At 36.8% G+C, this 63,863-nt stretch overlaps 2 protein-coding genes and 1 pseudogene across 2 annotated transcripts; all 3 read left to right on the forward strand.

The window, feature by feature from the left end:
* Nucleotides 1-12,729: 12,729 nt before the first annotated feature.
* Nucleotides 12,730-16,149, forward strand: LOC129644857 (olfactory receptor 9K2-like; annotated as a pseudogene).
* An 18,009-nt stretch (nucleotides 16,150-34,158) lies between these two features.
* Nucleotides 34,159-35,157, forward strand: LOC129641507 (olfactory receptor 9K2-like). The gene has a single exon (XM_055566212.1). The coding sequence runs from the start codon at nucleotides 34,216-34,218 to the stop codon at nucleotides 35,155-35,157; it is 942 nt and encodes a 313-aa protein (XP_055422187.1). The 5' UTR covers nucleotides 34,159-34,215.
* A 13,509-nt stretch (nucleotides 35,158-48,666) lies between these two features.
* LOC129641508 (olfactory receptor 12-like) lies at nucleotides 48,667-58,126 on the forward strand (the record flags this gene model as incomplete). Its single annotated transcript, XM_055566213.1, has 2 exons — nucleotides 48,667-49,591; nucleotides 58,116-58,126. Coding segments are annotated over exons 1-2 (936 nt in total), but the record flags the coding sequence as incomplete, so codon positions are not given.
* Nucleotides 58,127-63,863: the final 5,737 nt, after the last annotated feature.

Raw genomic sequence — 63,863 nt, forward strand, 5'->3', positions numbered from 1 at the left:
GATTTTAGAAATAGTTTTTTTTTTCCTTATCAGTGTGGAAACATTTATTCACATTTTTTGGCATTGTGATGACTGGTATTGGGTTTCTCAATTGCATGTCTTATACTTGGGTGTCTTTAGTGGCAACCTACATAAATGAACTTTGGATAATTTAAGCAAAAGATAAATAATTGGACACATACTTTTTTTTTTTTTTTTTTGTTTTGCTCCAGCTGCACATACACAATGAGAGGGCTGGAGAGGGTGAGTCCCTTGGCAGCGTTCTAGGAAGTTAGAATGTGAAAAATAGGCAAGAGTCTTCAAGTAGGATTCAAACTTGTCAAATGTCACACTATTAGAAAGTTTTACTCCAAAAATTTCAAGTTCTTTGTCCCTCTGCTGGATAGTTCTGAGACAGGATCTAATAAATAGCTCTGTTGTTGTTGCTGTTATTGTTGTTTAGTCATTAAGTCATGTTTGACTCTTTCATGGTCCCATGGACTATAGTACTCCTGGCTCCTCTGTCCATGGAATTTTCCAGGCAAGAATAGTAGAGTGGGTTGCCATTTCCTTCTCCAAAAGATCTTCCTGACCCACTGATGGAACCCATGTCTCCTGCATTAACAGGTGGATTCTTTACCACTTAGACACCAGGGAAGCCCAAAAAATAGCTCTATAACTCCACAAAATGTTTGGAGTGTTCTCCAAACATTTTCTTCAGTGTTCAGTCATTTGAAAATTAGTCATCAAAATATTTGGAAGGTTTTGGAAGGATTTCAGTTCACATCTTATTCAAGAGTGAATTCAGTGATTTCAGTTCACATCTTATTCACATCTTCATTCCACTGACTCTCTGTGACTCAACTCAAGTCTAAGAGTTGGGAGATGGGCATTATCTGAATCGTGGTAGCTCAGGTCAACTTTTGATCTTATCCAATGCTTCTCTCCTTTTGTCTCTCTGTCTTTTGCTCTCTCTAAAGAGGGCCCACTTATTTTATTCCTAGATAATTTATGATTAGCTAACCCTAGGTGGAGATTACTATACCACATTAATTTTTGAACTAATAAGTTGCTACTATCATGTTAACCAAATCTTTCTTTGCTCTCTCAGTCTGAAGCCATACTCTGAACACTCTCACTCCTCGCTTCTCACTGATATTAGAAAGGCCACTTTCACCTTAATGTCTGCCACCAACATCATTTCTAGCACTACTGTCTCCTAAAGATATTAAATTTCCTTTTCTATACTTTCCCCAAACTGTTTCTAGTGTCTTAATTTCATTTAATATCTGGTATTAGTTAATAAAGTACACTTGTCATCTCAACCAAACATTAGACTTCAACTTATTTACATTAGCTAGCACACTAATTCTCAAATTTTGGTTGAGTAAGAATTCTGTCAAGTATCTCCCTCCCTCTCATGGTAAAGGAGCCCTAAAATTCATTCACCTCAAAGCACTTTTGCCAATATGTATCTAAAAAAATTTCAAAATTTTAAGCCAGTCTTCTACAAATTCTCTATCTGCCATGGGACAGTATTCATGTTCTTGCACTAATTAGTGAGCTCATAGAATGAAAATGAGGAGTGGAAAGGGGAAATGTAGCTTCTTCCATCAAGGAAACATCTTCAGATAAAGGAGTAGCAGCATCTTAAATTGAGCAGGGAATAACTCTTAGGGAGTAGGTCTGCTTCCTTCTGCAAAGGTGGTTGAGGTAGCTTCCAAAATATCAGAATTTTCAAATGTTTTGAGTAATGTTACAAACCAAGACTCTTGCCTGGAAAATCCCATGGACAGAGGAGTATGTTAGGCTACAGTCCATGGAGTCACAAAGAGCCGGACTCGACTGAGCAACTTCACTTTCACAAACCAGGAATCCTCAGTTAATTGTACTAGAGAAATTGAAGGGATGAATCAACATGTTTTGTGTTCGGCAAGCCAAAAATTCATACTGTGGGTTTAGCTTTCAGCAGTTTCATCTCTGCAGCTGTTAACTATAGGACATTATCTTGTTATGGTGACAAGTACCCTATAGAAACAGAATTTAAAGATCTGAACTCAATTTTTGCTTTAATTTGTCAGGAGTACTAACAGCATGTTGCAGTCTTTGAATTACCCAAGCCATAATTACAATTCAGATGGTGACTCTATTGGTCCATCAGATTCTTGCTTTCAGTGGGTATATGATTCAATTTAAATGTATGGTAGGTCAGTTCAGTTGCTCAGTCGTTACTGATTCTTTGCAACCCCAAGGACTGCAGCATGCCAGGCTTCCCTGTCCATCACCAACTCCTGGAGCTTACTAAAACTCATGTCCATCGAGTCAGTGGTGCCAAGAAACCATCTCACTCTCCGTCGTCCTTCTTCCACCTTCAATCTTTCCCAGCATCAGAGTCTTTTCCAATGAGTCAATTCTTCTCATCAGGTGTCTAAAGTATTGGAGTTTCAGCTTCAGCATCAGTTCTTCCAATGAATATTCAGAACTGATTTCCTTTAGGATTGACTGGTTGGATCTCCTTGCAGTTCAAGGGACTCTCAAGAGTCTTCTCCAACACCACAGTTCAAAGCATCAATTCTTCAGCACTCCACTTTCTTTATAGTCCAACTCTCACATCCATACATGACTACTGGAAAAACCTTAGCTTTGACTAGACAGACCTTTGTTGACAAATAATGTCTATGCTTTTTAATATGCTGTCTAGATTGGTCAGAGCTTTTTTCCAAGGAGCAAGCATCTTTTAATTTCATGGCTGCAGTCACCACCTGCAGTGATCTTGGAGCCCCCCAAATGAAGTCTGCCATTGTTTCCACTGTTTCACCATCTGTTTGCCATGAAGTGATGGGACCGGATGCCATGATCTTCATTTTCTGAATGTTGAGTTTTAAGCCAACTTTTTCACTCTCCTCTTTCACTTTCATCAAGAAGCTCTTTAGTTCTTGTTTGCTTTCTGCCATAAGGGTGGTGTCTTCTGCATATGTGAGGTGATTGATATTTCTCCCAGCAATCGTGATTCAAGCTTATGCTTCATCCAGCCAGGCATTTCACATGATGCACTCTGCATATAAGTTAAATAATCAGGGTGACTATATGCATCCTTGACATACTACTTTCCCGATTTGGAATCAGCCTGCTGTTCCATGTTCTGTTCTAACTGTTGTTTCTTTACCTCCCTACAGATTTTCAGGAGGCAAGTCAGGTAGTCTGGTATTCCCATCTCTTTAAGAATTTTCCAGTTTTTTGTATCCACACATTCAAAGACTTTGGCATAGTCAATAAAGCAGAAATAGATATTTTTCTGGAACTCTCTTGCTTTTTCCATGATCCAGCGGATGTTGGCAATTTGATCTGTGGTTCCTCTGCTTTTTCTAAAACCAGCTTGAACATCTGGAAGTTCACAGTTCATGTATTGTTGAAGCCTGGCTTGGAGAATTTTGAGCATTACTTTGCTAGCATGTGAGATGAATGCAATTGTGTGGTGCTTTGAACATTCTTTGGCATTGTCTTTCTTTGGGATTGGAATGAAAACTGAGCATTTCCAGTCCTGTGGCCACTGTTTGAGTTTTCCAAATTGCTGGCATATTGAGTGAAACACTTTCACAGCATCATCATTTAGGATTTGAAACAGCTCAACTGGAATTCCATCACCTCCAGTAGCTTTGTTCATAGTGATGCTTCCTAATGCCCACTTGACTTTGCATTCCAGGATGTCTGGCTCTAGGTGAGTGATCACATGATCATGATTATCTGGGTCATGAAGTTCTTTTTTGTATAATTCTTTTATGTATTCTTGCTCTCTCTTCTTAATATCACATTAAAACCACATTACAGAAAGTTAATCAGCATGAAAAAGCAGAAAGCCGCCTCCCAGATGAAGGCACAAGATACAACCCCAGAAAAACAACTAAATGAGGTAGAGATAGGCAACCTTCCAGAAAAAGAATTCAGAATAATGCTAGTGAATATGATTCAGATTCTCAGAAAAGGAATGGAGGCAAAGGTTGAGAAGACACAAAAAGTGTTTACTGAAGATCTACAAGAACTAAAGAAGAAGCAAACAGAAATGAATAATGCACTAGAAGGAATCCAGAGCAGAATAACTGAGGTGTAAACAGAGATAAATGACCTGAAGGATAGTTTAGTGGAAATCACTGCCACAGAACAGAATATAGAATAAAGAATGAAAAGATATGAAGATAGCCTAAGAGACCTGGAACAACATTAAAAGCATGAACATTTGCAGTATAGGGGCCCCAGAAGGAGAAGAGAGAGAGAGAGAAAGAGAGAGAGAGAGAGAGAGAGAGAAGACCTAAGAAAATATTTGAAGAGATAATAGCTGAAAACTTTCTAACATGGGAAGGGAAACAATCAAATCTAGGAAGCAGAGAGAATCCCAGGCAGGATAAACCAAAGGAAGAACACACCAGGACACATAGTAATCAAACTCACAAAAAATTAAAGACAAAGATAAAATATTAAAAGCAACAAGGAAAAAATGACAACATACAAGGGAACTCTCATCAGGCTGATTTCTTTCTTTCTTTTTTTCAAAATTTATTTATTTTTATTGAAGGCTAATTACTGTACAATTTTTTTTTCTTTTTCTTTTCTTTTTTAAATTTACAATATTGTATTGGTTTTGCCATATATCAAAATGAATCCACCACAGGTATACATGTGTTCCCCATCCTAAACCCTCCATCCTCCTCCCTCCCCCTACCATCTCTCTGGGTCGTCCCAGTGAACCAGCCCCAAGCATCCAGTATCGTATTGTAGTGGGTTTTGCCATACATTGACATGAATCACAGGCTGATTTCTTACCAGAAACTCTACAAGCCAGATGGGAATGGCATGATGATTTAAAGTGATGAAATGAAAGAAACTTACAGCCAGGAGTACTCTATCCAGCAAGACTCTTCTTCAGATTTGATGGAGAAATCAAAAGCATTCCAGATAAGCAAAAGCTAAAATAATTCAGCACCACCAAATCAGCTTTACAACAAATGCTAAAGGAACTTCTTTAGGCAGAAAACAAGAAAATGGAAAGCCCTATCCACAGAAAATAAACCACAGACAATTAAGAAAGTGATAATAGGTAAATAGGACAATTACATTAAATGTAAATGGATTAAATGCACCTATCAAAAGACACAGACTGGCTGACCAGATGAAACCCTGTGCATGTATCCACTTCTGCTTACCACATCCTTCTGCTTGGCCCACCTAATTGTATGTAATTATTTTATACTGTTGGAGAAGGAAATGGCACCCCACTCCAGTACTCTTGCCTGGAAAATCCCATAGATGGAGGAGCCTGGTAGGCTGCAGTCCATGGGGTCGCTAAGAGTCAGACACGACTGAGTGACTTCACTTTCACTTTTCACTTTCATGCATTGGAGAAGGAAATGGCAACCCACTCCAGTGTTCTTGCCTGGAGAATCCCAGGGACAGGGGAGCCTAGTGGGCTGCTACCTATGGGGTCGTGCAGAGTCGGACACGACTGAAGTGACTTAGCATTAGCATTAACATTTTATACTGTTAGGCTGATTATGTTTCCTTCATGGCTTGCAATTATAATTATCTTTTATTTTTTGTCTGGTTATTGATTGTGAAAACTGATCAACATCTTTTACTATTGTTCCGACCCAGGGATCGAACGCAGGTCTCCCGCATTGTAGACAGATGTTTTACCATCTGAGCCACCAGGGAAGTCGAATTATGTAACTATTACCCACTTAATACCACTGTATCATGAGTGGTCAACAGAAAAATGATAAAATTCTATATCACCAAAACTACCATTGAATAGAAAAATCTGTAATTGCTTTTTAAAATCCAGATGCATATCAGACTTATCTTGGAATTTTTTGGAAAAATACAATTGCCCAGGTATTGCTTATTATTATTATTATTGGCCAGAGCTCCAGATATGTTTCTAATGAGCAACCATGTTAAAAACAACTGGAGTATGTGCGGATCTTTTACTTTTATCTAGCTTGTTTCACTTTTTCTATTTCATATTCAGTGCTCCTATTTCATTTAGGTTATGTTTTCCAATTTCTCCATCTCCTTTTTTATTGATGTTCTTCCTCAAGCCTTTATCAAGTGTAGTAGAAAGGTTTTTGTATACAGATATATAAATAATATGTACAACATATATATTTTAGAAAATGTATGGATTTTTGCCTAACTAAAAATTTATGACATTTTGATTCCATTTGTTTGACTTAGTATAAGTAGAATGCTATATTTCTAATTAAAAAAATAGATATGAAACAAGCAGGAAAGGTTTATTGTATAGCACAGGGAATTATAATCAATATCTTGCAATAACCTATAATGGAGAAAAATATCATCTTTGTTTATGTATAACTGAACCACACATACAAAAAGAATTTTACTTTTTGAAAGGTAGTAATGCTTATCTTTTTGCCAGTTTTTCTAAATGTCCTATGGACTTCTAATAACACATGATAAAAAAATTCTAAATATATTTATATAGGATATGATTTGGAGAAGGCAATGGCAACCCACTCCAGCATTTCTTGCCTGGAAAATCCCATGGACGGAGGAGCCTGGTAGGCTGCAGTCCATGGGGTCGCGGAGCGTCGGACATGACTGAGCGATTTCACTTTCACTTTTCACTTTCATGTATTGGAGAAGAAAATGGCAACCCACTCCGGTGTTCTTGACTGGAGAATCCCAGGGGCGGCGGAGCCTGGTGGGCTGCCGTCTATGGGCTCGCACAGAGTTGGACACGACTGAAGCGACTTAGCAGCAGCAGCAGGATATGATTAATATAAATTAATTCCATAAATATATATTATATTAAATTATTAATGACATCCTTCAGAATGCTCCTATTCTTGTTTTTTTTTCTACAATTGATAAAATATTCTTAGAGAAATGTTAATATGTCTCATTATGATTATATATTTTTGTTCTTTTTTCTTATGTTTCTCCTGTATTTGCTTTATGAATCTTTGTTTTTTGTTGTCAAGGGGTCTAATGGTTTATAATGTCTATCTTCTTTGTGAATTGCACCTTTTATCATTAAAAACATTCATCTTTGTTTCATTTAAAATAAGTAAAATTAATAAAAATTATAAGTAAAATATGCAGAACACAATAACTTATTAGTATGAGACAGATATAGCAAAGAAGGCATGTCTCATCATTTTAAATCTGAATGATATGTATGGTGATGGTACAAACACATAAAATGTAAAGGAGCTCTTAGCAAGCCAGGAATAGAGAATTTCCTTAACTTGAAAAGTAATATCTACCAAAAATCTAGAGCTAAGATCATATTTAAGGTGAGAAGCAGAAGCTTTCCTGATAAAATTAGGAACAAATCTAGAAAGTCCCCACTGCAAAACCTTTTCAACCTTCAACTGTAAGTCTTAGCTAAGGCAATAGACAAGAAAAAAAGTGTTAAGGGCTGATTTCTGTTTTTCAGAATTAATATGTTGAAGACCTAACCCTGGTATTCTAGTGTATGAGTATAGAGTTGACCCTTGAACAACACTAGTTTTAAATGTGCAGATTCACTTGCACACAAATTGGTTTTAATAAATGTATTAGAAGTTGTTCTTGAATATTTGTGACAATTTGAAAAACTTGCAGATGAACTATGTAGCCTAGAAATATTGAAAATAATTAAGAAAAATTAGGTATGTCATGAATGCATAAAATATGTATATATACTACTCTAGACCATACCTGGCACCATTTCCAGCTGAGAGAAATTTTAAAAATGTAACATTGGAGTATTAAATAATAATGACAGGAAATTGATTGTAGTACATATCGTACTACTATAATATATTTGTAGTTACCTCCTGTTGCTATTGTGGTGAGCTCAAGTGATGTGAGCATCCACTGAAAACACTTCAGGACACTAATCATCTCTATGTGAGCCATTAATCTTTCCAGTACACTGGTTACCACAATAAAAAGCAATCTCTCCCAGTTCTTGTAAACTTTTCATTATGTTTAGTGCAATACCTTAGATAACAACATCTCGGGACTCCTATGAAGTGCCACTAATGATGCGGGAAGTGCTCCTAAGAAGCAGAGAATAGTCATGACCTTACAAGAAAAAGTTGCATTGCTAAGTATCTACTGAAGATTGAGGTCTACAGCTATGGTTGCCTTCCATTTTAAGATGAATGAATCCAGTGTAAGGACTCATTATTACTATTTTTTTAAAAGAATTTGTAAAGCTGTAGCTGGCTGTGGCTACAGCAGTAGGTATGAAAATTTTGTACTTTTGTGAATACTTTATCTCATATTAAGAATGCATATTTTACTGGGTGCAGGATTGCCAGGAGAAAGACATATCTATATGTTCTAATATGACATGAGAAAAAGTAAAGTTATATACCAATGTAAAACAAAAGCAAGGTGGAGGACTAAAACTGGAGAATTTGATGAAAGCAAAGGATGGTTTGATAATTTTAGAAAGAGGTTTGGCTTAAGAAGTGTCAAGAAAATTGGGGAAGCAACTTCTGCTGATCAAGAGGCAGCCGATGAGCTCCCAAATGCCAGTAAGGAAATCATTGAGGAGAGCGGATATCTGGCTGAACCAGTTTCCAATGCAGAAGAAAAGTGCCCTGTTCTGTGAAGAAACTGTCACAGAGGATACTTATTAGAAGGGGAAGGAAGTGAGCCCCAGGATTCAAGGCAGGAATGGATAGGCTTACCCTACTGTTTTGTGCAAATGTGTTTAGGTTTATGATCAAGAATGTCCTTATTTATAAAACTACTAATCCCCAAGTTTTAAAGGGAAAAGATAAATTGCAGCTGCCAGTCTCTTTTTGTAAAGCAAAAAAGACTAGACAAGTAACCTCTTTCTCCTGACTTGGTTCCATTGATGCTTTTGGAAGCACCTTGCAGGAGAGGTCTGTCTTAAATTTTTTTTTTTTTTAAATTTTGGATCAGGTCCCTGGCCACCCAGAACCCCGGCCACCCAGAACCCCATGAGTTAAACACCAAAGGTGTCTACTTGTCCCCTGAACACAACATCTCTAATTCAGCCCCTAGATCAGGGGGTGTAAGGATCTTTAAGGCTCATTACACATGATAATTTAGGGAAAGATTGTCAGTGGTATGGAAGAGAAACCTGATAGAGAGATCATGAAAGTCTGAAAGGATTATACCATTGAAGATGCCATCATTGTTATAGAAAATCTGTGAAAGCCATCAATCCTGAAATAGTAAAGTCCTGCTGGAGAACTGGTTCAAGATGCTGTGCATGACTTCACATGATTTACAACAGAGCCAATCAAGTAAATCATGAAGATATTGAAGATATGACAAAAAAAGTTGGTGAAGTGGGTAAAGTGTTTCAAGATATGGATGTTGGAGAAATTCAAGAACTCATAAATACCACAACAAAAGAATTAACAGAAGAGTTGATGGAGATGAGTAGCTCTCAATCAGTGCCAGATGACTAGGAAGAAGATACAGAAGAAGCAGTGCCAGAGAAAGTGACATTAGGCAATTTGGCAGAAGGACTCCAGTTATTAAAGACTGCTTTTGATTTCTTTTATGACATGAACCGTTCTACCTCTGGGTTGACCAAAAAATTCATTTGGGTTTTTCTGTACTCTGTTATGAAAACCTGAATAAACTTTTTGGGGAATGCAATACATTATGAATTACAATATGGTACAGTATTGGTGGGCTTCCCAGGTGTCTCAGTGGTAAAGATCCCTCAGTTTGGAAGATTCCCTATAGTAGGAAATGGCAACACCAGTATTCTTTTCTGGAGAATCCCATGGATGGAGGAGCCTGGTGGGTGACAGTTCAGGGGTTGCAAATAATTGGACATGACTCAGTGAATGAGCATGCATGCATTGTATGTGTATGTCACTCTCCAATAATTAGAGAAACTACATGAGAACATCATAGGTAGGTGGGTTTTTTTTTTTTTTTAAATAACAATGTTTCTAATGCTGTATTGTGGATATGACTATAATACTCTATATAATAAAAGTTTATAATGATTCATTCATTAATTGTGTAGGTTGCACTACCATGAGGCAACTAAATTGAGTACACAGTCTCATAAAGCAATCATATTGTTACTTCTTAATTATCAATACAAAAATCCTTATACTTGTAAATAAATATGAATTTCTTTTTCTCATCATCATTTCACTTTTTATATATTTTTATATTTTCATTTTTGATTTCTAGTATTAGCAATATGTATAATATATACAATATTTTGTATTATGTAAGACGTACTGATGTAGGCACTGACAGATAACTTGGCAGATAGTCTTGCTCCTTGGAAGAAAACCTATGACAAATGTAGAGAGTGTATTAAAAACCAGAGACATCATTTGCTGACAGAAGGCCATATAGTCAAAGCTATGGTTTTTCCAGTAGTCATGTATGGATGTGAGAGTTGGACCATAAAGAAGACTGAGTGCCGAAGAATTGATGCTTTTGAATTGTGGTGTTGGTGAAGACTCTTGAGAGTCCCTTGGACTACAAGGAGATCAAACCAACCAATCCTAAAGGAAATCAACTCTGAATATTCATTAGAAGGACTGATACTGAAGCTGAGGCTCCAATACTTTGGACACCTACTGTGACGAGCTGACTTATGGAAAAAGACCTTGATGCTGGGAAAGATTGAAGACAGGAGGAGAAGCGGGTGACAGAGGATGATATGGTTGGATGACATCATCGACTCAATGGACATGAGTTTAAGCAACCAGGAGATAGTGAATGACAGGGAAACTTGGCGTGCTGCAGTCCATGGGGTCACAAAGAGTTGGATAAGACTGAGTGACTGAACAACAACATTTGTTGATGTAAGATTCACTACTCAGCAACAACAACATTTGTTTACTGTAAGATTCACTACACAGCAAATTGCCTCCAGTAATTCTTGTTGTATCATTTTCTAAAAATTCTGGGACATATATTATTCTACATTCTAATCCAATTAAATTTGTCCTTTTGGTGGGCAATATCCACATATATGAATGATGCATATAACTCAGCAATAAAAAAAACAAAAACAAAAACAAACAACCTGAATAAAAAATGAGCAGAGACACACAGAAGGGCTTGTGGACACAGAGGATGAAGGAAAGGGAGACAAACTGAGAGAGTAGAGTTGACATATATACTCTATCATGTGTAAAATAGCTAGCTAGTAGAAAGTGGCTGTTTAGCACAGGGAACCCAGCTCCATGCTGAGCGGGCTGGGATGGTGGGGGTAGGAGAGAGGTCTTAGAAGGAGGGGATATATGTGTACTTATAGCTGGTTCATGTTGTACAGCAGACACCAAGACAATATTGTAAAGCCACTATTCTCAAATTAAAAATAATTCTTTTAAAAATGTAGGCTCCTTATGGGCTTACTTTTTCTCTGTTTCCATCACTGATTTTTCTTTTACATTTACAACAGTGTGTGTTTCAACAATACGTGAGTGAAATAAAAAAAGTGGTCAAAGGACTTGAATATACATATTTCCAAAGGAGACAGACATATGGCCAACAGGCTCATGAAAGATGTTCAACATCACAAATTAATGCAAATCAAAGTCACAATGAGATACCACCTCCTGCCTGTTAGAATGGCTATTATCAAAAAGGCAAGAAATGAAAAGTATTGGTGAGGATGTGGAGAAAAGGAAACAGAGAGTTTCGGTGAGAATATAAATTGGCTTAGCCACTATAAAAACTTATGGATATTTCTCAAAATACTAAGAACAGAGCCAGCATATGATTCAGTCATTCCACTTCTTGGTATTTACCAAAGAATATGAAAGTACTAAATGAAAAGATATATGCACCCTTATGTTCATCACAGTACTATTTACAATAACCAAGATAGAAAAACAACTTTATATATAGAATAGAATTATATTCAACCATAAAAAAGATGAAACCTTGCCAATTGTGATAACACGGATGGACTTCAAGGATATTATAAGTTAGATAGAGAAAGATAAATACCATATGACTTCACTCATACATGGAATACAAAAAACAAACAAGCAAAAATCAAAATAAGTAAGCAAACCAAACCAATAAAAAATAAACATGTAGATACAGAGAAGAGAAGAGTGATTATCAGAGAGAAAGGTGGGGGAGTGGAGGGTGAAATGGGTTAAGGAGATCAACTATATGTTGATGGAAACTAAATTTTCAGTGGTGAGCACTGTGCAGTGTATATAGAAGTAGAAATATAATATATTCATGAAACTTGCATAATATAAAACAGTGTTACCTCAATAAGCAATAAATTAAAAAATAATATATCTTGAAATGCAACAGATATCAAAAAATTTTTTTTTGGTCTCCTTACAAGCATAGTCTTTAAGGCTAGTTTTTTATGCTTGTTCAAACTCAGAGAAGGCATTTCTTAGCTGTCTCCTTCTCTACTTCTCTCTGGTAAACTTCTAGTTGGTCGACAGCTCTTTGCTCTTATAGAGCCAACCATCTCTACTTAATTGCTTATCACCAAATTATTTTTAAGTTTCAGAATTCACTTATGCTTGAACTTTTCCACACTTTGTTCTAAATACAGTTCACTTGGAGCTCTCTTTATGGTACCTTTTTCACTCTAGGCAAAACCTGTGGTTCAGTTCTCTGAGTGACACCTCTGATTTAGGAACAGGTTTCTGGGTGTGGTCAGCAGCCAATGATATTATCACTCTTGGCATAGAAACCTCATCCTTTGAACTGAGGCTACTTAAAGCAGAGCTCCAGTATTCTTGGTGTAACATGACAGAGATCAAACTTCTACCCTATGAATGGAGGCTGGATAAAGAAAGAGATCTTCAAGATATTTTAGCCACTCTTGCTTTGAATAGACCTTCTGCATTATTTATACCTTGGGGTAAGATATATTTGCTGCCTGATACTCTCAAGGTGATGGGCTTCCCAGGTGGCACTAGTGGTAAAGAACTCATCTGCCAATGCAGGAGACAAAAGAGTGGTTCAATTCCTGGCTTGGGAAGATCCCCTGGAGGAAGGCACAGCAACCCATTCTAGTAGTCTTGCCTGGAGACTCCCATGGACAGGGGAGGTTGGTGGACTACAGTCCATTCGGTTGCAAACAGGTGGACATGAATAAAGCAACTTAACTCTCAGGGTGATATGATAGCCTTTGTCTGGTACCTAGGGGAAGAGAAATCTGTGTATTTTTTCCTGCACTTGCTTGAGTGTAGGAAAGTTATGCTGTGCTGAGAGAGGAGAAGAAGGAAGTGGGTCCTTGATCAAATAAGTGTGTGTGAATATTTATATTGACTTTATTCACAATATCTGAAATCAGAAAACACCTCAATTGCCCAAGATTTAAGAGTAGCAAAATTTGGTACATATGTAAATGGAATACTCATCAATAAAAAGAATGAGTTACTAATAGATATTACAAAATGAATAAATCTCAAAATCATTTTACTCAGTGAAAGAAACCTGAGAGAAAAGGGTGCATACTATATGCAAACATATTTATATGCAAAAAAAATCATATCACAGGTTAGCTGAAAATGGAGTTGGAAGCAGGCACAGTTAAAAAAGGGCATGATGTCTCTTGGAGGTGATGGAAATGCTGTGTCTTGATATGGTGATGGTTTCATTGATGTATAAAACAGGCAAAACTCACAGAAATGTATTACTCAGTGAATACAGTTTATTTCACACTAATTATTTCTCGATAAAGTGTTTGAGAAAAAATAATGAGTCGAGCTGCATTTTTAGATGCAAGGAGTTGTGTTTAGAACTCTGACTCAGATATGTCTTTTTTTGGATTGATGATTTTAAAAAAGATCTTTTTGGTCCTTCCCAAAGGATTCTCACAAGAAAACAGCTCTTGTATGTATGCTGACTCTTATTAGACTCAGGCTGCTTCCACACACTCCCACCCCCAATTTCTTTCTGTTCTTCTTCTCTATTTTAAGTCTGGAGTCCGTATGTTCCTCATGGATCTTGTCTCTGGAGTCTAGACATCTTAATAATAAATTTATACTTCTTTCTTTCCCAGAAGGACTATATCCCAGAAGGTAAAGAAAAGCTCAATGCTGCAATTATAAAAGTTTATACTGTTATGCCAAAGCCATTATGAAAACTGTTGCTTTTATTTGAGCAGATTATCAGAGATTCCAGATGACTCAGGACCTCTACTTGGATGTCTAAGACAATCTATTTTTGCTTCCTAAAAGCATTCAAGCACTAGAGAATGCAGAAGAGGAACTATCCTAATTATTGATTCCTCAGATTCACTTTGCATAAATATAGAATATAATTCCTGGAAGCATATCAGAATTAACCAAGCATCACTGCAAAATACATTTGTTTGTCTTCTACAAAGGACCATGACTTTTTCCAATGTCAACTACTAAAGGAAAATTCAGTAGTTTACATAGAGCAGTAGGAAAAATAAGGCCATTTTCTCTAAGGGAAGAATATGAAACTGGGAAAATGAACATGTATTTGGAAATTTTGAGAGGAAAGGGGTTCATTTTATTTTGACATAATGATTTTTAAAATTATTTTTGTAACATAGTCATTAAATTTGTTTACTCTTTCTAAAATTAAAATGATAACAAGACAAAACATCAGAGTTCTGCTGCTTCTTTTTACAGAACATGACTAATTACCAAACAATATAAGGTAAGAGTAAATTTGAAAGCATGTGAGTTTTTGACAAATAATAAATCACCAACTGACTACTTGTGTATTGAATACTCTGGGAAAAACATTCTCCGTTTTTCAGATATAAGTGTTTTTAGCTGTAAACTTATTAACATTAGAATGAATTTGATAGGAATAAATCTCAAAAATTAATCTGGTCCCTTGGTTCTAGGCAGGATTTTAAAGATATATAAATAAGATACATTAGTTTTCAAAAATATTTTTCAAAAGTATTTTACAACTACTACAGGGTTTCTTTTCACTGTCTAAATAATTTATACTCCTAAGATCCTAGCTGTGATCTTTTTAAAATCTTGCCCCTTTATAATTATCTTCATATTTAATTTTTGATGGATCTGGTGAATAACAAAAATATATCAAGACAACATCATACCATTTTACTGAAAGTCATCTTTTCCTCACCAAAATATTAAACTTCTTTCATATTTCTTTACCAAAGAAAAAGGTGATAGATATCACACAGTGATTAGAACATGCAACCACTCAGAAGTTACTGACTTCATTCTTGTAGGCTTCAGGGTCCGCCCAGAGCTCCACATTCTACTCTTCTTGCTTTTTCTGCTTGTCTATGCCATGATCCTTCTAGGGAATGTTGGCATGATGGTCATTATTATAACTGATCCCAGGCTGAACACACCAATGTATTTCTTCCTAGGCAACCTCTCCTTCATCGATCTCGTCTATTCATCTGTTATTGCACCCAAGGCTATGAGCAACTTCTGGTCTGTGAGCAAGTCCATCTCCTATGCAGGCTGTGTGACCCAGCTCTTTCTCTTCACCCTCTTCATTGTGACCGAGGGGTTTATCCTGGCAATCATGGCTTATGACTGCTTCATTGCCATCTGCAATCCTCTCCTCTACACTGTCCAGATGTCAACACGTCTCTGTGTTCAGTTGGTGGCTGGTTCCTATTTTTTTGGCTGTATCAGCTCACTTCTTCAGACCAGCAAGACATTTGCTTTATCCTTTTGTGCTTCTCGGGACATTGATCATTTTTACTGTGACACCGCCCACTTCAGAGACTATCTTGTTCTGACCTCTTCATCCTGAGAATGTTTTCTTTCACCTTATCTGGCCTCATTATCTTCCCTACCATCATAGTTATTATTGTTTCTTATTTGTACATTGTGTCCACAGTTCTAAAGATACCTTCCACTGAGAGACGTTAGAAAGCCTTCTCCACTTGCAGCTCCCACCTGGGAGTCGTGAGTGTACTGTATGGTGCTGTCTTTTTTATGTATCTCACTCCTGACACATTTCCTGAGCTCAGTAAAGTGGCCTCCTTGTGTTACACTCTACTCACTCCCATGTTGAATCCTTTGATTTACTCTCTGAGAAACAAAGATGTCAAAGAAGCTCTAAACAAACTTTTGGAGAAGAAAAGTAGTATTCTGTGATTATTATTTCTCTTCCACTAATGAGTGGTGTCTGTTTATTTTGTACTCCTCTGGTCATCAATGAAATTATTCTCCTGAGTATCATAGAGATACTAACAAAAGCTTTTTTTAAGGTAATATATTCTTTCCATATAGTACTTTATTTCCATGTGAGTATTGTCAAATGTAAATGTCTTGGATATTGGAGATGCTCTAGAGATGCTCAGAAGCATTGTTCAAGATGAATCTTCACACTGATCTCAAATAACAGTTTATTTCACAAAGTTGATTTCTATTTGTTTTTATGACATTCTGCTGAACACTATTTTTATACATCATTATCATGTTTAAATAATTATTTTGTCCAGTGTTAGCTTTGCTGAATTGCTCAGACTGTAAAGAATTGCCTGCAATGCAAGGGACCCAAGTTTAATCCTTGGGTTGAGAAGATCTCATGAAGAAGTAAATGGCCATCCACTCTAGCCTTCTTTCCTGGAGAATTCCATAGACAGAAGAGCCTGGAGGGCTATAGTCTATAGGCCACAAAGAGTCAAACACGAGTGAGTGAATAACACATTTTACACACAATCATTGGAATGTCCAACTTACTTTTTAAAGTAAATGATTCATGAATTATTACTAATTTCTCTAACATGCTAAAGGGTTTTGACCTGAAACAAACAGACTGCCAGATCTGTTTCTAGCAAATATGGGCTTGTTTAGGATCAGCAGAGAATTACAATTTGTGGTCTGTAATCATGGCGAGCTATATGCATGTTTTTGCATGCCAAGGGAAGGAGAACCATTTTATAGAAGAAAGAGGAAGTTGAGAACTCTGTAGTGAACACAGTCCTTGTTTTTCACTGGCTGAGTCTTTGCCAGGGAAAAAGAGTAATCTTCTTGTAGCCCTTCCAAAGGAATGGATCAAAGCCTGAAAAAGCCACCATTGTTTCAGAGAAAAAAAGCCCTGTTCACATTGATGTATGGCAAAAACCACCACAATACTGTAAAGTAATTAGCCTCCAATTAAAATAAAGAAATTAATTTTAAAAAAGGGGTGAAGGCTAGCCACCTTAGGAGAAGCAACCTCTGTTCTGCAGGGAACAGGCTGGTCAGTTTCCATGGAAGAGTCTGATCTCAAATCACACCAAAGTGCCAAATGACTAATAACCTAAAGAACCACATATTAACCAGAAAGTCAAAACATTTAAATAGATCCCAAATAAAGCCAGAGTGCTTCAAATGCAAAGAGGGTGAAAGCTCAGTTCCAGGATAAAAACACATCTTCACTCTCCAGAGTTGGTAGGTAAAACAGTAATCAACAATGGGCTCAAAAGAGGGTACTTCACCTGTTTGCACACCAGCCCTAGAGCTGTTGGGAATCTTGTCTGGTCCCTGTGGGGGCCACTGCAATGTTGACCTGAAACAAATAGACTGCCAGATATTTCTCCAGTAAACATGCAGGAGAAGCGCAGAGCTGCAATTCAAGGTCTGCCACCATGGCAAGACACATTCAAGTTCCCGAATGACAATGGAAAGAGAAATCTTTTAAAGAAGAAGAAAGGAAGATTGAGCATGTCAACTACAAATTGGCATTTGCCATATACCTGGTGGGCTGCCGTCTATGGGGTGGTAGAGAGTCGGACACGACTGAAGCGACTTAACAGCAGCAGCAGCAGCTATAACGATTAGATCAAGTACTGACACAGCTGCTGATTTTCAACACTCTCTGAATGGAGTTCAGGGTAGAGAACAGAAATGAGGCATTCTGTGCTCTGGGAAAAACTGGGAGAACAGGTCTTTAGATAGTTAGATATTTTCAGGAGCTGATTTTATGAACCCAATTTTTGTGTCTCCTCACATGTAGAAAAACACTGAAATCCATGGTGATAACTGTTCCTTGTAAGCAGCAGAAACATTCAAAAAATGTGTGCTTGATTTTTGAACAAAAAAATATGTGCAAAATATATGTACACGCCTTCAACAAAATCACATATATACTGACCATCTTTGGAGTAGTTTGTCAGAGCTATCTGAGGTGCTGTCTCCCAGACTGTAGACTTCATTTTGCCCCAAATACAATTTGACTCATGACTCTCAGGTGTGTATTTTTGTTTAAGTCAACAGGTGCTGCAGTGAATAAAGAATCCCTGATTTTTCATTGGCTGAGTCTGTCTTTCATAGGAAAGAAGAGGAGTCTTTGTCCTTCTCATTGGGCTCTGCTTTGTTGTAGGTGTGAAAACTCCCAACTTTGATCCTTCAATTCCATTTAATTGAGGTTTCTGTTTACTAATCTTTTATAACCATTGTTGAATTTTCACTTGAATCAACTATTTTATATATGCTGTATCAAAAGGTAACAATAATAAGAAACAAACAATAAATAATCTTCATTTTATACATTGGCTTGGGAAATTGTATATTGAGTGTGTCAGCCATAGGGGAGTGCTCTGAGGACCTGCTTGCTCCTGGGTCCTAATATAAAAAACCAAAGTGGGAGATAAAAATATACAAAATTTTTGAGCAATCATTTCCTTAAATGAACCTTCATATTTTTTCCTATATTAATTATAAAAGGAATGTTTAATAAAAGAATAGAAGCTAGGCAGTTATCAAAATAGAATGTAATTCAAAATTTTCTTACCTGCCTCTGTATCTTCATTTATTCTATTAATTTTATTTAATCTCTAACATCATCTGATCTTGTGGTAGGCTTAGGTATAAATAACCTTATTCTTTAGAGAACTTACAATTTAATGTTGGAATCAAATCATTGGACATGTAATTGAAATCCAGAAATTTTATTTTATTGTTTAATGCACACAAAGAATAAATATGGAGATTGTAAGTTGGGGTGCCTGAGAGTGGGTGTTTGTAATCAAGGAAAGTCTTCTTAGGGCTATATGGAAAATATATTTGAAGGATGTAAGATTGGAGTTAGGGATACTGCTTTATCAGTTTATGTTATTGATGGGGCTTGAAGTAGCCAATGTAATTTTAAAAAGGCTTATTTAAAAATATAAGTATAATACCCAGAACACAGTAACTGATTAGTATGAGAAGGATGCAGCAAAGAAGGTGTGTCTCATCATTTTGAACCTGAATAATACGTGTGGTGATGGTACAAACCATAAAAATAAAGGAGCTCTTAGCAGGCTAGGAACAGAGGAGAATTTCCTTAACTTGAAAAGTAACATCTACCAAAAATCTAGAGCTAAGATCATATTTATGGTGAGAAAGCAAAAACGTTCTTGCTAGAATTAGGAACAACGCTAGGAAGTCCCCACTACAAAACATTTCAACATCCAACAGTAAGTCTTAGCTAATACAATGGATAAGAAAAGAAATGAAAAGTGGTATGGACTGAATTATGTTTTTCAAAACTCAAATGCTTAAGCCATAAATCCAGTACTATAGCATATGACTATAGTGTTGACTTTTGAACAACAATGACCTGCACTGTGCAGGTCCACTTACACATAAACTGCTTTCAATAATGTATTATAATTTTAAAAAATATTTGCAACTATTTGAAAAAAGTTGCAGATGAACTATGTAGCTTCAGTTCAGTTCGGTTCAGTCGCTCAGTCATGTCCGACTCTCTGCGACCCCATGAATTGCGGCACGCCAGGCCTCCCTGTCCATCACCAACTCTCTGAGTTCACCCAAACTCACGTCCATTGAGTCCGTAATGCCATCCAGCCATCTCATCCTCTGTTGTCCCCTTCCACTGTTTCCCCATCTATTTCCCATGAAGTGATGGGACTAGATGCCATGATCTTCGTTTTCTGAATGTTGAGCTTTAAGCCAATATTTTCACTCTCCACTTTCACTTTCATCAAGAGGCTTTTTAGTTCCTCTTCACGTTCTGCCATAAGGGTGGTGTCATCTGCATATCTGAGGTTATTGATATTTCTCCCGGCAATCTTGATTCTAGCTTGTGCTTCTTCCAGTCCAGCATTTCTCATGATGTACTCTGCATAGAAGTTAAATAAACAGGGTGACAATATACAGCCTTGATGTACTCCTTTTCCCATTTGGAACCAGTCTGTTGTTCCATGTCCAGTTCTAACTGTTGCTTCCTGACCTGCATACAGATTTCTCAAGAGGCAGGTCAGATGGTCTGTTATTCCCATCTCTTTCAGAATTTTCCACAGTTTATTGTGATCCACACAGTCAAAGTATTTGGCATAGTCAATAAAGCAGAAATACATGTTTTTCTGGAGCTCTCTTGCTTTTTCTATGATCCAGCAGATGTTGGCAATTTGATCTCTGGTTCCTCTGCCTTTTCTAAAACCAGCTTGAACATCAGGAAGTTCACGGTTCATGTATTGCTGAAGCCTGGCTTGGAGAATTTTGAGTATTACTTTACTAGCATGTGAGATGAGGGCAATTGTGCAGTAGTTTGAGCATTCTTTGACATTGCCTTTCTTTGGGATTGGAAGGAAAACTGACCTTTTCCAGTCCTGTGGCCACTGCTGAATTTTCTAATTTGCTGGCATATTGAGTGCAGCACTTTCACAGCATCATCTTTCAGGATTTGGAATAGCTCAACTGGAATTCTATCACCTCTACTAGCTTTGTTCATAGTGATGCTTTCTAAGGCCCACTTGACTTCATATTCCAGGATATCTGGCTCTAGGTCAGTGATCACAGCATCGTGATTATCTGGGTCATGAAGATCTTTTTTGTATAGTTCTTCTGTGTATTCTTGCCACCTCTTCTTAATATCATCTGCTTCTGTTAGGTCCATACCATTTCTGTCCTTTATCGAGCCCATCCTTGCATGAAATGTTCCCTTGGTATTTCTAATTTTCTTGAAGAGATCTCTAGTCTTTCCCATTCTGTTGTTTTCCTCTATTTTTTTGCATTGATTGCTGAAGAAGGCTTTCTTATCTCTTCTTGCTATTCTTTGGAACTCTGCATTCAGATGCATATGTCTTTCCTTTTCTCCTTTTCTCCTTTGCTTTTTGCTTCTCTTCTTTTCACAGCTATTTGTAAGGCCTCCCCAGACAGCCATTTTGCTTTTCTTCATTTCTTTTCCATGGGGATGGTCTTAATCCCTGACTCCTGTACACTGTCACAAACCTCATTCCATAGTTCATCAAGCACTCTGTCTATCAGATCTAGGCCCTGAAACCTATTTCTCACTTCCACTGTATAATCATAAGGGATTTGATTTAGGTCATACCTGAATGGTCTAGTGGTTTTCCCTACTTTCTTCAATTTAAGTCTGAATTTGGTAATAAGGAGCTCATGATCTGAGCCACAGTCAGCTCCTGGTCTTGTTTTTGTTGGCTGTATAGAGTTTCTCCGTCTTTGGCTGCAAAGAACATAATCAATCAAATGGAAAGTTATTCAGAAAACATCCTGGTCTCGATGAAGATCAAACTGACATAATGTTGAACTGACTCTGCCTGCCTCTGCATCTTTCACTTCTGTAAATGTGCAACTCAGGGTATAAAAGCTCCCTTTGAAAATAAAGCTGCAGACCTGGCTTCATCAGAGCTTGGTCTCTCCGTGTCATTCTCTCTCTCTCTCTTTCTTTTTTCAGGCTGATCCCCTGAAGTGCAGAGGCTCTCTGAGTTCACTTTCCTGCCCAGGCTTCTAAGACCCAATTGAGAAAGCGCTCTGTGTTTTCACTCCATCGAGACGGCGCCTGTGGCCTCCGTGAACAGAGAAAGTCCCATGTCAGGGGTTTTATTGGCTTTCTGTGTAAGCCAAGGAATATCAGCCTCTTTATCTCTCCTTTACTTTCTCTCTTGCCGACGCCGTTCATCCTGAGGGTATCCCTGGATCCTGCTGGGGCTGGACCTAACATTCCAGGTTCCTATGCAATATTGTTCTTTATAGCATCAGACTTTACTTCCATCACCAGTCACAACTGAGCTTGTTTTTGCTTTGGCTCAATCTCTTAATTCTTTCTGTAGTTATTTCTCCACTCTTCTCTAGTAGCATATTGGGCACCTGCCAACCAGAGTTCATTGTTCAGTGTCCTATCTTTTTGCCTTTTCATATTGTTCATGGTGTTCTCAAGGCAAGAATCCCGAAGTGGTTTGTCATTCCCTTCTCCACTAGACCACGTTTTGTCAGTACTCTCCACTATGACCTGCTTGTCTTGGGTGGCCTTACAGGGCATTGGTCATAATTTCATTGAATTAGACAAGGCTGTGGTCCATGTGATCACTTTTATTAGTTTTCTGTGATTGTCGTTTTCATTCTATCTTTCCTCTGATGGATAAGGATAGGAGGCTTATGGAAGCTTCCTGGTGAGAGAGACTGACTGTGGGGGCAACTGGAACTTATTCTGATGGGTGGGGCCATGCTCAATAAATCTTTAATCCAAGTTTCTGTTGATGGGCAGGGCTGTGTTCCTTCCCTGTTTTTTGACCTGTGACCAAACAATGACAGGGGTAATGAAGATAATTGTGACCTCTTTCAAAAGCTCTTTTGCATGCACTGTTGTATTCTGTGCATGCAGAAGGCCACTGTCGAACCACATCTCTGCTGGAGATTCCTGGATATTCACAGACAAGTCTTTATTAACACAAAACAAACACAAAGGTATCACAAGATGTTAAAATTTACCAAAACTAATGAACACAAATCCTTATAACCATACCTGCCTGGTATAATTCCAAGTTGAGAGAAATGTAAAAAACCTAATAATGCAGTATTATATCATAAGTACAGGAAATTGACTGTAGTGCATACTGTACTACTGTCATAATTTTGTGCTACCTCCTGCTGCTGTTGTGGTGAGCTTGAGTGCTGTGAGTATCCACTCAGAACACGACATGATACTAATCATCTCCATGTGAGTTGCTAATCTCTCCAATAAACTGGGTATCACATACAAAGTGATATGTCCCACGTCTTGTATTTTTTTCATCAAATTTAGTGCAATACCTTGAATAGTAACACCATTAGACTCCTATGAAATGCTACTAGTAATGCTGGAAGTGCTCCTAAGAAGCAGAGAATAGTCATGACCTAACAAGAAAAAATTGAATTGCTAGGTACCTACTGAAGACTGAGGTCTGTAGCTATAGTTGCTTGCCATTTTAAGATGAATGAATCCAGTGTAAGGACTATTATTGTTTAAAAAAGAAATTCATGAAGCTGTAGCTTGTAGTTATGCCAGTAGGCACTAAACTTCACATTTTTGTGAAATGCCTTATCTCATATTAAAAATTCACTTTTTTACTGGGTGAAGGATTGCCAGGAGAAAGACATATCTATACATTCTAATACGATGTGAGAAAAAGTGAAGTCATTATATTACAACTTTAAGCAAAAGGAAGGTAAAGGATTGAAAACTGGTGAATTTGATGACAGCAAAGAATGGTTTCATAATTTTAGAAAGAGTTTTGGCTTAAAAAGTGTCAAGATAACAGGAGAAGCAGCTTTTGATGATTAAGAAGCAGCAGAGGAGTTCAAAATGCCAAGAAAATCATTGAAGAGAGAGGACATCTGTCTGAACCAGTTTGTAATGCAGATAAAAGTACCCAATTCTGGGGAAAAAAATCACAAAGGATATTTATTAGTGAGGAATGGAAGTGAGAACCAGAATTTAAGGCAGGAACAGATAGGCTCACCCTACTCTTTTGTGCTAATGTATTCAGATTTATTACTTATAAAACTACTAATCCCCAAGATTTAAAGGAAAAATATAAACTTCAGCTGTAAGCCTTCAGGTTGTATAGCAAGAAGGACTAGACAAGTACCCTTTTCTTTTCTGCATTGGTTCCATGGATGCTTTGGTGCTAAAGTAGGAAGTACCATGCAGGTATGCCCTAGCTTTTTTTTTTTTTTAAACCGGACAGTGTCCCTGGCCGCCCATAACTCCATGAGTTAAATACCAAAAGTGTCTACTTGCGCGCTTAACACAACATCTCTATTTCAGCTCCAAGATCACGAGGCATATTGATCTTTAAGGTTCATTACACATGATATTCTACAGAAAATATTGTCAATGATATGGAAGAGAACTCTGACAGAGACAATATCCTGAAAGTTTGAAAGGATTATATCACTGAAGATGCCATCATTGTTATAGAAAAAGCTGTGAAAGACATCAGGCATGAAATAGTAAATTTCTGCTGGAGAAACTGTGTCCAGATGCTGTACATGACTTCACATGATTTACAGCAGAGCCAATCAAGAAAATCATGAAAGATATTGAGGATAGGGCAAGTGGTGAAGTGGTTATTTTGTTTCAAGATACGGAAGTTGGAAAAATTCAAGAACTGCTAAATACCACAACAAAGGAATTAACAGAAGATTTGATGGAGATGAGTGGTTCTGAATCAGTGCCAGATGACAAGGAAGGGGATGCAGACCTTCAAAGCAGTGCTAGAGACAAGTGACATTAGGCAATTGGGCAAAAGGACTCCAATAATTTAAGACTGCTTTTGACTTCTTTTATGACATGAACCCTTCTATTATTAGGTTAGCTAGAAATTTCATTCCAGTTTTTCTGTACACTGGTATGAAACTAAGCCATGCCCGTGGGACAACCCAAGATGGGCGGGTCATGGTGGAGAGATCTGACAGAATGTGGTCCACTGGAGAAGGGAATGGCAAGCCACTTCAGTATTCTTGCCTTGAGAACCCCATGAACAGTATGAAAAGGCAAAATGATAGGATACTGAAAGAGAAACTCCCCAGGTCAGTAGGTGCCCAATATGCTACTGGAGATCATTGGAGAAATAACTCCAGAAAGAATGAAGGGATGGAGCCAAAGCAAAAAGAATACCCAGCTGTGGATGTGACTGGTGATAGAAGCAAGGTCTGATGCTATAAAGAGCAATATTGCATAGGAACCTGGAATGTCAGGTCCATGAATCAAGGCAAATTGGAAGTGGTCAAACAAGAGATGGAAGAGTGAATGTTGACATTCTAGGAATCAGCGAACTCAAATGGACTGAAATGGGTAAATTTAACTCAGATGACCATTATATCTACTACTGCAGGCAGGAATCCCTCAGAAGAAATGGAGTAGCCATCATGGTCAACAAAAGAGTCCGAAATGCAGTACTTGGATGCAATCTCAAAAATGACAGAATGATCTCTGTTCGTTTCCAAGGCAAACCATGTCTATGCCCCAAGTAATGCAAGTCTATGCCCCAACCAGTAACTCTGAAGAAGCTGAAGTTGAACAGTTCTATGAAGACCTACAAGACCTTTTAGAACTAACACCCCAAAAAGATGTCCTTTTCATTATAGGGGACTGGAATGCAAAAGTAGGAAGTCAAGAAACACCTGGAGTAACAGGCGTTACTTGGAATACAGAATGAAGCAGGGCAAAGACTAATAGAGTTTTGTCAAGAAAATGCACTGGTCATAACACACACACTTTTCCAATAACACAAGAGAAGACTCTATAAATGGACATCACCAGATGGTCAACACCAAAATCAGATTGATTACATTCTTTGCAGCCAAAGATGGAGAAGCTCTATACAGTCAGCAAAAACAAGACCAGGAGCTGACTGTGGCTCAGACCATGAACTCCTTATTGCCAAATTCAGACTTAAATTGAAGAATGTAGGGAAAACCACTAGACCATTCAGGGATGACCTAAATCAAATCCTTTATGATTATACAGTGGAAGTGAGAAATAGATTCAAGGGCCTAGATCTGATAGATAGAGTGCCTGATGAACTATGGAATGAGGTTCGTGACATTGTACAGGGGATGGGAATCAAGACCATCCCCATGGACAAGAAATGCAAAAAAGCAAAATGGCTGTCTGGGGAGGCCTTACAAATAGCTGTGAAAAGAAGAGAAGTGAAAAGCAAAGGAGAAAAGGAAAGATATAAACATCTGAATGCAGAGTTCCAAAGAATAGCAAGAAGAGATAAGAAAGCCTTCTTCAGTGATCAATGCAAAGAAATAGAGGAAAACAACAGAATGGGAAAGACTAGGGATCTCTTCAAGAAAATCAGAGATACCAAAGGAACATTTCATGCAAAGATGAGCTCGATAAAGGACAGAAATGGTATGGACCTAACAGAAGCAGAAGATATTAAGAAGAGATGGCAAGAATACACAGAAGAACTATACAAAAAAGATCTTCATGACCCAGATAATCACGATGCTGTGATCACTCATCTGGAGCCAGACATCCTGAAATGTGATGTCAAGTGGGCCTTAGAAAACATCACTATGAACAAAGCTAGTGGAGGTGATAGAATTCCAGTTGAGCTATTCCGAATCCTGAAAGATGATGCTGTGAAAGTGCTGCACTCAGTATGCCAGCAAATTTGGACAACTCAACAGTGGCCACAGGACTGGAAAAGGTCAGTTTTCATTCCAATCCCAAAGAAAGGCAATGCCAAAGAATGCTCAAACTACTGCACAATTGCACTCACTCACACGCTGGTAAAGTAATGCTCAAAATTCTCCAAGCCAGGCTTCAGCAATATGTGAACCATGAACTTCCTGATGTTCAAGCTGGTTTTAGAAAAGGCAGAGGAACCAGAGATCAAATTGCCAACATCTGCTGAATCATGGAAAAAAGCAAGAGTTCCAGAAAAACATCTATTTCTGCTTTATTGACTATGCCAAATCCTTTGACTGTGTGGATTACAATAAACTGTGGAAAATTCTGAAAGAGATGGGAATACCAGACCATCTGACCTGCCCCTTGATAAATTTGTATGCAGGTCAGGAAGCAACAGTTAGAACTGGACATGGAACAACAGACTGGTTCCAAATAGGAAAAGGAGTATGTCAAGGCTGTATATTGTCACCCTGTTTATTTAACTTCTATGCAGAGTACATCATGAGAAATGCTGGACTGGAAGAAGCACAAGCTGGAATCAAGATTGCCGGGAGAAATATCAATAACCTCAGATATGCAGATGACACCACCCTTATGGCAGAACGTGAAGAGGAACTAAAAAGCCTCTTGATGAAAGTGAAAGTGGAGAGTGAAAATATTGGCTTAAAGCTCAACATTCAGAAAACGAAGATTATGGCATCTGGTCCCATCACTTCATGGGAAATAGATGGGGAAACAGTGGAAACAGTGTCAGACTTTATTTTTCTGGGCTCCAAAATCACTGCAGATGGTGACTGCAGCCATGAAATTAAAAGACGCTTACTCCTTGGAAGGAAAGTTATGACCAACCTAGATAGCATATTCAAAAGCAGAGACATTACTTTGCCAACAAAGGTCTGTCTAGTCAAGGCTATGGTTTTTCCTGTGGTCGTGTATGGATGTGAGAGTTGGACTGTGAAGAAGGCTGAGTGTCAAAGAATTGATGCTTTTGAACTGTGGTGTAGGAGAAGACTCTTGAGAGTCCCTTGGACTGCAAGGAGATCCAACCAGTCCATTCTGAAGGAGATCAGCCCTGGGATTTCTTTGGAAGGAATGATGCTGAAGCTGAAACTCCAGTACTTTGTCCACCTCATGTGAAAAGTTGACTCATTGGAAAAGACTCTGATGCTGGGAGGGAGTGGGGGCAGGAGGAGAAGGGGACGACAGAGGATGAGATGGCTGGATGGCATCACTGACTTGATGAACGTGAGTCTGGGTGAACTCCGGGAGTTGGTGATGGACAGGGATGCCTGGCATGCTGCAATTCATGGGGTCGCAAAGAGTCGGACATGACTGAGCGACTGATCTGATCTCATCTGATCTGGTATGAAAACTGGAATGAACTTTTTGGCCTATCCAATACATTATGAATTACATTCATAATGAGTTACAGTATGGAGCTTCCCTTGTAGCTCAGTTGGTAAAGTATCTGCCTGCAGTGCAGGAGACTCAGGTTCGATTCCTGGGTCAGGACAGTCCCCTAGAGAAGGAAATGGCAGCACATTTTTGTATTCTAGCCTGGAAAATCCTATGGACAGAGGAGCCTGGCAGGCTACAGTCATTGGGTCACAAGATTCGGACATGACTTAGTGACTAAATCACCACCACAGTATATGTGGGTTTCCCAGTTAGAAGCTCTGAGTTGAGAAGACCCCCTGGAGGAGGAAATAGTAACCCACTCCAGTATTCTTGGCTGGAAAATCCCATGGACAGAGGGACATGTGGAGCTACAGTCCACGTGGTTTCAAGGAGTCAGGCATGGCTTAGCAATTGAGTATGAATGCATGGTATGTGTACCTGACTCTCTTGTAATTAGAGAAACTGCATATTACCATCATAGGAAGGTGGGTTTTAAAAAATGTAACAATGTTTCTGATACTGTATTATGACAATGACTATAATACTGCATGTCTTAAAAACTTTATAATAATTCATTGATTAGTTGCGTAGGTTGGGCTAGCATGAAGCAATTATACTGATTACAGAATTCTCATAAAGCATTCATATTGTGCTTTAGTTAATAATACACCTACATTGATACAGGTGTAAGTATCCTTACACCTGTAAATAAATGCAAATTCTTTTTTCACATTATCATTTTCATATCTTTTTTTAATCTTCTCATTTTTGATGTCTAGTGTTAGTAATATGAATAACATATACAGTGTTTTGTATCATATGGAACTATACTGATGTAGGATTGAGAGATTATTTGACAAATGAGCATTTGTTGATTGATGTGCATCTATAAGTTTCCCTACTTGGCAAATTGCCTCCAGTAATTCTTCTTGTTATATCATTTAAAAAATATTCAGGGGCATATTTTGCTCTACAGTCTAATGCAATTAAATTTGTCCTTTCAGGGGAGAATATAAAGAATGCATGAAATTCAACAACAAAAAACAAACAAATTGATTAAAAAATGGGCAGAGGCATAGAGAAGGACTTGTGGACCTATCAGGGGAAGAAGAGGGAGACAAACTGAAAGAGTAGCATTGACATATATATACCACCATGGGTAAAATAGCTGGAAACAGCTGTATAGCATATGGAACCCAACTTGGCGCTGAGAAGGCTGGAATGGGGAGTTGCAAGGGAGGTTCCAGAAGGAGGGGATATACATATACTTATAGCTGATTCATGTTGTTGTACAGCAGAAACCAACACAATATTGTAATTATCCTCCAATTAAAAATAAATTTTTTAAAAATGTAAACTTTTTTAGGGCTTGCATTTTTTATGTTTCCATCACTGATTTCTTTGCATTTGCAAACAACAGTGTGTGTTTCAACAATAAATGAGTGAAATAAAATCACAAATAAAGGATTTTAATATACATTTTTCCATAGAAGTCATACAGACACAAGAAAACATGTTAAACATCACAAATTATTAGGGAAGTGCAAATCAAAGCCACAATGAGACACCACCTCATGCCTGTTAGAATAGCTATTACCAAAAAGGCAAAAAATAAGTGATGATGAAGATGTGGAGAAAAGGAAACTCTCATACATTCTTGGTGAGAATATAAATTGGCTCAGGGAAGATAGAAAAAAGTATGGAGATTTCTCAAAATATTAAGAATAGAGCTACCATATGATTCAGCTATTCTGCTTCTGGGTATTTATCCAAAGCATATGAAAATACTAATTTGAAAAGATATATGCACCCCTGTGTTCATCACAGCATTATTTATAATAATCAAGATAGAGAAACAACTTAAGTGTCCACTGATGGGTGGATAAAGAAGAAATGGTGTATATATAGAATAGAACCATACTCAACCCCTAAAAAAGATGAAACCTTGCCATTAGTGATAACATGGGTGGACTTCAATGCTATTATTCTAAGTGAAATAAGTTAAATAGAGAAAGACAAATACCATATGACTTAATCATATGTGTAATACAGAAAACAAACAAACAAAAGCCAAAATAAGTGAGCAGACCAAACCAATCAAAAGCAAACATGTAGATACAAAGAACAGAATAGTCACTATCAGAGAGAAAGAGGTGGGGGAGTGGAGGGTGAAATGGGTAAAGGAGATCAACTATATGGTGATGGAAACTGAATTTTCAGCAGTGAGCACTGTGCAGTGTATACAGAAGTAGAAATATAATGTGCTCATGAAACTTGTATAATATAAACCAGTGTTACCTAAATAAACAGTGTATTAAAATAATAATAAATCTTGAAATATCCGTATCACAGAAAAAAAAACTTTTTGGTCCCCTTTGCAAGGATAGTCTTTAAGGCCAGTTTTTTATGTTTGTTCCAACTCAAAGAGTGCATTACTTATTTGTCTCCTCAAGTTCTCTCTGGTGTACTTGTAGTTGGTCTACAGCTAGCTTTTTGTTCTTATGGAGCTAATGGTCTCTTCTTCATTGGCTATCACCAAATTATTATTACGTTTCAAAGTTCACTTGTGTTTGGACTTGCCCACACTTTGTTCTAAACAGAGTCTGTTCACTTGGATCTCTCTGTTACGGTACACCTTTAATTCTAGGCAAAGCCTGTGTGTGGTTCAGTACTCTCAGAGTGACCCCTCTGCTTTAGAAGCAGGTTTCTGGGTGAGATCAGTAACCTAATGGTATTGTCTCTCTTGGCAAAGAACCTCCATCCTTTGAACAGGGGCCACTGAAACTAGTTTATCATACCAGAGGTCAAGCTTCTACCCTATGAATGAAGGCTAGTAAAGAAAGAGATCTCCAAAATATGTTAGCCATTCTTTCTTTGAATAGAGCTTCTGCATCATTTATATCCTAGGGAATGAGATATGTTTGCAACATACTACTCTCAAGGTGATGGGCTTCCCAAATGGCACTAGTGGTTAAAAACCCACCAGTCAATGTAGCAGACATAAGAGATATGGGGTTCGATTCCTGGCTTGGAAAATCCCCTGGAGGAGAGCATAGCAACCCACTTCAATATCCTTGCCTGAAGAATCCCTTGGACAGAGGAGCCTGGCAGGCTACAGTCCATTGGGTTGCATAGAGTTGGATGTGACTGAAGCGACTTAGCATGCATGCATGCAGTCTCAAGTTGATATGGCAGCATTTGTCTGGTACCGAGGGGAAGAGGAATCTGTATATTTTTTCTTACACTTGTCTATAAGAAAGTCATGCTGTGCTGAGAGAGGAGAGGAAGGAAGATGGCCCTGGATCAAATAAGTATGTGTGACTATTTATATTGGCTTTATTCACAATATCTGATAACTGAAAACACCCAAGAGTACCAAAATTTGGTACATATGTAAATAGAATACTCATCAATAAAAAGAATGAGTTACTTATAGATATTACAACATGAATAAACCTCAAAATCATTTTCCTCAGTGAAAAAAGCCTGAGATAAAAGGGTGAATACTGTATGCAAACATATTTATATCCAAAAGAAAATCACATCACCGGTTATTTGAAAATGGATTTGGAAGGAAGCATGATTAATAAAGGGCATGATACATCTTTTGGAGGTGATGGAAATGATCTGTATCTTGATATGGTGATGGTTTCACTGATGTATAAAACTGGCTAAACTCACAGAAATGTATACTGTTTGGAGGTGATGGAAATGATCTGTATCTTGATATGGTGATGGTTTCACTGATATATAAAACTGGCTAAACTCACAGAAATGTATACTGAATGAATACAGTTCATTTCACACTAATTATTTCTCAATAAAGTATTTGAGAAAAAATCATAAGTAGAGCTTCATTTTTAGATGCAAGGAGTTGTGTTTTAGAGCACTGACTCACATATATCTTATTTTGGATTGGAGATTTTAAAAAGATCTTTTTGGTCCCTCCCAAAAAATTCTCACTAGAAAACAGCTCTTGTATATATGTTGACTCCTATTAGACTCAGGCTGATTTTTCCCTCATTTTCTTTCTTTTCTTCTTTTCTTTTTTAAGTTTGAAGTCCCTGTTCCTCATGGACCTTGGTTCTGGAGTCTAGATATCTTAATCGCTAATTTATACTTCTTTCTTCCCCAGGAGGACTATTTCCCAGAAGGTAAAGCAAGCCTCAATGCTGCAATTATTAGAAAAATTTATATTTTTATGCCAAAAGCATAGCTGTTATGAATAACTGCTACTGTTATTTTGGCAGGTTATCAGATATCCCAGATGATTCAAGGCCTCTACATGGATATCTAAGACAATCTATTTTCCTTCTTAAAAGCATTCAAGCACTAGAGAATGCAAGATAAAGACTATCCGGCTGATTGATTTCTCAGGTTTACTTTGCATAACAACAGATTATAGTACTGGAAGTATTTCAGAGTTATCCAAGCATCACTGGAAAATTCACTTCTTGCTCTTCTACAAAGGATATAACATTTTCCAGTGTCAAATACTAAAGGAAATTTCCTCATAAAGGAATTTATAAGACAATAAATATCTTTATTACATAGTGTGATAAGGAAAATAAGCCTAATTTCTCTATAGAAAGAATATGAAACTGAGATACTGAACATGTATTTGGAAATTCTGAGAGGAAGGGATTTCATTTTATTTTGACATTATTTTTTTCAGTATTTGTAGTTGTAACATAGACGTTAACTTTGTTTACTCTTTTTAGAATGAAAACAATAAAAAGGCAAAAACATCAGAATTCTGAGGCTTCTTTTTACAGAATATGCAAATTACCAAACAATATAAGGTAAGAGTAAATTTTAAAATGTGTGAGTTTTTGACAAATAATAAATCACCAACTATTTAGCCATTGACTACTCTGGGAAAAATACTCTTCTTTTGTCAGATATAAATGCCTTTAGCTATAAACATTAATATTAGAATGAGTTTGTTAGGAATCATTTCAGTTCAGTTTAGCTGCGCAGTCCTGTCCAACTCTTTGTGACCCCATGGACTGCAACATGCCAGGGCTGTCCGGTCCATCATCAACTCCTGGACCTTGCTCAAAAATTAAAATGATCTGGTCCCTTCCCCCCAGGCAGGATTAAAGAAATATAAATAAGATACACTATTTTTCAAAAAACATTTCACAACTATTACTGTGTTTCCTTTCACTGTCTAAATAGTTTATACTTCCTCAGATCCTAAGAAAAATCTACTTAAAATCTTTCCCCTTTATAATTATCTGCATATTTAATTTTTGATGGAGCTGGTGATTAACAAAAATATATCAAAATGACATCATACCATTTTACTGAAAGCCATATTTTTCTTCTGCAAAATATTATACTTCTTTCAGATTTCTTTATTAAAGAAAAAGTTTATAGATTAAGAGCATGGATTCAAGAGCCAGATTTCTGGGCTTCAGACTTCAATTCTGACCCTAGTAGGTGGCTTTCAACATATTTAATTTCTTGGTACTTCATTTTTCTTACTATAAACTGGAGAATACAATACTACTCACCTCATATTATTGTTGTATATATTAAATGAGCTACTATGAAAGCATTTAGAAAAGTGGTATATAAAAGATTCCACATAATGTTTGCCATTATTATTGTTGTCTAGGCACAGTCATGCACATAAAGGCCTGAGGAGAAGGAGTGATCTTATTTGAACTGTCTAGTAAATGTACTAATGATGACTATGAAATTTATATTCAGGATAAATAAGAATGCAATAAACAATTTCTTCATATATATCTTTTGTTCAGTATCCATTTCTAAAGTAATTCTATGTAGACAGTGTAAATCTCTTTCTTTAACACTATGAGCTGTTAGCTGAGGAAATGTGAGAAAATTGCATTTATGAGAAAGAATTTGAGGCTTATCTGAAATTTGAAGAATTTGAGACTCATGCATGAAATTCTAGCATGCAAGTGATAATAATTTTTGTGTTTGGTTGTTCACAACTTATTCTTTGTGAGTGTATAACTTACATCAAAATCCAAAGTTTCCATTACCCACAAAAAGTAATCGCAACCTTTAAGTAGTCTTAAAATTCAGTCATTTTCTTTGTATGTGCTGGTAATCTAAGTTTGCCAAGCTAAGTTTTACTAAACGAGACTACTGAAGCCCTTAATATCACCAAACCAAGATACCAAAATTGCTTCCAAAATGTCATTTATTGAAATATTTGTGCTCTCACAATCAGTCTTATGACACTGCATTTATTCCATAAATCATGAATAGGAAATATATACAGAAGTGATACTTGCAAACATGAAAGTCATTTGTGTTTGAAGGCACTGTATAAGTTTCATGAGGAAAAGATCTAATTCCAGCACTTGTATGAATTAGTAATTTTTAAGGTTAAAATAAATAATGATCATAGAATAGCTTTGTGACTCCTATACTGAAAGAGATTATTTGTAGCTAGGATGACAGCCGAGAGTTCATTTGTTTATTTTGCCTTGTACCTCTCAGCAGGTTTCTTCCATGGGTGACAGGGAAACATGCAACCACTCAGAAGTGACTGACTTCATTCTTGTAGGCTTCAGGGTCCGCCCAGAGCTGCACATTCTCCTTTTTCTTCTATTTCTGCTTGTCTATGCCATGATCCTTCTCGGGAACATAGGCATGATGGTCATTATCATGTTTGATCCCCGGCTGAACACACCAATGTATTTCTTCCTAGGCAACCTCTCCTTCATCGATCTCGTCTATTCATCTGTTATTGCACCCAAGGCTATGATCAACTTCTGGTCTGAGAGCAAGTCCATCTCCTATGCAGGCTGTGTGACTCAGTTCTTTCTCTTTGGCCTCTTCATTGTGACTGAGGGGTTTCTCCTGGCAGCCATGGCTTATGACCGCTTCATTGCCATCTGCAATCCTCTCCTCTACATTGTCCAGATGTCAACACGTCTCTGTGTTCAGTTGGTGGCTGGTTCCTATTTTTGTGGCTGCATCACCTCAGTTCTTCATACCAGCATGACATTTGCTTTATCCTTTTGTGCTTCTCGGACCATTGACCATTTTTACTGTGATATTCGCCCCCTTCAGAGACTATCTTGTTCTGATCTCTTCACCCTTAAAATGGTTTCTTTCACCTTCTCTGGCCTCATTGTCTTCCCTACCATCATAGTTATTATTGTTTCTTATTTGTACATTGTGTCCACAGTTCTAAAGATACCCTCCACCGAAGGGCGTAAGAAAGCCTTCTCCACTTGCACCTCCCACCTGGGAGTCGTGAGTGTACTGTATGGTGCTGTCTCTTTTATGTATCTCACTCCTGACACATTTCCTGAGCTCAGTAAAGTGGCCTCCTTGTGTTACACCCTACTCACTCCCATGTTGAATCCTCTGATTTACTCTCTGAGAAACAAAGATGTCAAAGAAGCGCTATACAAACTTGTGGAGAAGAAAAGTAGTATTCTGTGATTATTATTTCTCTTCCACTAATGACTGGCGTCTGTTTATTTTGTGCTCTTCTGGTCATCAAAGATATTATTCTCTTGAGTGTCATAAAAATATTATTAAAAGCTTTTTAAAGGTAATGTATCCTTTCCATATATTACTTTTTTTTTATGTGAGCATTGTCAAACCTAAATGTCCTAGATATTGGAGATTATCTGGATACTGTAGAAGCATTTTTCATGGTGAATCTTCAGACTAATTTCAAATAAAATTTTATTTCACAAAATTTATTTCTATTTTTATGGCAAACTGTTGGACACTATTTTAATATATTATTACAGTGGTTAAGGAATTATTTTGAATGATGTTAGTGTTTAGAATTGGTCCTTCCCTTACACACAGCCCCTGGTGACTCAGACCATAAAGAATCTGCCTGCATTGCAAGAGATCCAGGTTTGATCTCTGGGTTGCGAAGATCTCAAGAGAATGAGTGGCTACCCACTCTAGTATTTTTGCCTGGAGAATTCCATGGACAGAGGAACCTGGCAGGCTATAGTCTATGGTGTTACAAAGAGTCAGAGACAACTAAGCAACCAACAGATTTTACACACAATTAATCATTGGACATTGACAAGAATGTCCATCTTACTTTTAAAGTAAATTATTTCTCAATTTAATCACTAGTTTCTCTGGTACGTTAAATGGTGTTGAAACAAGTAGACTGCCAGTAATTTCTCCAGCAAAGATGGGTTTATTTGGGATCAGCAGATAATTGCAATTTGTGGTATGTAATCATGGCGAGCCACGTGCAACTCTTTGCATGCCAAGGGAAGGAGAACAGTTTTATAGAAGGAAGAGGAATTTGGGAACGTTCTAGTGAACTGTCTATGGCTTTTTAATGGCTCAGTCTTTTCCAGGTAAGAAGAGTAATCTTCTTGTAGCCCTTCCAAAGGAATAGATTGAAGCCTGAAAATCCCAGCATCATCTCAGAAAAAAAGCCCTGTTCCTGAATGAACAGGTTGAAGGCTAGCCACCTTAGGAGAAGCTGCCTCAGTTCTGCAGGGAACAGGCTGAAGGCTAGTCAGTTTCCATTGAACAGTCTGATCTCAAATCACACCAAAGTGTCAAATAAGTACTAGCCTAAAGAACAACACCTTAACCAGAATGTCAGAAACTTTAAATAGACCTCAAATAAAGCCAGGAGGGCTTCAAAGGCAAAGAAGGTGCAAGCTCAGTTCCAGGAGAAAAACATCTGCAATATCCAGGGTTGGTGAGAAAAACACTATGCAACAATGGGCTCAAATGAGGCTATCACACTTGTTTGTTCACCTGCTCTAGAGCTGTTGGGAGTCTTCTCTGGTCCCTGAGGGAACCACTGAAATGACCTGAGACAAGTAGACTTCCAGATATTTCTCCAGCAAACATGGATGAGAAGCACAGAGTTGCAGTTCAAGGTCTGCAGCCAAGGCCAGATACATGTAAGTTCCTGAATGACATGGGAAGGAAAACTCTTAAAGATGAGGAAAGAAAGACTGACTATGTCAACTACCAGTTGCCATCTACCTCTATAAGGATTAAATCATATGCTGGTATAGCTGCTGATTTTCAACAACCTCTGAAAGGAGTTAGGGTAAAGTGCAGAAATGAGGCATTCTGTGCTCTTGGATAAACTGGCAGGACAGGTCTTCAGATAGATATTTTTAGGAGTCAATTTGATAAGCCCAATTCTTGTATCTCCTAATATCTAGAAAAGCACTAAAATCCTTCATGATGACGAATGTTCCTTGTGACTAGCAGAAAACTTCTGCAAAAAATTTGTGCTTGATTGCATGTACTCCCCCTTCAACAAAATCACATACATATACTGACCATCTTTGGAGCAGTTACTCAGAGCTACTTGAGGTGCTGTCTCCCAGACTATAATCTTCATTTTATTCCAAATAATATTTGACTAATGAGCCTCATGTTGTGTATTTTTTTAAGTTTTGATAGGTGCTGTAGTGAAAAGAGTCCTTGGCTCTTCATTGGCTGAGTCCTTGACAGGAAAGAAGAGGACTGTTTGTCCTTCTCATAAGGCTCTGTTCTGTTGTAGGTGTGAAAGCCCCCCACTTTGGCTTTCAACTCTATTTAATTCAGGTTTCTGTTTACTAATTTTTTTTTACAATCATTGTTGAATTTTCACTTGAATCAATTATTTTGTACCTGTTCTATCAAGAGGAAGTAATAACAAGAAGAAACCAACAATAAGTAATTTTCATCATATGCATGAACTTGAGAAATTGTATATTGAGTGTGTCAGGCATAGGGGAGTGCTCTGAGGACCTTCTTGCTCATGGATCCTAATATAAAAAACAAAGTGGGAGATAGAGATATACAAATATTTTTGAGCAATCATTTCCTTAAATGAATCTTCATAATTTTTCCTGTATTAATTATTTAAGGAATATTTATTAAAAGAATAGAAGTCAGGTGGTTGTCAAAATAAAGTATGATCCAAAATTTACTTACTATGGCTCTGTATCTTCATTTATTCCATTAATTTTATTCAATCTCTGTCTAACATGTTTGATCTTGTAGCAGGCTTAGGTATGAATAAACTTTAGGGAATTAACAGTTTAATGTTGGAATCAGATCACTGGACAGGTAATTAAAATCTAGAGATTTTATTTTATTGTTTAATGTATGTAAACCGTAAGCATGAAGATTGTAAAGTGGGATGCCTGAGAGTGAGCTATGGTCATCAAGGAAAGTCTTCCTATGGTTGCATGGAAAATATATTTGAAGGACGTAAGATTGGGGTTAGCAAAACTGCTTTATCAGTTTATGTTATTGATGGGGCTTTAAGCATGACAATGTAATTTTTAAAAGGCTTATTTAAAAATTATAAGTAAAATACACAGAACATAGAAGCTGATTAGTATGAGAGGAATGCAGCAAAGAAGGTGTGTCTCATCATTTTGAACCTGAATGATATGTGTGGTGATGGTACAAACATAAAAATAAAGCTCTTACCAGGTTAGGAATGGAGGAGAATTTCCTTGAAAAGTAACATCTACCAAAAGTCTAAAGCTAAGATCATATTTATGATGAGCGAGCCAAAGCTTTCTTGATAAAATTAGGAACAAGGCTAGGAAGTCCCCATTACAAAAACCTTTCAACATCCAACTGTAAGTCTTAGCTAATGCAACAGACGAGAAACAGAAAGAAAAGTGGTATGGACTGAATTATGTTTTTCAAAACTCATATGTTCAATTCCTAACCCCATTATTATAGTGTATGACTATAGACTGGACCTTTGAACACACTGGTTTGAAATATACAGGTTGTCTTATACACAAATTGTTTTCAATAAATGTATTAGAAGTTTTTGAATATTTGAAAAAACTTGCAGATGAACCATATAGCCTAGAAATATTTTAAAAAATTAATAAAAGCTAGATGTGTCATGAATGCATAAACTGTATGTAAGTACTACTCTATTCTGTCATTTATTGTCATAAAATATACACACATTTATTATAAAAAGTTAAAATTTATCAAAACAAATGCACACAAATACTTACAGACCATACCTGAAACCATTTCCAACTGAGAGAAATGTAAAAACATAAGAATGCAATATTAAATCATAATTAAAGGAAATTGATTGTACTACATACTGTGCTACTGTCAATTTTGTAGCTACCTCCCTGTTGCTGTTGCAGTGAGCTCAGGTCCTGTGAGTATGCACATAAGGCTCCACCTGACACTCCATGTGAGCTTCTAGTCTCGCCAATAAACTGGATACCACAATAAAAAGTGATCTCTCCCACTTCTTATATATTTTTCATCCTGGTTAGTGCAATTCCTTAAATAGAAACACTATAGGACTCCTACAAAATGCCACTAGTGATGCTGGAATTTCTCCTAAGAAGCAGAGAATAGTCATGACCTTGGAAGAAAAAGTTGAACTTCTTGGTACATTCAACTGATTGAGGTCTGTAGCTATGGTTGCCCGTCATTTTAAGATGTATGAATCCTGTGTAAGGACTATTAATTAAAAAAACAAAGAAATTTGAGGAGATGTAGCTTGCTGTAGCTATTCCAGTAGGCATGAAACCTTTGAACTTTTGTGAAACTTTTATCTTGTATTAAAAATGCAGCTTTTATTGTGTGCAGGATTGCTATAAGAAAGACATATCTATAGATTCTAATATAATTTGAGAGAAAGTAATTACATGGCAATGTAAAGCAAAAGGAAGGTGAAGGATCTAAAACTGGAAAATCTGATGTCAGAAAAGGATGGTTTCATAATTTTAGAAAGAGTTTTGGCTTAAAAAGTGTCAAGATAACACAGGAAGCATGTTCTGCTGATCAAGAGGTGGCAGATAAGTTCCCAAATGCCATTTAGAAAATCCTTGAGGAGAGAGGATATTTGTCTGAACCAGGTTTTAATGCAGATGAAAGTGCTATTTTCTGGGAAAAAACTATCACAAAGGATATTTATTAGTGAGGAAGGAAAATAAGCACCAGGATTTAAGCCAGGAATGGATAGGCTCACCTTATTGTTTTGTGCAAATGTGTTCAGGTTTATCTTCAAAACTGTCCTTACCTATAAAACTACTAACCTCCAAGATTTAAAAGGAAACAATAAACAGCAGCTGCCAAATTTTGGTTGTACAGCAAGAAGGACTAGACAAGTACTCTTTTCTTTTCTGAATTGGTTCCACTAAGGCTTTATCCCTAAATTAGGAAGCACCTTGCTGGAGGGGTATGTCTTAAATTTATTTATTTATTTTTGATATTTAATAGTGTCCCTGGCCACCTGGATCCCCATAAGTTAAAAACCAAAGGTGTCTACTTTCCCCCTGAACACAGCATCTCTATTTCAGCCTCTACATCAGGGGGCATATGGATCTTTAAGGCTCATTACACATGATACTCTGGAAAATATTGTCAATGATATGGAAGAGAACTGTGATAGAGAGAGAACATCATGAAAGTCTGAAAGGATTATACCATTGAAGATGCCATCATTGTTATAGAAAAAGCTGTGAAAGCCGTCAAGTCTGAAACAGTAAATTCCTGCTGGAGAGACTGTATCCAAATGTTGTATGACTTCACATGACTTACAATAGAGCCAATCAAGAAAATCATGAAAGGCATTGAAGACAGGGCAAAAAAGCTGGTGAAGTGAGTAAGGTGTTTCAAGATATGGATGTTGGAAAAATTCAAGAGCTGATTAACACAACAGATGAATTAACAAAAAAATTGATTTATTTTTACTTTTGTTACCCTTGTTAGAGGAGATTGATCCAAAAAAATACTGCTAAGAGTGATATCAAGAGTGTATTGTGTATGCTTTCTTCTAAGAGTTTTATGATTTCAGATCTTACATTTGAGTTCTGAATCCATCTTGAGTTTATTTTTGTATATGGTATGAGAAAGTAAACTCTTTTGTATGATTCTTTTGCATATGGCTATCCAGATTTATCAACACCATTTATTAAAGAGTCTGTCTTCTCTCTATTGTGTACTTTTTTCTCTGTTATTGTTATTTATTGATGCATAAACCTGGATTTACTTCTGGGCTTCTTATTCTGTTCCATTGATCTATATGTTTGTTTTTGTGCCTGTACCATACTATTTTGGTTACTTTGCTTTGTAATATAGTATGAAATAAAGGATCATGATATTTCCAGTTTTGTCCTTCTTTCTCAAGATTGGTTCAGCTATCTGGGAGCTTTTGTTCCCATACAAATTTTAGAATTACTTGCTGCCATTTTGTTTAAATATGTCATTGGTAATTTGATAGGGATCACACTAAATCTGTAGATTGCTTTGGGTAGTATGGCTATTTCTACAATATTAATTCTTACAATTCAGGAGCATGATGGATATTTGTTTGTTTTGTTGTCTTCAATTTCTTTCATCAGTATCTTACAGGTTTCCAAGTCCAGATCTTTTATCTCATTGCTGCTAAGTCACTTCAGTCGTGTCCAACTCTGTGCGACCCCATAGACGGCAGCCCACCAGGCTCCCCCGTCCCTGGGATTCTCCAGGCAAGAGTACTGGAGTGGGTTGCCATTTCCTTCTCCAATGCATTAAAGTGAAAAGTGGAAGTGAAGTCACTCAGTCGTGTCCGACCCTCAGCGACCCCATGGACTGCAGCCTTCCAGGCTCCTTCGTCCATGGGATTTTCCAGGCAAGAGTACTGGAGTGGGGTGCCATTGCCTTCATCCTTTTTATCTCATTAGTTAGATTAAAACTTAGGTACTTAGTTCTTTTTGACCCAAATATAAATTGCATTTTTCTTAGTTTCTCTTCCTGATAGTTTGTTCTTAGTGTACAAAAGCACTATATATTTATGTATGTTAATTTTTATTCTGTAACTTTGATGAATTCACTTATTAGTTCGAATAGTATTTTTGGTGGCATCTTCTAGGATTTTCTACACATAGTATCATAACATTTAAAAATACTGATAGTTTTATTTTATTCTTTCCAATTTGAATTCTTTTTCTTGTCTGATCATCTTTATTTTATTCCTAATTTAGAGGAAATGTTTTCAGCTTTTCACTCATGTTGATCACTCAAATCTAAATAGATGTTGAATCCTATTCAAAGCTTCTCATGGATCTACTGAGATGATCATATACCTTTTATTTTCAATTAGTTAATGAGGTGAACACATGGACTGAATTGTTGATTTTGACCCATCCCTTCATCCCAGGGATAAAACTCACTTGAAGATGGTATATGATCCTATTCATGTATTGTTGAATTTTTTTTTTTTTTTGCTAATAAGCTGTTGAAAATTTTTCATCTGTATTTAACAGTGATGTTGGCTTGTACTTTTGTTTTATTTGTGTTATGTCTGTTTTTTTTTCATCAGGGTGTTGGCCTCATAGAATGACTTTGGAAGTTGTTCCTTCCTCTTCAACTTTTTGTAATAGTTTGAGAAGGATAGGTGTTAAGTCTTCTTAAATGTTTGGCAGTATTCTTGGGAAGCTGTCTGGTCTGGCTGTTTGTAGGGTAGTTGCTATTACTGATTCAATTTTATTCAGTTCAGTTCAGTTCAGTTGCTCAGTCCTGTCCGACTCTTTGCAAACCCATTAGCAGCAGCACACCAGGCCTCCCTGTCCATCACCAACTCCCAGAGTCCACCCAAACCCATGTCCATTGGGTCGGTGATGCCATCAAACCATATCATCCTCTGTCATCATCTTCTCCTCCTGCCCTCAGTCTTTCCCAGCATCAATGCCTTTTCAAATGACTCAGCTTTTCGTATGAGGTGGCCAAAGTATTGGAGTTTCAGCTTCAACATCAGTCCTTCCAATGAACACCCAGGACTGATCTCTTTTAGGGTGGACTGGTTGGAACTCCTTGCAGTCCAAAGGACTCACAAGAATCTTCTCCAACACCACAGTGCAAAAGCATCAATTCTTCAGCGCTCAGCTTTCTTTATAGTCCAACTCCCACATCCATACATGACCACTGGAAAAACCATAGCCTTGACTAGATGGACCTTTGTTGGCAAAGTAATGTCTCTGCTTTTTAAGATGCTGTCTAGTTTGGTCATAATTTTCCTTCCAAGGAGTAAGTGTCTTTTAATTTCATGGCTGCAATCACCATCTGCAGTGATTTTGGAGCCCAGAAAAATAAAGTTTGACACTGTTTCCACTGTTTCCCCATCTATTTCCCATGAAGTGATGGGACCAGATGCCATGATCTTAGTTTTCTGAATGTTGAGCTTTAAGCCAACTTTTTCACTCTCTTCTTTCACTTTCGTCAAGAGGCTCTTTAGTTCTTCACTTTCTGCCATAAGGGTGGTGTCATCTGCATATCTGAGGTTATTGATATTTCTCCTGTCACTCTTGTTTCCAGCTTGTGCTTCCTCCAGCCCAGCATTTCTCATGATGTACTCTGCATATATGTTAAATAAGCAGGTTGACAATATATAACCTTGACATACTCTTTTTCCTATTTGGAACCAGTCTGTTAGGTTCATGAATCAAGGCAAATTGGAAGTGGTCAAACAGGAGATGACAAGAGTGAACATCGACATTCTAGGAATCAGTGAACTAAGATGGACTGGAATGGGTGAATTTAACCCAGATGACCATGATATCTACTACTTGGGGCAGGAATCCCTTAGAAGAAATTGAGTAGCCATTATAGTCAACAAAAGAGTCCTAAATGCAGTACTTGGATGCAATCTCTAAAATGACAGAATGATCTCTGTTTGTTTCCAAGGCAAACCATTCAATATCACGGTAATCCAAGTCTATGCCCCGACCAGTAATGCTAAAGAAGCTGATGTTGAACAGTTCTATGAAGACCTTCAAGACCTTCTAGAACTAACACCCCCAAAAGATGTCCTTTTCATTATAGGGGACTGGAATGCAAAAGTAGGAAGTCAAGAAACACCTGGAGTAACAGGCAAATTTGGCCTTGGCGTACAGAATGAAGCAGAGCAAAGGCTAATAGAGTTCTGCCAAGAGAACACACTGGTCATAGCAAACACCCTCTTCCAACAACACAAGAGGAGACTGTACACATGGACGTCACCAGATGGTCAACACCAAAATCAGATTGATTATATTCTTTGCAGCCAAAGATGGAGAAGCTCTATACAGTCAGCAAAAACAAGACCAGGAGCTGACTATGGCTTGGATCATGAACCCCTTATTGCCAAATTCAGACTAAAATGGAAGAAAGTGGAGAAAACCACTAGACCATTCAGGTATAACCTAAATCAAATCCCTTATGACTATACAGTGGAGCTGAGAAATAGATTTAAGGGTCTAGATCTGATAGACAGATTACCTGATGAGCTATGGATGGAGGTATGTAACATTGTACAAGAGACAAGAATCAAGACCATTTGCAAGAAAAAGAAATGCAAAAAAGCCAAATGGCTGTCTGAGGAGGCCTTACAAAAAGCTGTGAAAAGAAGGGAAGTGAAAAGCAAAGGAGAAAAGGAAAGATATACCGATTTGAATGCAGAGTTCCAAAGAATAGCAAGGAGAGATAAGATGGCCTTCCTCAGCAATCAATGCAAAGAGAGGAAAACAATAGAATGGGGAAGACCAGAGATCTCTTCAAGAAAATTAGAGATACCAAGGAAAAATTTCATGCAAAGATGGGCTCAATAAAGGACAGAAATGTTAGGGACCTAACAGAACCTTATGTCTTAAGGTTCTGTTAAGATATTAACAGAAGATATTAAGAAGAGGTGGCAAGAATACACAGAAGAACTATACAAAAAAGATCTTCACGACCCAGATAATCACGACTGGTAATCAATATGTTCATATTTTCTATTTCTTCTTGATTCAGTCTTGGGAAGTTATACATTTTTAGTAATTTCTCCTTTTCTTTTACTTTTTGCATTTTATTAGCCTTTACTTTTTCTTAGTAATATTTTATGATATTTGTATTTTGGTGGTGTTGTTTGTGACTTCTCTTTTATTTCTGATTATACATACTTGGGTTCTCTCTCTTTTTTTCTGACAATTTTGGTTAAATGTTGATCAATTTTCTTTATCTTCTCAAAGAAACAGAACTTTGTTTCATTGGTCTGTTCTATTGTTTGTTAATTGCTATTTTACTTGTTTCTGCTCTGATCTTTATTATTTATTTCCTCCTACTCACATGTAGTAGTTGGTTTTTCTTTTCATTTAATCTTTATTACCCCTAACTTCCTTTAGGAATAAGATTAGAGTGTTTATTTGAGATTGTACCAGTATAACTTCCTTCTTGAGATCTCTTTTGTTGCTTCCCATAATTTGGATCATTGCTTTTCATTTTCATTAGTCTCCATTTAATTATGACTTCCTTGTTGATTTCTGCACTGACCTATTGGTTATTTAATATTGTACTGTTTCATCTTCACATCCTTATGTTTTTGTAGCTTTTTCTTATAATTGATTTCTAGTCATATACTATTGTAGTCAGTAAAAAAGCTTGATATGATTTCAACCTTCTAAAATTTACTGAGACTTACTTTGTAGCCTAGCATGTGATCTCTCTTGAAGAATGTTCTGTGTACACTTGAAAAAATGTGTTCTGCTGTTTGGGGATGTGTGTGTGTATGTATATATATATATATATATATATATATTCCATATATACACTTTATGCATGTATAGAAATAGAGGAAAACAACAGAATGGGAAAGAATAGAGATCTCAGAAAATTGGAGATATCAAAGGAACATTTCATGCAACATGAGCACAATAAAGGATGCATAAGTATCTTTTCTAGCTAAAGGGAAATATTATTAGAAGAAACAAGAATCTCGAGGAACATTTTGAAATGTACAGAACATAACTGTGAAGTCTTAAAAATATTTTATGTAAGATTTCTTCTTTTCCAACATATTCATTGAGGAATCTTTATATATTCTAGAGTCATCCAACTATAGCCTCTAGGCCAAATGTTTGCATTTGTTCATTTACCTATTGTCTATGGCTGGTTTCACACTATAAAGGCAGAACTGAGGATACAGGAATACAAGACATATGTTTCTCTTTCAATTGGATTGTTTCTCTTTTCCTGTTCTATCACCTAGCGTTCAAACCCCACCATGGTTCTCAGTCTTGAAGAGATTTCCAGGCTTCTGAGATCCTTTAACACCTCCTCTTTTACTGCCTTGAAATCATAGGTGGATCTATAATCTCCTGATCTTGCTAATACCTATGTTACTTCAAAATCAGCCCCACCTTTCCCTTCAGCTCTTCCATGGACTGTTTAGATTATTCTGTGTATTAATAAAAACATGATGTATTTACAGTAGAGATAAGGAATTATTTTCTAAATGGTTGTAACCCATTCAAATAAAAAGTTATGAATACCCTTCTGTGTAAATCATGAAATAAAAGAAGAATCAAATATTTATCATCCAAATGTGTTTTTTAAAATTATTGTTTTGTAAGTATAACTCTAGTCCTTATGTCCTCTAGAGAGAGTATCTAACGCTCTAATGGTCTTGTGAACTTACTAATTAATATTTTTTCTCTCATTTTTCTTTTTTCATTATATCAATAGAAAATACATCATAGGTGAGAAAGGTCTTAATCCCCAAAGAATATCTTGCAGAGGGAATGCTCACCATCAAGATTTCCCTTCCCATGAAAGAATTTCTCTCAGGACCCATTTCTAGTATATTTTTTGATTTAATCAATGAAAAGTATAGTAAATGAGAGAGAGAGATAAACCACAATTTGTGTTAGCACCTGTTCACCTTAGCAATTTGAGACATGATCTTAACAGTGATGAAATGAAACCTACTTTGCAGAAAAACTTCCTGTTAAACAAAGATTTGTTTCTTTTCATACTTTTGTTTCTTCATAAATGTACAATACAGTACTTATCATAGAGGATATACTAAGATGAGAAGTAGTATCCATTCTTGTGAATCTATTTTATACGTAAGTTGTTCTCAACACTTTTCCCATTTGGATAACTTTTTTTCTGTTGAAATAAGAAACTTTATATATGAATTTTAAGGAAAGTAAGCATTTTGTAGTTGACAGTCTTGACAGAGGTTTTCTTTCTCTCTCTCTCTCTTTTTTTTAACCATTCCTCTGCCTTCTAAAATCTATCAGTCAACACTTTTAATAACCTTTAAAATTTTCAAAAAAGTAGATACTCTAACTGTGCCGAATTGATTTTAATATACTTTCACAATTCTAACTAGTCTGAGAATAATGTCACAGGAATAAAATCATAGTTCTGGCAACAAAAAATATAAAAAATTTTAGGAGACATTTCCTAATTTAGATCATATGTGATTTTATTTATTTACTGTAATTATTTTATGTATATAAAGTTATAAATTTTTATTATAAAAGATATTTCTATGGTACATGAGTTTTTTTATGTATCATTTTTATAGTATGTGAGGTTTTAAATTTATTGTCAGTTTTCTTTAGTATTTTATGGTTATTGAATAACAAGTCACTATGCTGCTCAACCTCATGACTCTAAATAAATCTCTTGAATATGTTATTTGTTCAATAACATATTCAATATCCCCATTCATAAAATTAGAAGAAAAGCTACTTTCTTTCTTTACCTCTCAGTGTATTTTACCTGAGGACATTTTATAGTCAAAATAGCATACATTTAAATAAATACAGTACAAGCTTGTTTAAATACATAGTTTTTCTTTTGTGGCTATCTCTAAATTGTTCTATGTGCCTTCCATGCTGCATATAAACAGATCTTTGTATTTGTAATTAAATTTTTTCTGCTTCTGAAAAGACAGAAAAATATGTCAAAGATCTTTAGAATTCTTCACTTGCATTCTAATCTGAAAAATTCAAAATAAGCAAAAGAGAGAAGAAACAAAGGAAGAAAATTAGGAAGGAAAGAAGGGTGGAAGGAAAACAATAAAGTCTGATTTCATTGTCTTCAGGAAATATAAGCAAGAATCATTCTGTTTTCAGCAAACTGTGCCATTAAGAGTGTATGTCACCATAGGCACAAAAATAATGGAGAAACAAGGATATGATGTAAATGTGTAAAAATGCATTTGAATCAGTTCTAATGAGGTGGATGAAACTGGAGCCTATTATACAGTGTGAAGTAAGTCAGAAAGAAAAAAACCAGTACAGTATGTTAACACATATATATGGACTTTATAAAGACGGTAATGATGACCCTATATGTGAGACAGCAAAAGAGGCACAGATATAGAGAACAGACTTTTGGACTCTGTGGGAGAAGGCAAGGGTGGGATTATTTGAGAGAATGGCATTGAAAAACGTATATTACTATATATGAAATAGATGACCAGTCCAAGTTCGATGTGTGAAACAGGGCACTCAAAACCGGTGCACTGGGACAACCCAGAAGGAAGGAATGGGGAGGGAGGTGGGAGTGGAGTTTGGGACAGAGGAACACATGTACGCTGATGGCTGATTCATGTCAATGTGTGGCAAAAACCACCTCAACATTGTAAAGTAATTAGTCTCCAATTATAATAAATGAATTAGTTTAAAAAATTTAAAAAAAGGATCATGCTTTTGTCAGGATCTGAAGTGTTTCTTCTAAAGATAGAAAGACAGGTACAATATTTACATATTATTTTTCTAAAGTAGATAAACTAATCATTAACAATAAAATGAGATTATAAATTAAACAGATTTTACTCCAGGTAAAATCTTAAGTGGGAAACACCATTCATTAAAGGAGGCAGCTTTCAACACCAGCAAACTGATAGTAAACCCAGGGGGAAAGGGCTATTTCCAAACATTTTCTTAGAATCTCCACTTTGCCAAAGCACATTTGGAGAGCGAATCCATAATATTTGTAAATAAGCATATCTGAAAAAGGATAACCAGTCAGATTTAACTCTTCACTAGGAAGACTTTTTAAAAAATAGTTATCTTTTTTTTTCATTGATGATTTGTTAAATATTAGAAACAATATAGTATGAAATGATTTTATCCCATGCTGTTTCCTTCTTATTTTTACTACAACATGTATTCTGATTGTTCATTTCTTTCATGTTACTATCTCTCCAGCCCTACCTTTATCTCAGCTATGAAGAGTAAGTTTAATAGGAACTTCTCAGAGGTGACTGAGTTTATTTTGCTGGGATTTAGAACCTCTCCAAAGCTACAGATCCTCCTGTTTCTAGCATGCCTGCTGGTCTATGTGGTCACTCTGGTGGGAAATATCAGCATGATAGTTGTCATTAAGATGAACTCCAGACTTCAAATGCCTATGTATTTCTTCCTTAGAAACTTGTCCTATTTAGATCTCTGCTACTCCACAGTCATTGCTCCCAAAACTTTAGCTAACTTCTTGTCTAATGAAAAGAAAATTTCTTACAAAGGCTGTGCCATCCAATTTTTCTTCTTTGCTCTGTTTGTCACCACTGAGAGCTTTCTTCTGGCTGTAATGGCATTTGATAGATTCTCAGCCATTTGCTCCCCGCTCCTGTATCCTGTGCAAATGTCCCCAAAACTGTGTGTTCAATTGGTAACTGGATCCTATGTCTGTGGCTGCATTAATGCTGCAGTCCAAACAAGTTTCACCTTTAGTTTGCGTTTCTGTGGAGAAAACAGATTGGACCACTTTTTCTGTGATGTCCCAGCCCTGATCAAGATCTCCTGTGTGGACACCTTTGTGAACATTGTTGTACTGTTTATTCTTTCTGCTCTCATCATCATCACCACCACAACTGTCATTCTGGTTTCCTATGCATATATCCTCTCTACTGTCCTAAAGATGCCTTCAACTCATGGCAGGAGTAGGACTTTCTCCACCTGTGGCTCCCATATAGCAGTGGTTAGCTTATTCTATGGGACTCTGTTCTTCATGTATGCTCAACCTGGAGCCATCTCCTCACCAGAGAAGAACAAGGTTGTAGCTGTGCTCTACACCCTTATAATACCAATGTTAAATCCTCTAATATACAGTCTGAGAAATAGAGATGTGAAAGATGCTGTGAAAAGAATATTACACAGTAAATGATTCTCTCACTGATATTTGTAATGCCTTTATAATATATAATGGACAAACTGTGTTTTCTAATTGTCTTAGTTATTCTTGTTTTTATAAAATTACTATACCAAAGATAGTTATATATATGACAACAAATATTTTTCTAAGTTTTATAATATAATATGTCTAACAGATACAGATATATAGATCATTATTTTATTTCCTTAAAATGTATGAAAACATTGTATGTTCTCAACTTGTGACAATATTTTTATTTCAATGTTACTTTGATTAGGAATTCAATATTAAGAGCTCTTACTCATTAAAATAATATTATATCAGTGTGAATAATATTATATCATAGTTTCTGTAGATAAAATAATTATTCTTTAATTCAAAGCAAGTGAACTGATATTTCTTTGGACAAGATAACAGCCCCACTGTGTATTAGTAACAGAATAGTAATGGTTAGTTACATAGAATACTTTTGATATGAGGTATATCCTTCTCCAAATTTCCAGATTTGTATTCTGAGGAGTATCATCCAAAGAGTTCAGTTCAGTTCAGTTCAGTCGCTCAGTCGTGTCAGACTCTTTGCGATCCCATGAATCGCAGCACGCCAGGCCTCCCTGTCCATCACCAAATCCTGGAGTTCACTCAGACTCACGTCCATCGAGTCAGTGATGCCATCCAGCCATCTCGTCCTCTGTCGTCCCCTTCTCCTTCTGCCCCCAATCCCTCCCAGCATCAGAGTCTTTTCCAATGAGTCAACTCTTCGCAGGAGGTGGCCAAAGTACTGGAGTTTCAGCTTTAGCATCATTCCTTCAAAGAAATCCCAGGGCTCATCTCCTTCAGAATGGACTGGTTGGATCTCCTTGCAGTCCAAGGGACTCTCAAGAGTCTTCTCCAACACCACAGTTCAAAAGCATTAATTCTTCGGAGCTCAGCCCTCTTCACAGTCCAACTCTCACATCCATACATGACCACTGGAAAAACCATAGCCTTGACTAGACGGACCTTAGTTGGCAAAGTAATGTCTCTGCTTTTGAATATGCTATCTAGGTTGGTCATAACTTTCCTTCCAAGGAGTAAGCGTCTTTTCATTTCATGGCTGCAGTCACCATCTGCAGTGCTTTTGGAGCCCCCCAAAATAAAGTCTGACACTATTTCCACTGTTTCCCCATCTATTTCCCAAAGAGTTACTACTCCCAAAGAGTTTTCCAAAGAGTTACTATTCCTATAAAACAGAGGCCCATAATATAATATTTGAGGAAAATTCTTCAGATGGAAATATGTCAACATTCTACTAATTTTTTTGCCCCATTTTCTTCTTAATATATGTATAATATCATATATGAAACAAATAGCCAGTCCAGGTTCGATGCATGATACTGGATGCTTGGGGCTGTGCACTGGGAAGACCCAGAGGGATGGTACAGGGAGAGAGGAGGGGGGGGTGATTCAGGATGGGGAACACATGCATACCTGTGGCAGATTCATGTTGATGCATGGCAAAACCAAGACAATATTGTAAAGTAATTAACCTCCAATTAAAATAAATAAATTTATATAAAAAAAAAACAAAAAAAAGAAAAGAAAAAAAATAGAATGATATATCTGCAGTGATTTTGGAGCCTCCAAAAATAAAGTCTGACATTACTTCCCCATCTATTTCCCAAAGAGTTACTATTCCCAAAGAGTTTTCCAAAGAGTTACTATTCTTATAAAACAGAGGCCCATAATATAATATTTGAGGACAATTCTTCAGATGGAAATATGTCAATATTCTACTAATTTTTTGCCCCATTTTATTCTTAATATAAAATGATATATCTTATAATAATAAAAGCTGATACATAAAGAACAGGTACTATATGCCATAATCATTTTTAATCACTATTTTCAAATGAGAAAATTGTTATTAAGCAACTTGGTGTACCTAAAACTCTATACTAATATAGGTCCAAAATTTTAATTATGCAAATATATCTTTCAAAGCATGTTTTTTTTTTTTTTTAAATGTAATCTTGCAACCTAAAAACAACCATTTCTGAATGGAGGTATTGATATGGAGCCAGTCTGGGAACTAGAATAAATTTGATGGTTCTCCTTTTATTATGTGTGTAAATAATATTCTGGGTTTCTTTTAACATTTTTTTCTATTTCAACATTTTAATCAACATTTTGGTGTAGAGCAGTACAATTCTTTTTATTAGTCTTTTCTCTTTTAAATTATATATATTTATACACTGAAAATAAGATATTTTCTAATGTCAGTTTTTAAATTTATTATCAATATTTTATTTTAATTTTGGCCATGGTGCGAGGCTTGTAGGATCATCATTCCCAATCCGTGATCGAACCCACACCCCCTGCATTTGAAGCATAGAATCTTAGCTGTGACTTCCAGGGAAGTCTCTTATATATTATTTTAAAATATTGGTTAATATAAAATACTTTTTCTATATGATGTAAACTGAGGTTTTTACTCAAAATTTTTCTATCAACTAACCATTTTTTTTTCTAACACTTAAAAAATATAGAGAGGAAAGGAAAGTTTTTGCCCTACTTTTTCTTGTTTTATTTCTTTTCTTTAAAGATATGTGAATACTAAATTAGAATTTAGGAATCTAAATTCTAAATTTAGATTCCTAAATATTTTTTTAGGAAAGTATTAATGGGTGTGAATCACTTGTTTTAAAACTGTATATGTGTGGTTTGTCACTGTTCTGATACTTACCCACATTGGGTCAGACCAGAAGTTCTTTAATTTCTCTTCTTCTCACACATGAGTTATATTCAATTTCATAGTGGCAAGGTTGTTTTTTCCCCCTTACCTAGTACAATAATGGAACGTAGGCAGAAAGGGAATGTCTTCCAAGATCCCACGGTTTCCCCAAATACTTTAGGTTCAACCTGATAATCAGTTCCCACCAATTAAATAATTTGCTTCTAACTTACTACCGTACTTCCAGCAAATAAACTTTACAGATAAATCATGATAGGGTGCATAGCCAAGCAGGATCAAGAAATTACTGGTATTCTGGTAAAATATTAGCCAATAGGGCCCAAAATATATATAAAATTCCTAATAAATTCTAATTTCTTTTAGTTTATGGAACTTATTGTATGACCATGTATTAATAGTACATTTTATACATACTAGATATATTTCAAGCTTTTTGTTTCTTTCATTGATTTGCTGTCTCTTTCTGCTGGTTTCACATGCTTATTGAAAAATAAGATTTAATGCCTAAAACAGCTACATCTTTTCCAAAAAATTTTCAGCTAATATTACTATTTTAGTGAACTTCAGAATTGTTTTGCATTAAAAATAATTCTTATTTGCACTTTAGCAGAGTTGCATTTTGGAGAAGGCAGTGGCACCCCACTCCAGTACTCTTGCCTGGAAAATCCCATGGACAGAGGAGCCTGGTAGGCTGCAGTCCATGGGGTCGCTAAGAGTCAGGCAAGACTGAATGACTTCACTTTCACTTTTCGCTTTCATGCATTGGAGAAGGAAATGGCAACCCACTCCAGTATCCTTGCCTGGAGAATCCCAGGGACAGAGGAGCCTAGTGGGCTGCCGTCTATGGGGTCACACACAGTTGGACACGGCTGAAGCAACTTAGCAGCAGAGTTGCATTTAGGAAATCACTGATTTGTTTACAATCCTCATTTGTAAGAACACGGTAAGAGTACTGCTTTGATATCAGACAACCTAGCTTTGAGGTCCTGCACTACTTCTAAGCATAGATTTTGAGAGGTTCTTGAATGGTTTTAAGGTTGAATAATATAAGCAAAGTGAAAGAGTTAGTCACTCAGTCCTATCTGACTCTATGCCACCCCATGAACTGTAGCCAGCCAGGCTCCTCTGGCCAATGAATTTTCCAGGCAAGAATACTGGAGTAGGTAGCCATTCCCTTCTCTAGGAGATTTTCCAACTTAGGGATCAAACCCATGTCTCTTAGGTCTCCTGCCTTGCAGGCAGATTCTTTATCATTTGAACCACCAGGGAAGCTCATAATACACTATAATCAAGCTTTTGGCATAAGAAAGTTTTCAACTAATAGTAGCTTTAATTATTATTATTACCATTATCATCATCATCTATTTTAAATTTGCTTTTAATTGTGGCAACATTGGTTTGTAACATATTATTATATAGGTTTCATAAATACAGCATTACATTTCCACTTCTATATACTACAGCATGTGTGTGTGTGTGTGTGTGTATGCACATGCATGTGCATGTGTGCTCAGTCGTGTCCAGCTATTTGTGACCCTTTGGATTGTAGCCTGCCAAGGTTCTCCGTCCATGGAATGTTTCAGGCAAGAATACTGGAGTGAGTTGTCATTTCCTCTTCCAGGGGATCTTCCCGACTAAGGGATCCAACCCCCATCTCCTATGTCTCCTGCACTGGCAGGCGGATTCTTTACCACTGCACCACCTGGGAAGCCATACTACAGCATGCTCACACCAAAAATTTAGTTTCCATCCATAACCTTACAGTTGACCCACTTTACTCATTTCATCTTCTCTGTTGACCTGTTCCCCTCAGATAACTACTAATCAGTTCTCTGTATCTATATGCTTGCTTTGTTGATTTGTGGCATCATCTTTTCTATAAGTTTTAGTAGTGTGAAATTTCTATATTTGAGAGCCACAGGTTTTTCAGTAAGCATATTACTATATATTTCATACATTAGTTGCTATTATGGCAAGAATCTTCATCACCTTGTGTGCCTAATGGATAATTCAAGGATTCAAAGAACTTTTAAAATTATTAACTTCCCTGATAGCTCAGATGGTAAAGAATCTACCTGCAGTGCAGCAGAACCCAGTTTGATTCCTGGGTTGGGAAGATCCACTGGAGAAGGGATAGGCTATCCACTCCAATGTTCTTGGGCTTCCCTTGTGGTTTAGCTGGTACAGAATCTGCCCACAGTGCAGGAGACCTGGGTTCAATCCTCGGGTTGGGAAGATCCCTTGGAGAAGGGAAAGGCTACCCACTCCAGTATTCTGGCTTGGAGAATTCCATGGACTGTATAGTCAATGGGGTTGCAAAGAGTCAGACACGACTGAGCAACTTTCACTTTAAAATTATTATCTTGCTAAACTTTCACTCAATACTTAGATTTTTAAAATTATGTATTAGATTTGAGGCCTGCCTGGAAAAGAGTCAAGTTTTAGAAAGCTTCCATGAGCATTCTCTCAGAGTTGATATTAATGAAAAATACTTTCTATGTATTGCAGTTACTATATAAAGTACACATATACTTTCTTCACTACCCAGTCAGATTTATGGTGAAGGTAACATATATATATATAATTTATTAATATAAATTAATATGAGTATAGAGATTGTATCTTAGAAGAGTTATGTAACGTGTTTAATTTCACATTGCCAGTAACAATGGAGAAGGAAATGGCAACCCACTCCAGTACTCTTGCCTGGAAAATCCCATGGATGGAGGAGTCTGGTAGACTACAGTCCATAGCATCGCAGAGTCGGAAACAACCAAGGCCAGGGCTGGACACTGAACTTTCTGATCCTACAGCCCATAGAGATAAATATTATGTGGCAGTGCCTCAGAGAAAGTTTTGTCCTCTATAAGTTTTCACGTTGTGAAGATATTTGTTAACTAAAATATATTAATTTTATTCATATGTCATTAACACTTGCTTTCTTGATATATCATAAACTGTTTTAAAATATTGCATGAGCTTTTCTTTGGTTATTTTATCCATTGCAATAATTTTTGCTTTATTGTATTATATATGCCATTTAGTTACATATTTTATTAATATAGATGCATTTCTTGCATATATAGATGCATATTTATAATCTTATTAGACTCAAATCTACTTTATTTAATACTGATATGGCACTTGATTTATTTAAGAAGTTTTATCTGGTATGGGAAGAACTAAAGAGCCTCTTGATGAGGGTGAAGGAGGAGAGTCAAAGAGCTGACTTAAAACTAAATATTAAAAAACTAAGATCATGGCATCTGGCCCCATTATCTCATGACAAATAGAGGGAGAAAAGGTGGAAGTAGTGACAGATTTCCTCTTCTTGGGCTCTAAAATCATAGTGGATGGTGACTGCAGCCATTAAATCAGAAGATGTTTGCTTCTTGGCAGGAAAGCTATGACAAACCTAGACAGTGTGTTGAAAAGCACAGACATTATTCTGTGGACAAAGGTCCATATAGTCAAAGCTATGTTCTTCCCAGTGGTCACATATGGTTGTAAGAGTGGGACCATAAAGAAGGCAGAGTACTGAAGAATTGATGCCTTTGAACTATGGTGCTGGAGAAGACTCCTGAGAGTCCCTTGGACAGCAAGGAGATCAAATCAGTTAATCTAAAGGGAAATAAACTCTGAAAACTCATTGGAAGGACTGATGCTGAAGCCGAAACTCCAGTATTTTGGTTATCTGATGCAAACAGCTGAGTCACTGGAAAAGTGCCTGAGGCTGGGAAAGATTGAGGGCAGAAGGAGAAGAGGGTGTCAGGATGAGATGGCTGAATGGCATCACTGATGCAATATAGAACTTAGGCAAGGTTTGGTATATGGTGAGGGACAAGGTGACCTGGTGTGCTGCAGTCCATGGGGTTGCAAAGAGCCAGACATGACTGGGCAACTGAACAACAACAAAATCTGGTATGTATTATTAAAATGTTAATTTAAAAATTTTTATAAAGCTTTTTACAGCTGTAACTTTTTAAAACTCATGAATGGAGATTCAAAAATATGCAAATCAGGAAGGATAATTACCATACATTAAAATATGAATGCAAAATGAAATATTTTGTTAAAAATATAGAGAGTGTTTGATGAAACTACTTGTTATAATTGAATATACTCAATCATAGGATATTTCTCAACTTCAGAAGATAACAACAAATCATATCCAAATAGGTTTAGCCAATTTATTTTCCCACATCTGCATATGAAATGCCACATTGATCCTCATCCTTTCACATCTCATTCTCAACCAAAAGGTATTTTAACAAAATGAGAAGGTGCAAGAAGGCCTCTGAGACTCCTCTTTTTCTTCCTGGAAGCAGGAGATAAACCCTCATGACATTCTTATGATCAAGGATGGAGAATTGAGACTGAGAGAATTCTGTACAACACAGACTTTGTTACAATAATTTTTAACTTCCTTTATCCTCCCCACACAATTTACTAGTTCTCCACAATTGACTCTTTTTTGCTCAGCTTAGTATAAAGCATTTAGGTTTTGTCACTTTGGGTCTTCATGCTTTTATAAATGCTCCTGTGTCATGTTAAATATACTAAGTAAATTTGTATGCTTTTCTCCTATTTTTCTGTCTCATGTAAATATACTTACCAGGCCCAGCCAAGACCCTAGAGGATAGAAGTAAAATTTTGCCTCTTATCGGGCTCAGCCAAGACCCTAGAGGACAGAGTAAAATTTTGCCTCTTCTGCATTATCAGAACTTCCCTCGTAGCTCATCTGGTAAAGAATCCGCCTGCAATGCAGGAGATCCTGGTTTGATTCCTGGGTCAGGAAGAACCCCTGGAGGAGGACATGGCAACCCACTCCAGTATTCCTGCCTGGAGAATCCCCCATGGACAGAGGAGCCTGGCAGGCTACAACCCATGGGGTCGCAAAAAGTCAGACATGACTGAGCAACTAATACCCAACATGACATTATCAAATGTTTCTTATAACTCTATTGAGATAATGATTTCCTCCATGTTTTCTATGAGTGTGAGCTACATTAGTTGATTTTCTAATATGAAACCAACTCTGTATTCCTGGGATATAATCAACTTTGTTATAATATTTTATGCTTGTTTTATACTGCAGAATCACTTTTCTAATGGTTTAAGATTCTACTTTAACATGAAAGAAATAATTCCAAAATATTTTTTCTCTAAAAGTAAATGTCTAATTATTGTGAAGTCAATGATATGACTCAGGCAAGGATGTACAGAACTGCTTAGGATTCCTAGAGGGTCCTGGCTCAAAAAGCAAAACACTTGATGCAGCTGCAGTTGCTGCCGTCTGGTGGCTGTTATCAAGTCTGACTAAATCAAAGACAAAGATTCTAGGTACTATGATAGAAAGGAACTTTCAGAATAACGATTAATAAATCAGAGTATTTTTTAATTACTTGGTTTCCATCCCTATCATACTGAGCAGGGGAGACTGACTGGAAATAACTAGCAATGTGCAAAGTCCCCAACACCTCCCTGTCTCCTGAGATGAAGTTGTTTCTGGCATTGTCAGTCCTATTTATTCTCCCTTCCTTTTGTTATTTCCCTCATCAAAAATGAGTCCTGTAAGATCTCATTCGCTGTTCCAAAAATATATGAATGCAAATGGAAAATACTTTCCAATTATATCTGAATTTGTCTAATCTTGAGATATATTTTCATGCATCTTCCTTATTCAGTTATATTTAGAATTGTGTATATATTTAGGGGGCTTTCCTGGTGCCTCAGCAGTAAAAACTCTGCCTGCAATGCTGGAGTGCCAGGAGACACAGGTTTGATCCATGGGTCAGGAAGATTCCCTGGAGGAGGACATAGCAACACACTCTAGTATTTTTGCCTGGAGAATCCTGTGACAGAGAAGCCTGGTAAGCTATAGTCCATAGGGTCACAAAGAGCTGGACACCACTGAGGCGATTTTTAGCACACATGCACACATATATATTAAACATCAAGACAAAGTTTTGTTTGATTAGTATCATATTAATCATGGCACATTTTGTACTCAAGCTTGTCTTTTTTTGTAATTTCAACAACATCTGGACTTTAGTTAATAAGATTGTATCACATGTTAATTTCCTATGAGTTTTTTTTTTTTTTTGGACAACATAGTGCTTCTTTATATTGTCAGAATTGGATTAGAAGTTTCAAACCTCATTCAAATATTTTAAAAAAATCACTAAGATAACAAATTGTCTAATGTTTCAGCAATAATACTAGATAACAAAATACATGGAACTACATTGAAGTTTTGAGTGAATATGAAATGCATTCTATTCATGTTGTCAAACAAGTGGAATCAAAATGTCATAAAATTTTTAGCTAGGCAAAAATTTATAAGTTTTCTAAAATATATATATATATATATATGTATACAAAAGCTTTCTACTACACTTGATAACTTGAGAGAGAACATCAGAAAAAAGAGACGGAAAAATTGGAAAGCATAAACTAAATGAAATGAGAATATTGAATATGAAATAGAAAAAGTGAAACAAACTAGATAAAAGTAATATATCATCATATGGTCTAATTGTTTTAAAATATGGCTGCTCATTAGAAATGCATCTGTAACTTCGGAGAAAAAAAGCAACACCTGGGCATTTGAATTAAAAAAAAAATTCCAAGATAATTTTGATATGCATCTGGATTTAAAAAGTGATTAAAAATGTGAAACAAACTAGATAAATATATTTTCATCCATCCAGTCAGTCTATGTCTTTTGGTTGGTTCATTTAATCCATTTACATTTAGGACAATTGTCATAATGTATTACCATTTTCTTAATTGTTTTGGGTTTATTTCTGAAGGTAGGTCTTTTCCTTCTCTTGTGTTTCCTGCCTAGAAAAGTTCCTTTAGCATTTGTTGTAAAGCTCGTTTGGTGGTGCTGAATTCTCTTAACTTTTGCTTATCTGGAAAGTTTTTGATTTCTTCATCAAATCTAAATGACAGGCTTGCTGGGTGGAGTATACTTGGTTGTAGATTCTTCCCTTTTATCACTTTAAATATATCATGCCATTCTTGTCTGGCTTGTAGAGTTTCTGTTGAGAAATTAGAATTTCTCAATAAACTTATGGGGGTTCCCTTGTATGTAATTTGTCTTTTTTCCCCTGTTGTTTTTAATATCTTACTTTTATCCTTGATTTTTGTTAGTTTGATTACTATGTGTCTCAGTGTGTTCCTCCTTGGGTTTATCCTGCCTGGGAATCTCTGCACTTCCTGGACTTGGTTGACTATTTCCTTTTCCGTGTTAGGGAAGTTTTCAGCTATTACCACTTCAAGTATTTTCTCAGGTTCTTTTTCTCTCTCTTCTCCTTCTGGGACCCCTATACTGGATATATTGGTGATTTTAATGTTGTACCAAATGTCTCATAGGCTGTCTTCATTTTTTTTTTTTATTCATTTTTCTATAGTCTGTTCTGCAGCAGTGATTTCCACCATTCTGTACTTTAGGTCACTTATCCATTCTTATGCATCAGTTATTCTGCAATTTATTTCTTTTAGTGTATTGTTCATCTCTGTTTGCTTGTTTTTTAGTTCTGCTAGGTCTTGGATAAACATTTCTTACATCTTCTCCATTTGTTTCTGAGATTCTGGATCATCTTCACTATCAAACTAATCTCCACTTCATTTAGTTGTTTTTCTAGGCTTTTATCTTGTCCCTTCATCTGGGACATAATTCTCTGCTTTTTCATCCTGATTAATTTTCTGTAGTGTGGTTTTCACTCTAGCCACTGTGGTTCTTCTTGCTTCTTCTGTCTGCCCTCTGGTGGATGAAGCTAAGTGGTTTGTGTAAGCTTCCTGATGGGAGGGACTGGATGGGAAAAACTGAGTCTCACTCTGATGAGCAGGGCCTTGCTTAATAAAGCTTTAATCCAATTATCTGCTGATGGTGGGGTTGCCGTCCCTCCCTGCTAGTTGTTTGGCATGGGGTCTATGGGATCTATAGTAGGGTTAATGGTGACCTCCAAGAGGACTTAAGCCAAGGAGCATCTTCCAAGACTGCTGCTTCCAGTGCCCCCATCCCTGCAGTGAGCCACTGCTGACACATGCCTCCACAGAAGACCCTCCAACACTAGCAGGTAGGTCTGTTTCAGTCTCCTGTGGGTGTCACTTCTCCTTCCCCTTGGGTCTTGGTGCACACAAGACTTGTGCCCTCCAAGAGTGGAGTCTCTGTTTCCACTAGTCCTGTGAAAGTCCTGTAATCAAATCCCACTGGCCTTCAAGGTCAGATTACCTGAGGATTCCCAGTCCATTTGCTGGACCCCCAGTCTGGGAAGCCTGATGTGGGGCTCAAACCTTCACAACACTGGGAGAACCTCTTTGGCATTATTGGTCTCCAATTTGTGGGTCACCCACCCGGTGGGTATGGGATTTGACTTTATCATGATTGTGCCACTATACCATCTTGATGTGGATTCTTCTTTGTCTTTGGACTTAGGGTATCCTTTTTTGAGGGTTTCACTATCCTCCTATCGATGCTTGTTCAACAGCTGGCTGTGATTTTCGTGCTCTTGCAGGAGGAGATGAGTGCACATTGTTCTGCTCCACCATCTTGAATCGGGCAAGCTTGTCTTAACATCATTAAAAGATGGATTTTTTCTCCTTTTTTATTATTTCACTGTTTATGCTGAATAATATTCCTAATATTGTATTGTATATATGTACCACATCATCCATTCATCGGTCAATGGACGTTTAGATTGCTTCCAACTCTTGGCTATTGTAAATAGTGCTGACATGAACATAGTGTGCATGTATCTTCTAAAGTAAGAGTTTTCTGCAGATATATGCTCAGGAGAGAGATTGTTGGATCATATGGTAGCTCTATTTTTAGTTTCTTGTGGAACCTCAGTACTGTTTTGCATAAAGACTGCACCAATTTACATTCCCACCAACAGTGTAGGAGGGTTCCCTTTTCTCCAAACCATTTTCAGGATTTGTTATTTGTAGACATTTTAATGATGGCCATTCTGCTCATTATGAAGTGGTACCTCATTATAGTTTTGATTAGCATCTTTCTAATAATTAGGAGTGATGAGTATCTTTTCATGTGCCTATTGGCCAACTGTGTCTTCTTTGGATAAATGTCTATTTAGGTCATCTCCCCATTTTTTTTTTTTTCCTGTTGCTGTTATTGAGTGGTATGAACTGTTTGTATATTTTGGAAATCAAGCTGAAAGAGTCACTTTAACGGTTTTTGTAGGTTCAATTTAGTGGTGATGAACGTCTTTAACTTTTGCTGGTCTAAAAATCTCTCCTTCAATTCTATAAAATAACTTGCCAGGCAGACTATTCTTGCTTGGAATTCTTTTTCTTTTTTTCAGGCATCTGAATATATCATTCCCTTCTGTCCTGCAAAGTTTCTCTGAAAAAAATCTTGGTAATCTTATGAGGGCACCCTTGTATGTAACAAGTTGCTTGTTTCTTGCTACTTTTAAGATCCTATCTTTATCTTTAGTTTTTGACATTTTAATTATAATGTGTTTGGTATGAATTTCTTTGCATTTAACTTTCTTGGAACTCTGTGCTTCCAGCACCTGGATGTCTGTTTCCTTTCCCTGATTCAGGAAATTTTCAGCCATTATTTCTTTAAAGAGTTTTATTTCCCGTTCTGTCATGCTTTTCCGTCTGGGACCTCTAGTATGTGTGTTATCCTGCTTGATGTTCTTCATAGGTCCCTAAAATTATCTTCACTTAAAAAAATCATTATATCCTTTTTATTGGTTATGTAATTTTAAAATTTAAAGTTATTTTTAATTGGAGGATAATTGCTTTATAATATTGTGTTGGTTTCTGCCATATATCAACATGAATCAGCCATAGGTATATGTATGTCCCCTCCCTCTTGCGCCTCCCTCCCACCTCCCACTTCCTACCTTCCATCCCAACCCACCCTTCTAGATCATCACAGAGCACCAGATTGGAGCTCCCTGCACCATACAGCAAATTTCCACTGGTTATCTAATTTTACATATGGTAACGTATATGTTTCAATGCTACTCTCTCAACTCATCCCACCCTCTCCTTTCACCGTTGTTTCCACAAGTTTGTTCTCTATGTCTGCATCTTCATTGCTACCCTGAAAATAGTTATCTTCACTTTTCAAAATTAAAATTCTTTTTTAAAAATGATTTTTGTTTGTCTTTTGCTGCTCCTTTGGATGATATTTTTCTGCCCTTGCATTCCAGGTGATGAAATAAAATTCATATTTAAAGGCAGGACAAGGAAAATTAAACATAAAATTCTCTGTGTCTATTTGGCCTCCTCCCACCCTCGCTAATATGTGGTGTGCATCTGTATTACACACTAACTAGAGTTCCTCAAAGATGGGAATGCCTGATTCACCATAAATATCACTCTTCTGATGCCAGTAATATAAGTTCTTAAAAGAACAGTGTTCCTTCCCAATGCTGTAGGGATTATTGTGACTTGACGTTTGCCTTGCACATTCTTACCTGGACTATGTAGCTTTGGTTAACTTTATGCAAATATCAGCATTTCATTTGTTGTGCAATCCTTTGTCTTGAAAATGTACATGACTGTGCTTTCAACTTCTAACAGGTGGAACAGTTGTCAGAGATTTCTAAGCATCTATTTCTTAGATTATAACCTTTAGTTTGGCTCAAATAAGATGCCCTTTTTTCTTCTTAACTTGACTGTTATTTGAATTTTTATCTACACAAGTCACTGATCTGATTTTCTTCCTATACAGGGTGTCACTGAATCACTCCAGTGTGTTTCCCAGTTAAGCTACTGTATTCTTCAGTTCTGTGACTACAATTTTGGTACTTACAGTTTTTGTCTCTTTGCTGAAGTTCTCACTGTGTTCATCCTATCTTTTCCTGAGTTCTGTTAGTACCTTTATGACTGTTACTTTGAAATCTTTATCAGATAGATTACTTATTTCTGTTCATTAAGGTCTTGTTTCTGAGGTTTTATCTTGTTCTTTAATTTGGAACATATTCTTCTGTTTCCTTGTTTTGATTGACTCTTTGTGTTTGTTTCTATGTATCAGTGAAGCATCTACCTCCTCTAGTCTTAACAGCAATGCCTTGTGTAGGAGATGACGTGTGGGGTCTAGAAGTGCCATCCCCCCAGGCCAAAAGAGACAAGGGGTGTCACTTGCATGGACTGTGTGTCATAACCATCTGCGGTGGGTCTCTGAAACTATAGTGTAGGAGTTGGGGGGGGGGGGTGCAGGGAGCTTGCCTGACTGGCTGTGGCAGCACCATGACTGCAAAGGACAGTGTTTGAGGTTTGTTCCAACCTCTGAAGTGTGTTTCTTACTGTTTCCTTCCTTGGTTATTTTTAATAACCTTCTAGTTGGTCTACAGATAGATTTTGCTCTCATGGAACCATCAGTCTCCTCTTAATTGCTTATCATCATGTATTCATTAAGCTTTGGAGTTTACTTCAATTGAAATTTCCCGCACATTTTTTTTCCCACATAGAGTCAGTTCACTTGAAGAGAGCTGTGGAGCCCTCTGTTATGATGGTACACCTTTCATTCTAGGTTAAACCTGTGTTCATCTGT

Source organism: Bubalus kerabau, chromosome 1, assembly GCF_029407905.1.
Source record: "Bubalus kerabau isolate K-KA32 ecotype Philippines breed swamp buffalo chromosome 1, PCC_UOA_SB_1v2, whole genome shotgun sequence".
Taxonomy (NCBI): Eukaryota; Metazoa; Chordata; class Mammalia; order Artiodactyla; family Bovidae; genus Bubalus; species Bubalus kerabau.

Bases quoted from the DNA above. Each gene is read 5' to 3' on its own strand.
- LOC129641507 (XM_055566212.1), top strand. From the start codon at position 34,216: ATGGGTGACAGGGAAACATGCAACCACTCAGAAGTGACTGACTTCATT.